Source organism: Camelus bactrianus, chromosome 15 (assembly GCF_048773025.1).
Source record: "Camelus bactrianus isolate YW-2024 breed Bactrian camel chromosome 15, ASM4877302v1, whole genome shotgun sequence".
Lineage (NCBI taxonomy): Eukaryota > Metazoa > Chordata > Mammalia > Artiodactyla > Camelidae > Camelus > Camelus bactrianus.
In genome coordinates, this window is record NC_133553.1 from 25,238,934 (window position 1) to 25,301,148 (window position 62,215).

General features: G+C 42.2%; 2 long non-coding RNA genes across 3 annotated transcripts; both read left to right on the forward strand.

Moving 5' to 3' along the window:
* Positions 1 to 15,665: 15,665 nt before the first annotated feature.
* On the forward strand, positions 15,666 to 28,456 carry LOC141573466 (uncharacterized). Of its 2 annotated transcripts, none has more exons than XR_012499230.1 (3): positions 15,666 to 16,192; positions 16,664 to 16,769; positions 24,573 to 28,456. It is a non-coding gene; the product is annotated as an uncharacterized LOC141573466 (long non-coding RNA). The 2 variants fall into 2 exon arrangements; XR_012499231.1 differs by having other exon boundaries at positions 15,694 to 16,114.
* Positions 28,457 to 34,247: 5,791 nt separating this feature from the next.
* Positions 34,248 to 60,675, forward strand: LOC141573467 (uncharacterized). The gene is made up of 2 exons (XR_012499232.1): positions 34,248 to 42,219; positions 60,408 to 60,675. It is a non-coding gene; the product is annotated as an uncharacterized LOC141573467 (long non-coding RNA).
* The last annotated feature ends 1,540 nt before the right edge of the window (positions 60,676 to 62,215 follow it).

Consider the following 62,215-nt stretch of genomic DNA (forward strand, 5'->3'; position numbering starts at 1 on the left):
CTCATACCTTTCATACTTCCTTTCATTCTATTGAATTTCTACAATGACATTTTGGTAGTGTTTGGCACAGGAAAGACGGTGCTTTACCGAAGTGCTTCTAAGACTGTTATGTGCACACAGATCACCTGGGGATCTCCTTAAAATGCAAACTGTGATTTCTAAGATTCTGTATGTCTAAGAAGATCTCAGATGACACTGATGCTACTGGTCTATAGATCGCTCTTTGAACAGCAAATTTTTAGAGTATTTTTTGTAATAATCAAGGACAATCTTGTAGGAGACCTTTGCAGACATGAACAATCATCTAAAGCAATGTCTTTTATAGTCATCTAGAAAGACACTGTTTTAGATCACACATTAAACAAGTGTTAATTTAATAATATGTGTGTTTCATTTTCTGGGCCTCCTTGTAAGGGATTATCTGTAAGAATGTCATCTCTGGAGTTGTCCATTGCAAAATGTGCACGGACCCTTTGTCTAAAGGGCAAACTAGAGTTACACTCTGCATAATATTTGACCAATATTTTCCAGGTTCATGTGTTTTCTAGTGTCATAGCTGGTAAAAAAAAAAAAAAGTCTCATCTTTCTTTGACTATTGATAAGTTCTTGGAAAGAGTGTCTGGATAGTTCCAGAAAATATAACAACCTGTCTCTGACCTTCCTTTATTAACTTCCCCTTGCTAACTTCCACTGTCATGATGCCATGATCATTCTGGTCTCTGTGGTATGGAATTTCCTCCTGATGCTCTGGTCCAGATATTGACACAAGAAAAAATACTTTGGAATCGACATGTCTTATTTTATTTATATGATCCAGAATTTGCTCCTCCTTTGTCTGAAACATCCCTCTGCTTTTCCTATGGGAAACTATCCCTGCCCCACTCCGTGTGGACTGGTGGGACGTTTACAGTCCCCCATCCCACTCCTCACCCGTGTGAGTGACCCAAGTTGGCCAATTAGAGTATACTTCCCCTTGGCAATGATGATTGGTTCAAGGATAAACACATTTTTCAACTATAATAAACCAAGGTCAGCCTTGAGAGTTGACTTATTTTCCGTGGGATGGAAATTCACTCTTTTATTCAGAAATCACAAGCAAAAACCAAAATTATGAAAGCCTGGAGCTTCCCGGAAACATCGTCCTCAATCACATGAAGAAACACATTTCTGTATAAACTTTAAAAGAATTAAATAAACAAATGTATAAATATAAAATAAGAAAGAAGTCAAAGCCCACGTTATGCAAATGGAAATGACTTTGCTAAAGACTCTGGATCCAGCCTGGCCTTCAGCCCAATCCCTGGATCTCCCAACGTGGAGAGTTTGGATTTCTGTCACATTTCCAGAAAAGTTATGACTAAGATCCTCCAGTGCTTCCCACAACACAGCTGATATTCAACTGGAAGATTTAAACAAGCCTTTGCTGAAGGCTCAAGGACAACAGCAGGGAAATAAACAAAGAGCAATAGCCAATTCGACAGTCTGGCTTATCTATCATAGCCCCTCATGTTTATCCGACAGTCAACTGCAGCTCCTCGACCAGGATCCGCCTGCCAGAGGACGGCAACCCCTCCACCAGAAAACCCCAAAGACCCTTCCAGAAGCTGAATCTCAACTACCTCTCCAGCCTCATATCCTGCCCCTACCTACCTCCCCTCCATGCTCCTAACTGTCCTGGGTCACCTGGAAATTCTCCATGTTCACTGAGACCTTCCAGGCTTCTGTATCTCAGCTCATGTTGTTTGTTGGCGAAGATTCTCCTTGACCACTCACCAGGCTTCTCTGAGACTGTTCTTGACTCGGCTTCAACCTTGGCCCCTAACAACTGGAACAAAACATGAACATAGTTTCTTAGCACTCAAGGTCACATCTCTAAGATGATCCTAGCCCCCGTTAACGTGCCTGCCTGAGAAAACTCAAGACTGTCCAAAGAATTTACAGTTTGTTCAAGCCGATACCTGGAGACAGGGCCCCTGTGTCCCAGTCCCTGTGGGACCGTAGGAGCCTAACTTTGATAAGCCGATAAGAGTCAGTTGACAAACCTGGATGGGTTTCACGTGGACCAACCCCTCCTCCCAGCGTTTTGTGATTTCCACTTCCCTGGCCCTGCTGAGGCTCTGTTCACTCCCCTCTCTTTTCTCCCATCCTCCCTCTAAAATGCCCCATCTCCTCCGTGCAAACAGAAGTTGAGTTCACGTCACACTGGACTCTTATCTCTTGCAATAGTCTAATCACTGATTAAAATCTGTCCTTAGCCTGTTAACTAATGTCAGGTTTTGTTTATTTTTGACACCCTCATCCTGGAAATCTCTTCCTTCACCCACCCCTTCCCTAGCTTGAAAATCCTACTCAACTTAACAGACAGCTTAAAAATTTCACATCTCACTTGCTAAGTCTACAACCTGTGTCTTTCTCTGTATCCTACAAGATCCCTTGTATCTCATCTCAGCCCTTACTTACCTTCTGTGTTTCACTAGGGTTTTGTTTGTTGCTTTGTTGTTTGTCTCCTTCACTGTAAGGAAGCTCTTTGGGAACAGGAGCTATGTATAATTATCTGTGGGTCCAAAAGCAAAGCTTAGATATGTCTTTATGTCATTGGTGCCTGAATTGCTGCCTTAGAACCATTTTCCACAGATTTAAATCCAAATAATTTAGCCAGATCTCTAGATTCCTGCCTCTGGGCCTCTGATTTTAGTAGAAATATAAAATAATTTATACCTTAGTGTGGCAAGAAGCTATGGTATCTCCCCTTCCAAAGCTGATTGTTTCCCCAAAGATCTGTCTTTTCTTTTTCTTTCTCTCTGTTTTTTTTTTTTAACATTCTCTCCCATCTTTATTATTCTATGAATCTATTTTAGAAAAAAATAGTCACTCATAAATATATATGAATGCATTTTTTTAAAGTCTTTTTAAAACTTATTTTTACTGAGGAAGCATTGGTTTATAGCATGTAAGTTCCACGTGTACGTTAACATTACTACTTCTGTACACACTTCTGCGTTCTTACCCCCTAAAATTTAATTTCCATCCATCACCATACAGTTGATTCCCTTAACCCATTTTGCCCTCTCCCCACCTGCCCCTTCCCCTCTGGTCACAGCTACTCTGTTTTCTGTATCTGCGTGTGTTTGTTTTTGTTTGTTTTAGTTTGTTCATTTATTTTGCTTGTTATAGTCCAAATATGAGTGAAATCATATAGTATTTGCCCTCCTTCATCTGACTTATTTCACTTAGCATAATGTCCTCACGATCCAGCCGTGAAAGAAGATGAAATCTTGCCATTTTCAATAACATAGGTGGACCAATGGTCTTTCTATAAAGATAGATGTCTGGGAAGACATACGTGCTAGTTGGGGTCTCTCCTCATATGGTGTGCTGCCTGAGAAGGGCCACTGGGTGGGGCTCAGTGGCATGGAAAATTCTGCCATATTTCTGCCCAGCTCAGCTAAGGCCCTTCTATATATATATATATATATATTATATATATATATATATATATATTTACACACACACACACACACACACACACACACACACGACAAACACAAGACACACGGCACATGTTACAACATCATATCCCTCCATGTCCTCACACACATCACACACCAAACACTTGCCATCCACAGATACTCACACACAATGTATATTGTACGTGCACACACACTGGGAGTGGAATAAATGGAGATATTTTTGAGACATATTCTTGAGAATGTTGGGCTACTCTAGTCAATGAGTTGTTTAAATAGAAATAGTGAAGTAGAGTGCAATCAGCAAATCTGCTCTTCCAGCCTTAATTCCTTCTGACCCACTCGAAATCCTCACCCTCCAGCCCCATCTTGTCTCCTTATTGTGCCTGAAAGGGGTTTGGATTCTCCCACCTCTAGGCTTTTATTCACATTGTTTACTCAAGTGCCTTCCTCAATTCTAAACTCCTAATAAACATATCCAGTATTCAAGGCCCTGCTCAAAATACCCTAATTTGAGAAATTTCTGAGCATCTCAGTCTACTAGGAACCGAATTCTTATGGTGTAAATTAAATATCCATTGAAATGATTCATGATGTTTTCATGTTACAACAATTTGATTATAAGTCCTTGAGGTTGGGACCCTGTCTTGTATGTCCATACTTAGCGCTTAATGCAGTACTGCACACATCCTAGCTGCTCAGGACATCTGTAAGGACTAGTCGTCTGTGGGAGAAGACTGTGTGGCCTCCCCCTCCATCATGGTCTGTGATTCTCTGGCCCTTAGCCAGAGGCCTTCTTCCTTCAGACACCCTCTTGGATAATGGGTTATTAAAGGCATAAACCCAAGGTCATAAATAACTTATCTGAGTCCCAATAAATCTGTACTTCATATGAAGCATGTTATTTTTGACAACAGGCCCAATTCCTTTGGAAATCACGTAGTAAGACATAAGGGAGGCATCTTCCACAGAATCGCATGATGATTTCACATCAGACTCTTGTCAGTCCTCACTCAAAATATAACACATTAGCCAATCAGATACCACAACCTTGGTGGCTTCAGCCCTCACAACAGAAAGCTGCTTTATTCCTCTCTCTTGGGGCTGGAATTTCCACTGCCCAGAAGCCATTTGTCTTGAAGATTTCATTTTCAACATCAGTGTAGGAATTTAAAAAAAATGTCATTTTAGCTCTGCACAAGATTGAGATAAATCAGGCTTTTTTTTCCTTCTTCTTTTTCTTCTTCTTCTTCTTCTTCTTTGGGACTTCCTGGCCCTGGTGACCCTATAATGTGAGTGTTGGGGGAGGGAAGCTGCTAAAAGATCCTGGGTTTCCCATGACTGAGGAATATAGGCACAGTTAATGTGTCTAGGATACAAGCACATTGATGTAAAAAAGCCCAGTGAATTGAGTAAGTCTAGGCGAGTGCATGGGTTTTCTGAACAGACCAATTGGTACCAATGTTTTCATTAGTCAACTTAAGTCTGGGAGCAATTCACTGCACTCTGACAGTGAGTTTTATACAGTTTTGTCTATGGAGAATGACTGCTCATTAATGCCGGCTCCGTAATCAGGAAAAAAATCTAAATGTTCTTAATTTATTTTTAAGTATCACAGAGCATTTATCCATTCATTCATTGATTTCACCAGTATTTGCTAAGATGATGCATTGTGCCTGGGAGCTGCAGATACAGTAATCAGGGATGCTTTTCCAGTATGCATAGTTCTGGGTAAATAACTTTCTGTATAAACTATATAAGTCACCAATATCAGAATGTCAGCAGCATTGGGAACACAATCTCATGTCATTCCATGAAAGACATACTATGCTGGCCAATGGGAGCTATTTCTTCCCAGGCTCCCTCTCAGAAATCTACAACAGAGCCAGACCACGTGGCCCCAGGACATCTCCAACTGCCCCCATGGATCTGTTGGCCCAACCTGAACTGGTCTTTGACACTGGAGGGGGACTAAGAAAATTTCCAGGAAGCCACTCCAAAGTATGAGGCTGCTTGATGTGCAGGCTGGGGCAGCACCCTCCTGCTTGGGTCCAAGAGTGGTGTTGACACTGATGGCGTAAGTCGTGTTTCCACTCTCAAGGAGTCTCCCTTTGTGTGCAATGTTCTTCTAACTCCACATGTCATGTAATAAAATAAGTGGACTCAAGTGTTATGGATGCCATGAATACAGCACATGTATGGTGCAGTGGAAAGTCAAAAGAAAAATTGGTTACAATTTGATCAATCTAAAGAGAACTAAGTAGAAATATATTTACGAGATTGTAGAGTTGGGCATTTGTGCCCCTGGGATGTCACTGAAAGATGATTGGGAAAATTATTTTGTTTGATTTGTCATGCTTTTTGGGAGTCTACAGAAACTTCACCATTCAGAATTGACAATCTAAAATGAACCACACTGGTAATAAGATATTGGGATGTAGAGAAAATTGCATTTGTGTTCCACTTATGTCCACCACTTGATAGCCGTATGATGCTGGTGGAATTAACTCCTCTCAGCCTCTTCATCTATAAAATGGGAGTCACAATATTTATTTCACTTATTATTTTGAGGCTTAAATTACAGATTTATCTGTAAAATCATGTTCATGGTATATATAAAAGTTCTTTTTGTTTGAAGTAAGAGCAATTATAGAAAATATATAGAAAGTATGTTTTGAAAGAGAACGATCATCTCAGTCTAAAATAGGAGCCTTTCCTATGAGCTTATGACTTCTAGGTACAGCCCCCAAAATGTTCGTTTCTAGATCCTGCAGTAAATTTCAGGCTATACCAACCAGGATGGGTGGGTTTCCAGGCTGAGATGTACACTCCCTAAAATTACGTTGGAATATAAATGTCTATCCTGAGCGTCCAGACTTCCTCATTGTCTTGGTTCAGACTGTGTTAAAGACTGAGTATTTGCTTCCTACTCCCAAAATTTATGTATGAAGATCCTAGCCCCCAACGTGATGGCATTAGGAGGTGGAGCCTTCGGGAGGTAATTGGGTTGTGAGGGTGGCACCCTCATGAATGCGTTAGTGCCCTTATACAAATTACTTGCTCTTTATCTTTGCTCTCCACCATGTGAGAGTACAGTGAAAGATGGACATCTACATACCAGGACGTTGGTTCTCTCCAGACACCAAATGTGTTGGTACCCTGACCTTGAACTTTCCAGCCTCCAGAAATGTGAGAAGTTAGTGTTCATTATTTAAGCCACCCAGCCTGTGGTCATTTGTTATAGCAATCTGAACTAAGATCTCACCATCTCATCTAAACCTAACTAGTTCTCAGATGCTCCACCTTGTAATACCATTCAACATATGGATTTGGGGGAAGAGAAACATTCAGTCTACAGCATTCAGTTTCTAAATGTAGACTCAGACCCCCAGGAATGAAGGCTGCTGGGAAGCAGAGGTGTGGAAGGAAGGCTGGGCCCATTACATTTTTTCAGTATCTGCAAAGCTTCCTCAGCACCTGCCTCCACCCGTGGAAAAGGCTCTGCTTCCCCACTCAAAGCCTCAGTCCATCCAGACCAGCCTAATCACCTAACCTGCCGCCATCCCCTAGTCTTGGAGCACAGCACAGCCTATGCCTGACGATAGGTGGGGGTGAGACTGGGGGCTACAGATGTTAAAGCTGGGAATCAGGGCTCTGGGTGGAAGTTGAAGTCGGGGGCAGGAGCAGACGGGATAGACGAAGACCATTAAGCTGGGAAAAGAGACCATTTGGGGAACAGGGAAGATGCTGATCTGGCTCAAACAAAGGGTGTGATCAGGGAGGGTCGAGGGGATGCTGTGGGACTTGGGAGATAACATCCCCACCCTAGACCTTGCCTCAAGGCCCTGCCCTCCCCAGAGGCTGCCTCACAGCAGAGAAGTCGGGAAGGCGCCATCTTTTTAGCACCTCTGGATTTTACGCCTGGGAGCAAAGCACTAGGAAATTAAGAGAAATGTTTTGTGCACTTGCATAGAAGGGGCCACTGTTTTGGAATCGACACATCCCCTTATAATAAGCCTGCACAGAGAAACAGATGGGAGGAGATAAGTATCAGACTCCTGCCTCCAACTCTGTCAGCCAAAAGAGAAGGAAATTTGAGCTGTTCGCTATGGGGGCTTCCTCCAGCCCAGGCCGGCACCAAGATTTTGTGGTTGAGTTACTTCCCTTTTTATCAGAGTCCTTCCATTTCCTAAGATGCAGATATTCTGGAAGAGAAAACCCCTTTAAAGGAAAAGAAAGAAAACTCTCATTTTTATTGACAGGTTCTGCCAGACTTATTTGCATTTAATGTTCATAAAAACCTTGAGGCAGGGATTGTTACCATCTCTGTTTCTTACAAGAAGCAGGCTGAAGACATAAGGGGTTTATATCGTACAACTTTCTAAGGGCCTGGCTCAGAGTCGCTGAATGCCTGGATTCGCATTCAGCACTTGTATAATATAACCTATCGGGCTGGAGGCTCACTCTCTCCAAGTAGAAAGATGCAGTAGCAAGAAATGGAGAAAGGACATAAATCCATAGGTAAAGCCTCAAGTTGGATTAGATCATCAAAGCCCAGGACCATTATCAAGTCTGGTATCAAATCATCAGATGTGGAAGAGCCAGGGCCCAGGTAGGGGGTCTGGGGCTCTACCCGGCCACTCAGCCTCCTTGGCAGTAACTTAATGTCCTAGTAGACAACTCTTTGGGAAAGCTGGATCTTCAGCAAACTAAAAACTCCGAGGAATGGCTGGGCTCAGAACCCTTTATGGTGTCTCTGAGCATCAAGTCTCTGTGGTCTCTATGTATAATTCAACACGTGTCTGTGTGCATTGAGAGGTGGTAACGAGAAGGGTCCATATACAGTGAAATTTGTTTTATACCATGATGATGGACAACAAGATTTGATGGGTCCAACTACATTCTCCAGCTCAATGCAAAGCTCCACATTCAGAATACACAGAATAGGACACTGAAGGGACACTGCATTTGGGGGGATGAATGAATGAGTGATGATGAAGACAAGCATGAAAGAAAACACCTAAGAATTTCTAGGACGATCGAGTAGGATGAGTCCCCCTGAGTTGGTTGCTTCTGCTGACATTATATCATGAAGAGGTGATGACTGGAACTCAATTAGCCATCTTGGGTTGTGAGGATAAAGGCCACACCTGTGTACTGCAGAGTGATCTTTGGGATGAAGTCTGGTTCCTACAGGATAGTGGTACTATCAGGCCAGCTTTGGGCTGCCAGGGACTCTCCTCCCACCCACCACCCACCCTCCAACTAGGTTCAGTGCTGTCCCATCCAGTGCTTGCCTCCCATCTTACCTGGCACACTAAATCGAAATTGTTCCCTGACTTGCCTTGTTAACCCACCAGGCTGTGCTCTTCCAGAAGACCGGGACCTTCAAGGCTACACCTCTCATGTCTAGCAAGGTACCTGCTACCCCATAACGTCTGCTGAACAAGTGAGTGAGTGAGTAAGTAACTCATGGAGTTGATGAAAGTTTTTTATGAGAACAGTAGGGGTGTTCCAGCTATTAGGATCCTGTGGATGCGGACAGCTGCAAAGGACAGAACATTTTGGGTGCATCTCGGGCCAAATGCATGTGTGAAGGGGCCTTCTGTGTTCCAGACAGACCCCTCCCCTCCAGCCCTGTAAATACACAGCAGAGATCGATGGTGACACTGACTCACTTGGAATGTGAGGCGTAGGGGGGCCCGTCAGGGGCTGAGGGCTAGCGACTGACAAGGAGACACCTGCCCCAGCTGTTATTCGTTCCCTCTGCTCGCCACCACTTCTGCCCAGGGCTGGTCCATCCCAACCTGCTTCTTGCCCTCTCTGGCCAAGACTGATGGTCCACTAGGCACCGCCCTTCCTTCTCACATCTGCAAGACCTGGGTGAGAATCAGTTTGTGCCTCCTTTCCATGCAGCCAAGTCCCCGGGGCCTTAGTCAGCCTGCGTGGGTGTTGTTTATCCTATCATCCATCTCCTAATTCAGGACACAGTGTGTTAAGTAAAACACGATGGTGTAGAGGCTGCCGCAGCTGACGGCGTGTTTTCTTTCCTTCACACCTCTTTCCCCTTAACCTCTGGTCTCTTTGGCCTTTTCCTCCAAATTTCTTGCCATAGACCTCTCACTGCGTGTCTTTCCTTCCCTGGCCACTCCCTGAGCTGTGAATACATCTCTGGAGGAATGACCGTGTCTCCCTTCCTTTTGTTATGACAACTGAGGTGCAAGACCCTTCTTCCTCCTTCTGAGCTATGTGACTCCAGGGACCCCTAAACATTTCTGAGCCTCAATGTACTAATTTATAAAATGGGATGGCGAAGGCTGCCTTTAGAGCAGGCTGACCGTGAGCGATGTAGTACGGAGAAAGCGGCTGAAATGTCTTGGTGACTACATCAGGATAAGAAGGCAATGAAGGTATTTTTATATTTGCAGGTACAGGAGCGAAGGGGCAGAGAGGGCCAAGGCACATAGAAGTCTGATCTCTGCCACTCACCACTGTAGAGTCTTTCCCTCTTTCCTCCTCCCCTTCCGTTTCCTGTTTGTCTGTTTCTTTCCGTCTCCAGCCATCCTCCAGGTGTTTGAGGTTGACCACCACATCATCTGCACTCTCCTCCTTTCTTCCCCAAGCTGGGCTGCCTGCAGCAACAGGTGAGATCCAGAGATGAGGGGCCGCTTCCACCCCCACCCCCACCCCCACCCCACTCCCACACACACCGTGATGACCCTGAGGACTAACATCCCTCCATGGGTGGAAGCCAATCAGAGGCAATGGGATGAACTGCTTGACCTCACAATTCTTCAAGCTGCAATGATTTTTTTAGGTCTATGTTTTTTCCTGAACAATTTTCCAATCCTCGTTTTTCTCCCTTCCTTGGGTGGTTCACAGAGGAGTCTCCTGACCTGCACACAGCAAGAACTAAGGAATCGACCATATGCTCCATCTAGCGGTGCCCCAGGGCCCCTCTGCTTGTCCAGTCACAGTTCTCAGACAGAGTGAACTTCGAAAACTTCTCTGAATGATAGACTCTGACCCATGGACCATCAGAGGGAACTGATATCAACAGATGACTGAGTTGGGGAGAGGTACAAGGGGGACAAATCTCTACTATGAGCCAAGTTTGTGCTCAATCACGCTATTTCTCTTTCCTAGTCTGGATCTAGCTTTCCAGAATACCCAAGTGCTCCCAGTTACCCAGATAGGGCACCCACTTGGGAACATCATCAAGCATTGCACTTCAAGGACACTCAAATTAGGACAAAACTTTGTCTACAGCATCCCGGTCCCCACTTTTTCACTGATAAAATGGTAACCTACGATTGAAAATACATCCTAGATTTTCTGAAGTCAAGCATCAGGGCATCTGTCTTCTGATGTCCCTGGAATCTAAGTCCCCTGCCATCCATCTCAGACTGAAGAGGGTGGAGGTGGGGAAGATGAACTCTTGGGTAGGGAAGTCCCTGCTTCCAGCCCCCAAAATTCCAACAGAATGCCTTTTATGCTGAACATCTTTTTTTTTTTCCTGTATGGCTTGTTTCCAATTCCTAAAGGTATTTTCTTTAAACAAATTATGAAAAAAAAATCACTTTTCAAATTTTACCAACTAGATAGTGAATCCTCAGTGTGTCTGAAAGCAAATGTTTTAAATCAAGGCTTTGAGTGGATAATGGTTTATAGACTCACCTTTTCCCCACTTGCCTTTCACAAAACCATCTTCAATTTCCTATGAAAACCTGGGAAAGTAAACATCAGCATATTCATTCAATTTCCCTTTGGCTCACCAGGACTTGTTTCCAGAAATATCTTTGATTTCCTCTGACAACTCTACTATCTTTCTATTTCCCTAATCTGACATCATCCCTGAGTGTTCCCCCTTAGCCATCTCAGTTTACATAATTACATTTTCAATTTGTCTCCTCCAGTATCTCAACTCCTCTTCTTATACTTTTACTGATAGTTTGTCTAAAATGATGATGGTGGTGGGGGTGTGAGAGGGTAGAGGAGACACAGAGGGGTGGGTAGAGGAGAAATTTTGAATTTTGTCCTTTTTCAACCCTGCGTTCACCCTGAGAGTACATGTGGACCTGTTCATTCACTTGGCATACCCACTCACATGAATTTACTTGACTTGTAAGTCAATCTGTGAGTTACTATATGTTGGCCATGTATGCAGCCTCCAGATTCTTCCTCAAGATCCTCTTTCTCCTCCTCCATTTATCTTTTCAGGAAGTAGAGGCTTCTCCCACTGCTGGTAGGAGCAAATTTGTCTTCTAGAAGACTGTGCCACTTCTGGGAGCAAACTCTTTTCTAAGATCCTCATCTGTAAGTTGAAGTGTTGGATATGATGATTTCTGAGGTCCCTCGTATAAACTGGTGAAAGTTTAATTGAGATTGTAACATGTTAACTGAGCTGATGCCAGGGAGGACCAAGGAGGAACCAAGATCTAACTGATACACCCTTTAGAGTCATAGATGGTTTGGGAGAAGAAACATTAGAGAACAGAGAAAGAGGGTTAGAAGTTTAAGCAAAGCATTAAAATTCTTTTGAAGACATTGTTGTCCCCCCACTTCTCAATGCTCCTGAATGTGTCCTCAGAACCTAAGGTGGTGTGGCCTGTGTTCTTTGACGTAAACTGTACACTGTGAGCAACTACAGCACCACTACTGGTGGTTATCACTTATCTCGACAGTAGCCCTTGTTGCTGGTCACAGCAATAATTCTATTGGAATTTAACATCCATGGCCTTTGAGGATCTGGCCTCTCTGAGGAGGATAAAGAATTAATCAATAAATAGCAGGGCACCAGTTTTGCGCAGTGGGCAAATGTCCACCTGGATGTAGGGAAAATTACAGTGCCCTCTGCTAATAACAGCCTGCCCTCCTTAAAGCAAGGTTTCTATTAAAGAACTCCCAAGTGAGTCTCTAGGTACCCTTCGTCTTCCTTCTGCCTTACCCATTGGCATGGAATCCTCCCATGTTCCTGTTGGATCTCCTATAGACTTGTGATGAGAGGTAAACATTGACCTTCCTATACTAGGTCGTTAGCTAAGGGTGGCCTGTGGACAGAACAGGTTCTGCCGCCTGTGTTATCTGGCACATTTAGATCAAGCTAACATCTCCACACTATCCTGTGGCTTTCAGCTGGCACAGAGTTACACATTTACCATCTTTCTGAAAATTGAAAATATTTACATGTAGAGTATGGTAAATATAGGACCATATTTTAGTCATTTCTGTACCCTCACAGTGATCAGCACAGAACTTTGCAAAAGTAGGAGCTTTGCAGGAAATCATATTTTCTTTTTTTTTTTATTTTGTTTTGCTTTTTTAAATTGACGTATAGTTGATTTACAATGTCATGTTAGTTTCTGGTGTATATCATAGTGATTCAGATATATATATATATATATTCCTTTTCATGTTCTTTTTCATTATGGGTTATTACAAGCTATTGAATACAGCTCCCTGTGCTACACAGTAGGACCTTGTTGTTTATCTATTCTGTATATAACAATTAGTATCTGCCAGTTCAAAACTCCCAATTTATCCCTCCCCCCACTCCTTTCCCCTTTGGTAACCATGAGTTTGTTTTCTATGTCTGTGAGTCTGTTTCTGTTTTGTAGAGTTTATTTGTGCCCGTTCTTCAGATTCCACATATAAATGATATTATGCGATATTTATGTGTTAGTTTTGATGATGATGATCATGATGAAGAGAAATGATAAAAAACAGTCAAATATTTTTCAAATGGATTTTATAGATAGAAAGTTATATGACACTATCTTGTTGTATTTGAATCTTAGAACCAGGGTAGAACAATAAACCATTTCAGTGACAGAATATGAGCCTGTGGGGAGTGGAGACTGCCTTTTAGGCATCTCTACATTCCTAGGCCTTATCATAGGCCCCGGCAAAAAATCTATGCCTAATCTTATTGGTATATACTTACTTTGTGCATAAAAAGACTTATTAAGTGTTCACTGCAAAGCACTATAACCAAAAAGATCATGCATTGCATAGGATAAGAGGGTGCTATTAACACATGAAACAATTCGAACAGTGTTCCCCAAATGAGTGTTTAACTATATCATGGTGTCCTTGAGAAGCAGTAGAGAGTCAAGCTTCTACTTTCTTGTCACCTGCAGCTTTAGAAAGAAAGACAAACAATAAACCCGTGATCAGATCAATAAATTAGATAAATTCAAATAATGAAAAGTGCTCCAAGAAAAGAAGATAGGACGATGGCATTAGCAGCAATGGATGCCTAGGGAAGAGCTATTTAGCAACTGGAGTCTGGAAAGACCTCTCTTGAGGAGGGAAACTTAGAGTGGAGACCCAAATGATTAGACAGAGGCAAGCGTGCATTAGCTTGTTTCGTCCTTACAGCAACCTTATTTGGTGGCTATTAGCCCCATTTTGTATGGGAAGAAATCACGACCCAGAGAGAAGACTGTCTAAGGCCACACAGCTAGTAAGTGACCCGACAAGAATTTGTTCCAGAGCTATTCAACCCCGAAATCTTTGTGTGTTCGCATTTCTATTACCTTGTCTCTTGAGATAAGAAAGTGAATGGAGCAAGAATCTTATGCAAACAGCCAGTTTTATAAACATATTTCTAGATGTAGGTACCGGTCTACATCCTGGGTACTTAGATACCGTTTTGTGAGATACGTACGGTGAAATTCTTAGCAGTCTTGATGCATGTCATGAAATTGTCTCAGCAATTTAGATTTCCTTCTTTTTAAGTGCACATAGTGTGACCATTTTAAACATAACGCACAGATATATTTGAGGAGGAGCCAGGAAAGCCAGGCCCAGTGTGGACTCTACCACCAAGTGTCTCTAGGATCTCAGGCAAATCACTGTTCCTAGCTGAACTTCAGTTTCTGTATCTGAAGATAAATATGATAATGTCCAGCTTATTTCTGGACAATTATTAAGACTCTAAAGTGAGAAAAATGTGATAATGTTCTGAGAAATAGAAATATAAGTAATTTTGACTGTATTAATTATTTTGGCAATCATTAAGGAAATACAGAAAATCAGATTTCATGTTCCTTTTTCTTACCAATGCCTAGACATTAATGGGTTAGAAGTTAAAGAACGTCAGAAACATATTAACATAGCTTCTACCTGCCAAAACTATGCAGTCATAGTAACTTTTCAATTTAATTATCATTCATGCCTAAGAAACACTTGCCTTAATTATCTAAATTGTTGGTTGGGTGTAAGCAACCGAGTTCTTTCCATAAACCTCCCATTTATTGGCCAAGTATAGACTTGCCATGAGCCTCGACTTGGAGATAAGTATCTTATCCCATCAAGATATCTGTCCTAGAAGAGAGTTGTGTATTGGAACTATTACTAAGACCTTGGCGTTTCCTTTTCCCATGCGCTTCTTCCAGAACCTCCTGCTGTAAGAGCCATTCCATTTTTTTTCCATGTTCCTTAGTAAATATTATTAATGATCCAAATCACAATAATCCTATTTTTTCATGTTCATAGCGCTTTTGTAGCATAAGAACTGCCTTCACACATATTTTTATCATTAATCTTTAATCACACATATTTTTTTCATTACTGAGAATCAATGATGTTGGATTTAATCCTCATTTTAAAGATAGCAAAAAGCAGCTCAGAGAGGTTAAGATGTAGTTAAGGTGGAACAGCTAGGGTGGGTGGCGCGTGGCCTCAGACTGAAGGCTCTCCTGTTCTCTATTCCCTGCATCCCACCCCCGCACACAGTGATGTTGAAAGAGTTTGGTCCTCGCTGGATTTTAAACAGACATTATTACATTAATATCTTTAAGTATCTTAATTAGGTCTTACAGGAAGGAAAAGAAGTATTTGGTCACCAAAACAGCCTGAGGATTCCAACTTGAAAGACTGAGTCTGTTTCAGATCACTAGATAGGGTGGTGGCTCCATTTGGCCAGGAAACTTCAACATAAACGATGAACCATGTGGAGTGGGGGATGCTTGCCTAAAGCCTCCGGCCCGTGAGGAAATGTGACTGTATGTGGTAAGTGCACCCAACACCTACAGCAAACACTCCCACGGCCACCAGTGTTGGATTCAATTAAACATTAAATTCATCATTTTTAGCAAGGAAAGAGAACAGCAAACAGTTGCTCTCTCATGGCTAAACACCCCTTGGATTTGCTGGCCTTTGATTTATTGGAAGAAACCTGCTGGGAAGAACATACTGTGTAGCTGATTAATGTCAGCTTCTGTCATCAGTTTCCACTTAGATTCTTGGCCAGCCCTGACATCTCCTCCCTTAAGGATCCAGAAGAATTTGAGGGCTGATCCAAGAGCTTTACTGGCATGGGATTTGCAGAATGTGGTGTTTGCAAAATAAGGAAGATGAATGGAAGTGGAATCCCATGTTCTCCACTGGACTTGTTTCTTTAATTCATTTCTCCAGAGGCCCCGCTCCATGCCAGGACCACACCAGCAAGGGGACTGGGGAAAGTGTGTTCCCAGGCTCCGGTACAGATGTCTTGCATTTCCTGTGCTGCTTTATGTGCTGCCTCCTCAGAGCTCGTCAAACTGGGAAGGGGTCCGAGGAGGAATGCAGTGCACACACACCATCAGAACCTCGCTGGGACCCTGGGACAAAGCCTGTGGAAGAGCCCCGCCCTCTGCTCCCAGGTCAGGCACACGTGACTTCGGTTTCACAGGGTCCTGCAGCACTACGATAAACCATAATTCAGTGACATTATATTTAAAGTAAGCAGACTTTTCTGTATGTTTTTTTTCTCTTGTTGGAGGAAAAGCCCACTATTTGAATTCTTTTAAACAAGGCTACCTTACCCCTTCCCTTTAGTGGGCAAGGGATCTAGAAAGAGATGGAAATTTTAATAAGACCCTAAACCCTCTCCTTTCTGAATTCATTCCCCTGGGCAGAGAGAAAAAGAGAGAGAGAGAGAAAAGAAAGATATCGATTGAGAAGTAAAAATCTGTTCTGGTTATCTATTCGTGTTTAACAAATCATCACAAAACCTAGCGGCATGAAATAGCAGCAATTATATCTCACAGTTTTCAAGGGTCAGGAATTTGGGGGGAGATGGGTTAGACGGTTTAGGGGAAGTTGCAGGCAGAAGCTAGGAAAACAGGGCCTCAACCACAGCCAATGGGGTTTTGCTGGGGCTCCTCTCTGTCTCTCTTTGTTCCTCACTCCCTCCTTATTCCCTGGAACAGAGAATAGGGATTTTAAAAATGGAGAGAGGATGCAAAAGGATCCCTATTGCCCTGAGATCCACGGCGTCATCCAGCTGCCACTAGGTGCATCTCAAGTTGTTCGAAGGTGAGTTCCTTATTCACTAATGTGTCCCCAGCAAGTGACTTGTTATCCATGTCCAGTAAATATTTGTTAAATAAGCGAATGAATGAATGAATTGATGAACAGATAAATAAATGAATTTGCACTGGTGCTTTTGGAAACCAACAACAGGATTCCAGAGCCTTTAGAATGGAATAAGGTGGTCCTTCCCACCTACCTAAAAGGCAGTTAGCCTGAGGTGTGACAGAGTCCTGTGTCCAGGGAGCTGGCTTTTCTCTGGGTGGTAAAATCCACCCTTCCTTCTAGAGGCATTGAATAAATTGTTTTGGTACATTTAAAAGGCCAACCAATGTAAAATTTAATACACTTAAATCTTTTAAACTTTTTTTTTCCCCCAGCTACTCAGAACTCAAGTGCCGATCTTTTTTGTGGCAAACTGAACTCCAGAAGTACCACAAGCACATAGCTATAGATGCCAAGGTTTGAAGCATCCTTACATGTTACCAGGATCAATGTGATGCTATCTTGGCCAGTAGGTGGCTTAATCAGAATGACCCAATAAACGAATAGCTCATTTTCCTTATGATAAACTGCTTCCTTGTTGTATCATAGTATTTATTGGGCAAAATGATTTTCCCAAAAGAAGATAAGCTGTGATCTCTTGCTGAGAAAGTTAAAGCAAGCATTAGCCACCTTGAAATAACTGTGCGTTTAAGATTCTGGATAAGAAACTAGTTTACCCCAACCATCTTTAAATGACACATTTTGGGAAATTAGAAAATTTGAATATGGTCTGGATGTTAGATTTACTGAAAGTTTATTGACCTGAAAAAAGGGAAATAATTACCAGGACGAACAAAACATTTCCGAAACAGAATATACAGTGTATATAGCAAGATCTTGTTTCTATAAATGTAATATTGTTACTATAATATTAAAAGTCATAATAATAAATAAATACACTTAATAAATATGCCATTTGTATATAACATAAAAACATAAGGGTATTTCTGTATACAACTTATTATATATTATGTTACATACAAATTACAGATTTGTTATTGTTGACAGTAGAGATCTTTAGGGTAATAGAAATATAATGATTCTGTTTGTTTATTTCACCTGCCTCCCTGACTGGGGAGGTCGCCCGCCCGTACACACCCCATGATGCAGCTGTGTCTCCCTGTTCTTTTATTATATCAGCAATAATATTATGCTGAGGTCCACACTATCCCCTCAGGCAGAAAACCCCTTCCTTGTCTTCTCTACCCCCCTATTCAAGGCCCATGAAGACTTCTTAGATCCTCCCTGTTAGCCAACCACATGGTTCCTGCGGTTCTTTGTCAAGCTTCTTCCGCACACATTTCATTCTGCCCACCGGTATCCTACATTGCTTCCAGAACTGTGGTGAGGCCAGAGAAAGGGGTGTGACTCAGGATGGCCAGGTTGAAAGTCCAAACGGTGCTTCTGCTTAACTGTTGGATTTTAGGGAAGTTGTACCGTCTCTACCATCTCCACATGTTCCAGATAATGATGATAATATCAATCTGACCCAATTTGTGAAGCTGTTGCAAGAAAATGGATGCACAAACTGTTTTGACTTGGTAACTTAGCATGTGTGCCTGTGTAAGTGGTGATCACTGCAAAATGTTGAATGACAGCTGAAATTGTCTTCACAGGCTTAACTGGGTGACCTTGAGAAGTCACCCTCTGTCTGCATCTCAATTTCTGACCTAGAACCCAGGTTCTAAGCCTAGAATCCTCAGAGGAGCTTCAGAAGACATGGTATGTGGAATTGTGCCTGTTGGTGCATTTTTCTGGGTTCAGCATCCAGTTTTCATCAGATCCTCAAACAAATCTGAGCCCCAGAGGACAGTCGAGAAATCCAAGCCAAATGCTAATGAAGATTCTTTTTCTGGGCCTGACAGTTTGTGTCTCTAAGAACTTTAGACCAACATGTTCTTGTAAAAGGTACAGAAGTACATTTTGCAAGACCAGAAAGGGATTATCGCAGATGAGGAAACTGCATCCTGGAAGGGTGAGGTCAGGTGCCAGATGTTAGCAGCTGGCAGGTGACTGACACTGGAGTCCTACCAGGGACCCAGTGAGATGGGTAAATCACAGAGTCACAGATCATTTAAAACCTCCTTAGGTTTTAAAATCAGGGTGGAGTGGCCAATAGCAAACCCTGAGAAACATCCCGCCTTTTAAAATAGAAGGCATTTTGGTTAAAAAAAAAAAAAAAGCCCTTGATTTGAATTGTAATTTTGTAATTTTCTGCCTACGTGTGCTGTGCTGGCAGCCAAGGACTAAGAGACACTAAGTCTTGGAATAGTCTCCCCACTAATGGAGAGACAACCTTGCTGTCAAATGACTACAAAATCAGTGAGAATTTAGAGGACCCGGAGTCAGATTTGGCTGGATATCCTATTTGGTTATTAAGTACTGAACTGAATGGGTTGAACGAAGGCCCACGATGCCTTTGGAATATCATCACAGCACTTATTGTCCATGAGAGCAGGCTCCCTGCTGAGTATTTTGCATACACAATCTTATTTAATTCTTTCAACATTCTTGTTGGGCAACAGGGGGAAAGCTGGAGTGGACAAGAATAGAGGACACGGAGGTATCAGACCTCTGAGAAGTGAAGCCACTCAGAAGTATTTCTGGAAAATCAAAAGCAGGTTACTCAACTTCTCTGAGCCACGGTTCCTCAGCTTTAAGTAGGGGTTATAAACCTCCTTTGCAAGAACTGTTTCCCCGCGGCTTCACTTCTCACAGATCTGGTACCTCCATGTCCTCTCTTTTCTAGTTCATCCCAGTTCTCACCCTGTTATCCAACAAGACTGCCCAGTCATTGTTTCCGGGGTGGTCAGTGCTTTCTACTATCTGACTTTAATCTCCATTTGCAGCCCCCTCACTGATCCCTCCCCACAGCATGCCTAGGGCTACACCTGCCTGAACCGCTTGCCATTTTCTCCCAGCACAGCTCCATCCCCACTGTCCACCACCTCTGATTTGTCCCGTGCTACTTATCCTCCAGGATCAGCTGAAAGCATGCCTTTTACAAAGGGAGCCAGAGCCCCACAAAGAGCCTCAGCAGGCAGCCCTCCCTCCCCAGGGCCCCTGAGAAAGAAGGGAAGGACAGGCCAGGTTGCAGACCTGTGTGCCCCTGCTGCTTCATGGATTCACCGGGCGTGCAGGCTGGGGCCGCTCAGGGGCCTCAGACAGAGGCTCGTTGAACCACAAGGGAACTGTGAGCAGCAGCAAAGGAATCCAAGTCCGTGGCAGAGATAGGAAGGGAACCAAGAGGTGCTGCCTCCCAGTGCAGGGCTCTGTCCACTTTGCCCGAAACCTCTGACCACCCCAGGGGAGGTGAGAACAAAGGGTGGAAGCAGGTGCCCTTACCTGGGGCAGAATCTGGGGACAAGATCAGTTTCCGTTGTTAATCAATGGTCTTGCTTACTGGCAGTGGGGGCACATTTTGTCCAGCTTTACTCAAATTGCCGTTAAAAACATGTGGAATGCCTTAAATTTTCTTTAAGCCTCTGGGTAGAAGCGATGCTACACACAGCCCGCTGCCCGAACCGGGGCGGAGCCTGGCAGCTCTCCCCTCCCCTGAGGCTGTCTTGAAGCAGCCAACCAGGCAACAGGGAAGCTCTGAGGGGTGGGCGTGACTGGGAATGGTTTCCAGGGCCCCTCGAGCAACCCCACATGTGAACCCTGTGTTCTGCTGCTTGTAAGTGTGCCTCAGTTTCCCTAAATCTCCGAATTGGGATAAGGAATTGAGTTCAACATACCATAAATCCTGCAAACATCGTAACCCGGAATGGAGACTCATAGAAATAATGAGTTAGTTCTTTTGGCATCAACTCCCAAATTGCCAATTTTCTCATTAAAACCAGAGAATGGACAATTTTAAAGAGATGATTTCCCTTAAAGATAGTAATCTGCAGTTTGATATTACAATATCGTTTCTTGAAGTCAGTGGTTAGTTAAAATGGCTGCTCAAAGAAGGTACTCCTTTCCTTCAGTAGGTTGTGATCAGGATGTGGCCAGAATGTCATTATTTTAAGATGTATATTCTGTGTACAAGTATCACCTAGAAGTGCATTGTAAGTGGTAGTGCTTAACTGCTTCACTGTGACCATGTTGAAGAGGGGTGATTTAGTGGAGTTAGAATTTATTGTGTTACAGAAACACATGGAAATTGATCAGAAGTCAGGCTGAGACACACATAGCAAAATGCATATTGCATTTTAGGTCAAGTATTGATGTGGTCACTCTGCTGTATGAAATCTGGAAAGAAATGAATATGAGCATTAGGTTCACATTGAGTGTCTGCTTCCTGCTACTCTACTCCAAGGGAAACTTCCTGCTTTTTCTTTCGATGAAGTAAGGTATCTCAGCCTTGGCACTGCTTTTTTTTTTTTTTTTTCATTAATTAAAGTTTTAATTCATCTTCCTGATGGACATCAAAGGACATAAAGTGCTGCATTAGAATTAAAATTATATAATACAGCTAATATGAAGTTGGTGGCTTTATTTTAAACATGTAATAGCATTTAATATATTTATTTTTTTAATTGCAGTATAGTTGATTTACAGTGCTGTGTTAGTTTCAGATATACAGCAAAGTGATTCAGTTATATATTTATATTTTTTCAGCTTCTTTTCCATCGTAGGTTATTACAAGATATTGAATATCATTCCCTGTGCTATATAGTAGGTCTTTGTTGTTTATTTTGTATATAGTAGTATGTGTCTTTTAATCCCAAACTCCTAATTTATTGCTTTCCACCTTTTCCCTTTTGACAACCACAGTTTGTTTTCTATGTCTGTGAGTCTATTTCTGGTTTGTAAATAAGTTCATTTGTTTTGTTTTAGATTCCACATATAAGTGATATCATATAATATTTCTCTATTTCTGTCTTACTTCACTTAGTATGATGATCTCCAGGTCCATCCATGCTACTGCAAATAGCATTATTTAACTCCTTTTTATGGCTAAGTAATATTCCCTTGCATATATATATATATATATATATATATATATATATATATATATATATATATATATTTCACATCTTCTTTATCCAGTCATCTGTTAATGGATGTTTAGGTTGCCTCCATGGCTTGGTTATTGTAAACAGTGTTGCTGTGAACATCAGGATCTGTGTATCCTTGGCACTCTTGATATTTGGAGCTGGATAATTCTTTGCTCTGGAGACTGTCCATTGTCAGATGTATGGCAGTATCCTGACCCCTACCCACTAGATGACAGTAGCACACGTCAGTTGTGCCAACTAAAAATGTCTTCAGAACTTTCTTGCCAAATATCCCCTGGGGGTTAAGGGGTAGAAAAAGTTCACCCCTGGTTGAGAAATGTTGCGGGAAGAGACCAGAATATGTTTCACTGGAGGTCCCTCTGGAGGCAGTAGATGAACCCAGTGACCTCCTCCCACCTGTGTTCCAGCTCTAACATCTCAAAGTTAATCTAAAGTAAATGCATTTCATTGTTCATTCATTTTAGTTCCAAGCTGATTTCCAAATGAAAAATGTTTGCAATTTACGGTGAGTAACAAACAATTTTTAAACTTTCTCATAACTTATGAGAACAAGAAAATGTCCTAAATTTCATTCCTACAAGATGACTATTTGGCTTTAATAAGATAATGTTTAACAATCTGCCTAAAAGTGTGTTGTTAAGCAATAGATACCAGTACCCGATTACCTTTGATGTGACTATAATATAACTGTTTTACCCATTTTCCCTGGATATATTCACCCTGATACTCAACTTTTCCATCTCTTCCAGCTCTATCTGGGTCCCACTAAACCTAAAAAGTTATGTTCAGATAAAAACCATTCTCTCAACAGAGATGCTAGGTCTTTGCTGACCAGGGCCTTAGTCATGATTCTTCCCAGTCAGCTCCCAAAGAGGAGGCTGATAATCAACTTCAGATTTAGACAGACCTGGTTTCTAATGACGCCTCTGTCATTCTTAAGTCGTGTGCCCCTCAGCAAGACACTGAGCCTCCCAGCGTCTGGTCTGTGCGAGGGGTGGTGCTTAGCAGGCTAAGGCCGAGGCCTTCCCTGTGTGAGAATGTTCACAAGGTTATTCAGTTTTAGTGTCCCTGACCGCCTGGCTTGGCGTCTGTCTAGATTCTAAAGGAGCACCTGGAGAGGCTTCTAAATGTGGGACGTTATGAAGATAACACAGCATTGAGAAGAACTGAGCCCTCACAGTAAGTGAGGCTGGATGTTAACTCATAAACTTGAACTTAGGTACTAACATACATCACACTCAGACTAAACTCCAGGAATTCTGATGGGAGCTTTGCGATTCTGCTTCGTGTAACTCTTCTGGAAACCCCTAGCCAGAGGGCTGGAAGAACGAGAACTTACCTGTTTTGGATCCTCCTAACCTCCTAGGTTCTGCTCTCTGTCTTTGATGTGACTTTATTCTTTCCTTTTTACTGCTTGAAAAAAATCTTAAAATTTTACTCATGGCGTGAAACCCATTTTTTTCCCCTAAGAACTGTCTTTATTGATTGATAGCCATAGAGATTTGCTTCCTTCAAACAGCTGTACACAAGACCACTGTTCCCTTTTCTGTATTAACCTCAGAATGGCCTCTTTTGATTTACTAGTTCTCCAATTTTCTCTCAAATCTGACAACTTTGCTCTACAACTGGGTTTTTCTCTCTCTCTCTTTCCCTCCCTTTTTATCCCCTTTTTCTGTCTCTTTTTAATTTGGTAAACAATTTTAAGATACAGAAAACATATGAAAATCATCCATGAACTCAGGACTCTAAATCAATCTCTGTAAATCTTATATCGTATTTGCTTTTTTAAACAAAAGAAAAAATATCACTGAGTAACATGCAAACTTAAATATATATCTTTCTAACAAACTGGAAAATTAATATCTTATAGTAGAGAAAGGAAAATAATTTCCCTCTCAAATTCCTTCTCTTGCCCTCTCTTTTGATTGTCTTGTAATTACATCATACTCTGACGTTAACTGCCCAAATACTACTGATATTTGTGGTTGATGAGATTTCGACATGTTGCCATATTTTTATGATCATCTTGTCATCTTTTCTTGTATTACTTCTTGTTCGATCCCAATCTTGCCTTCTGAGTTTATTTTCCTTCTTGCTTTAAGTTCGTGGTTTAGTATTTCTTTCAGAGACAATCTGTGAGTAGTGAACTTGGTCTTCATTTCAGCAGTTCCTCTTTAAGCATCTAATTCCTTCATGTGGGTGAGGTCAGCTCACACACTTGACCCACAGCAGGGTCTGGGCACATTTTCCGTAGAATTCTTTTGTGAGCCCCAAATTTAAAAGAGTGCTCTCTGAAGACCAGTGACAACCAACCATCCCTGTGCCTGTTTCCCTCAGTATCACCTTAAGGATTTACAGCCTGGTTGGAATCAGATCCCCTTTGATTCCAGTAACGTTTTACGCAACATGCTTAAAATGGAATAAAGTCATATTACATGACAGAAAGAGTCCTACTAAGTGGAGACATAGCTCGACAAGATCCCCAGACCTCTCTGGTGTCCCTGCCCCCGAAGGGCTGGAACAGAACATTCTGCCTCCCAGGGAGTCTCGGCCGCCCTCCTCACTCTCTCCTGTTATTGCTTTGTTTCTAGACTACTCCCTGTCCCAGGGGAGGCTGATCATTTGGGTTAGTTTGACTGTTTCTTCTGCTGTCCTTGGAAAGCCTCTTCCCTCTGCTAACGGTTTCAGGGATCAATTGTTCTTTGGCAGAGAAAGAGACTCGATGACAATGAAGAGTTTCCATTTCATCTCCCTGCAGCTGCTGACCCGAGAGAGCAAGCCAGACCTAGTACCTCCTCACAGGAGAGGAAGCAGCCTGAGCCCTGGGGGTTAAGTGGATTAACTCCCTCCATCACCTGAGCAAAAGAAGACAGAGACCAGGGTGCCCTCTTCCGAGCAGACCTACCTGATGGAAGCAGGCAAACTCTTCCCTCTCACGTACAGATATTATGCAGCTCCATTCTCTGTCCGGATTCAAGTCTGGAGAAGTTAACCCATTTCCTGGTGGATCAGTCTGTACACTTCCGGGGAAGAGCTGATGACGTACAGAAGAAAATATACCTTTGGGTTAAAAAGACAGTAAAGTTAAAAGAAAGAGAATACAAGCTCTTTATTGATTTTCTTGCCAGTATGTTTCTCCTGTTTAAGCAGAAATCGAAGAGTTTTGCCACATCTCTTCTTTTCTAGGTATTTTGTTGATTGTTCTTTCCTTCAAATAGTAACTTCAACACCAGCTGAATTAAAACCAAATCTGTTTTCATAGGAACACGAATATATGTATGTATATGCATGACTGGGACATTATGCTGTATGCCAGAAACTGACACAGTGTAACTGACTATACTTCAATTAAGAAAAAAAAAATCTGATTTACATACAAGGTGACCAAAAAGAGTTAAATTTGAATGTCTCCCATGTGAAGGGAGAGTCACCTCCCTTCTTGCCTGGGTCCTAAGTCCTTCATCTGCCCGTCTTCCTCATCTCACTGTGTCTTTCCCAGAATGTTCTGGATGAAGGGAATAGGAGAGTATGCAACTCAGTGTACTTCCAACCAAGTGCTGAGATGCCTTCTTCCCCTGAGGCAAAGGTGCTTAAGACTAAACCTGAAACTGTAAAGAAAAGGAAATCCTAACATAAATATCACTTCTCAGCTATGATTCATTCTCCTTTCTTTCCTTCTTTCTCATAAACACATGCATATTCACTTAAAGCAGCCTTAGGTTCCAGAAGTGAAGACATTCTTAAGAAAGGAAAGTTTGCAAACTGAACATCCCATGACCTCTGCCCTGATTACTGTGTAACTGCTGGCAGGTCATTGTCTTTAAACAAGAGAATGAGCATCTCAGTGATTAATGAAGGTTTTCTTGACTGGCAGGGGGCCTTACCCAGATGGTAATAGAATTTTCCACCAACGTCTTAGTTTTAGAGTGAAAATAGTAGAGGAAGGAAAAAAATATGCCAGTGCTTGCAGATTTGTTTCAAGCTCATTGCTTTTGGACACGCTAAGGGTTTGTGTAATTTTGGTGATTACCATTATTCTCTTGATTGTTTCTCAATTACTAAATCAAACTTTTCCTTTTGAGCTTGAATTTGACCTCTCTGATATTCACAAATGGGTCACCCAATCGAAATCATATTTTTCAAAGTGCCATAAGTAAGATTTTCAGAGACCGCTTTGTTGAGTACCAGTCTCTCTCTGCTAAATTACAAACTACCCCCACCCCTGGAAATACCTTCCATCTGCAATCTGTTCTCTTTTATGGCCCCCAGCATGGCAAAGTTCGCCAAAATGGCCATTACAACTTTGATTTCTCATCTTACTGCAAAGAAGACACCAAATTACATGGCCCGCTAAGAGGAAGAAGTGAGTTGCCTTCACAGCTTTGTGGCAATAATGAGCCCTCCTGAGAATGTGCTTACCTCCCAGCTGATGATCAGAGGTGGCAAAGCTGGTCTTTCCCACCATCTCTCTTTCTCTTTCAGTCACTCAACGCCAATCTACCACACCCACCCTAACCCCTAGACACATTTTCCCACTTTTCATTTTCCCCGGAGAAAACACGGCTTCTTCGGAAATCAACCAGTCCTCTTTCACCTTTAAGAGAAATTTGCTTATCGTGATGGATGCCACTAGCTGTACACCCATATCTCTTTTCCCATTTTTCCCGAGCGCAGACCCTGACTGCATCTCCCAGATTCCCTTGTGTTCCCTGTGAGCATGTGACTGAGCTCTAGCCAATGAAATCACGAGGGCTCCTTCCTCTCAGTTTTGCTCCTCCATGTCTACTTGTCTTTAAGGCTGACTGGGGTTGGGATCTCCTCAGAGTAACTTTGCAAGCACCAACTTGACAGCTGCAGACCTGCTCTCAGCCTGGAGTCCTCAAATGACCTCATGGAGCAGAGACCCCCTTCCCTCACTATTCACAGACTTGAAACCATCCCGGGACATTAAGTGATTGAGAAATAAACTGCTACTGTGTTGAGTGCTTCGTATGTGGGCTTTGTTGTTATCTTAGCCTCGTCTACACACACAAAAATGATACTTTAGTGCTCCCTTCAGATGGATTTGCATTTTATAATTGGGTCATCTGATAGCTTTCAAGATACAACAGAACAGGGTGTCCAAGGAGGCACTCTGATGATTGGTGAAATGGAGGTTCTGGGCTTGCGTGTTTGTGCCCACAAAGAACAGCCACAGATAAAATACCAGCCATATAGAGATAGCACATCTATTAACCAGTTTATAGCAACCTTTAACCTCCCTTCAACTGAAAACTAGGGGAGCTGGATAATTTTCTGTCTGTGCTGGCTTCAGATGTGGCTTGATGTAGAAATAAACTTCCAGCATTTCATAGGTCTTGCCTGGTGAGGGACCTGGTTTGAGATATTACTGTCTGATTCCCTTTCCAAGGGGATGATGTCTGGGAACCTGGGCTCCCAGGCAGGACTGTGTACCCCGGAAGCCCGGGGAGAGGAGTGAACACCTGCGCTGTGATCAGGAGCAGTGTCCTTCAGGGTTTCTTGTCAGATTGCAGCTACAGTGTCCAGGACTGAATTATTATATTCAAATTGGGACAGGGAAATGGGACACCCACACACATAAGCAAATGAGCAAGGATGTGAGAGGTGCTGATGTGTGAGGAAGACTGGAGAGCCCGGTGATCCAGGCAGAGCCAGTGGGGAGGTGACCCAGGGCAGGTGAGGCTCCTGATGATGCTGAACCAGGTCCTGGGCAACTTCTGCAGAAGTCGAGTCTGGTTTATGCTTCATCATGAACAGACAATTATTTAAAGTGATAAATTTACCTGAGGAACTTCATTGAACTAAAAGATTGTATTTTGTTATTGCTAGATCAAACTCGGGCAAATGACCTCTATGCTTCCTTCTTCCTTCCTTCCTTCTTTTCTTTATTCCTTCTTCCTTTCTTCTTCGTTAGGCACAATCTGTATAATAGACATGACATGCAAAGCACTGTCATTAAATGAATAAATAAGATTCACTCACTGTCCCCAGGAGGTTCACAGTCTCATGGGGAAGAGTGACATGAAAATAGACAATAACACAGATGGTCAGTTGTAAGGCACAAGTGACAGGAAGCAAAGAGGAAAGACACATAAATCTGCCCTCAGGCTGCTCTTTCTGGATCCTTGACACATGTCTCTGCACTTCAGACAGCAGCCTCCTTCTTGCTTTGGGTGATCTGTAACTCTGACATGGACCAGAAACTGTAGAATCTTGAAATGAATCAGACCTTTATGGAAACCTCAACTTTCAGAAATCTTTAAAGAATCCAGTGTCTGAAGTGTTTTCCCCTGGAAACCCTCCTTAGCACCCCCTCCCCTTGGAAGAGGACTGCCCTCCCACTCAGAGTGGTGTCCTATTTGAGTTTGGTAACATGGAGCCAAGGTCAGTCTGGTGTTTCTCAATTGACAAATTCTCATCTGTCAAGAGATGCTAAAGGCACCATTCACGATCAGATGTACCCCAAGGCCATCAACTTTTAAAAACCGGCCGTTGTTTATCAAGTTCTGTCAACCAGAATTGGGTATTTCTTGCATTTGTTTGTTTGAGGAAAAAGTTATTGTGCTCTCTCTAACCACCCGCCCTACAAACAAAAAAAAAAAAAAAAAAAAAGAAGAAAGCGTTTAAATAAATAAATTTCACAAAATAGTCCTCTTCCTTCAGTTGAGGGAGGGCAGGCCCTCCACATTATGGTACATAAAGTTGACTTGGTCAAAAGAACTAATAAACCAGAAACACAGCTAGCTGCTTTGACCTCACACATCCCTTCAAACCTTCTTTGCAAATGGTCTGTGAGGGTCTTAATCTATTTTAATAGTTCTTTGTAAATTATAAAACAATTTTTAAGATATATTATCATATTTAATTCTCCTCACAACTCGTGAGGAGGGTAAAATTATTTGCATTTTATGGATGATAACTGTGGGGTTCAGAGGAGGTTAAAAACTGCCCAAGGTTACATAGCCAGAAGATAGATAAGACTGGATTTGGGTTAGTATGAATCCAAGTTCCATAGATTTTCTACAAATGCAGTGTTGTATAGCTATACCCCTTTTTCTCCCAGATTAAGACAGCCAGGGCCATCTAGAGAAGCCGTGAGGGGCAGGGGAGGGGACAAATGCATTTGGGGGAGACCTGACAACTCGGCCTAACTCTATGTTCTGTCACATGTAGACTTTGGGACTGAATTATCCAAAACAGACTCAGTGAGATTAGAATCACAATGCACAGAAAAGTGCATACATACAACCAGTCCAAGTGCCACCACAAAGAAGGAAACTCAACCATTAGCCATCAGGAAGCACAGAAAGGCCAGCTCTGAAAAGACCAGCCTTGACTGCTAAAAATGTGGTGGGGCCCTTAGGAGGGACCGGTCTCCCAAAGATCCTAGCACACCCCTCCTGCATGCGCTAGTGAACCCTATACAAGAATCCTGGTTTTGTGACTACTTAGAATATAGAATTCATTGTTCATGGAAGCCCTCACACCTCCACCCTTCAGGTCTCTGTGCAGTATAGCAACTTAAAATTAAAAGAAAAAGCATTAAAATCCCGGCAGATTATTTTAATTTGGGGTTTCTCAACCTCAGGCCTACTGGCATTTGGGGAGTAGATAATTCTTTGCTGTGGAGGCTGTCCTGTGTGGTGTAGGATGATTAACATCCTTGGCTTCTACCCACCAGATTCCAGTAGCACCCCCAGTTGTGACAACCAAAAATGTCTCCAGACATTACCAAATGTCCCCTTGGGTACAAAATCACCCCTTGTTGAGAACCATTGTTTTAATGATTCTCAAGAAAGGACTCTTCTTTGTTTGTTTTTTTAATGGTCTGGAAGACATTAAGAATATCACATGCTTTAGCCGTTGTTCAGGACACAGATTTGGGTTTCTCTGTAGGTTTCATGCAATCCCACTCCTCTGTTATGATAATAAATCAATAGTCAAATTCTTTCATTGTTAGAGGATGTCAAGATTGTTTTGATTTGCAGATCTTGAGAAAATATGCTATGGCCATAGACTATGGAGATACATGAGTGTGAATCCCAAGATTATCATTTTTTTAAATCATATGATCTTGAAGTTCATCCCATGGAATATGCATCACCTTATCTGACCCTTTGAAGAGTAGCTGTAAGATGGGAAGTCAGGAAGAGCTGCATTCAAACCCCATCTGTCACCGACCAACAGGGTGAGTTTACAGGAATTTCATAACCCCTCAGTTCTCGGTTTCCTCACCTGCAGAATAGTGCTACCTACTCATCAGGGCTGATGTCAGGGTAAAACGAGGGTGTGCATCTGGAAAGAACTTTGTAAATAATGCTTGCAAGAGTTAGTTTCCTTTCCTGTTTGAATTTCCACTCCCTCCTCTCTCTACCCTAAATTAAATAATTTTGATCTTTAGACCCCTCTAAAAAGAAATCGTTGACTACAACTAAAGGATGGAATAAATGGAAAATCATAACTCACTAGTTAAAAAATAATTAGGGAGAACTGACAGCCTGTTAATCAATTTCCAGACAAAGGACATGGGCTGTGGAGTCAGCTAGATCTGGTTTAAATCTTGTTGCATCATTTTACGAACTGGTTAGCCTTGCGCAAGGGGCTAAGCTTTTCCGAGCTCATTTCATTCTTTGATAACGTCCACAGACTATTTACTTCCCTTCATTGCTGTGAGAAGCAAATGATGATATATATGATGATTCTTTGTAAACTGTAAATCAGTGTACAAATGTTGGCCAGAAATACTACTTTTTGTGAAAATGAAATAAATTGCATCTCTGGCCCCAGAGAATCACATCAACCAGTTCAGTTGAACGTGAGCTGGGAAGCACAATTGTAGATGCTGTGTAATATTCATTCTCTCCCTCTGCTTTGCAAACAAATGCCTGGCTTTATTTAGCGTAGCAGTGGACACAGCTGAAGGGTGAGGCTTCTCAGTCTACTCTGGAACTGTAAGTGGCCAATGAGATACACAAGGAAAGTCAAGCCATTGGTAGTGGGGCCGGGGGAGATCGTCCAAGAAGGCTCTGGGGCCTGCTCAGCTGAGAGATGCAACGATCTGGGCTATTGCTTCTTCTTCTTGCTGTCCGGCATGTGGATGGGATGGTGAGAACCGCAGCTCACATCTTCTGACCATGAGGTACACTTGAGGCTAAAGGCTATATGCTAATGAAAGTGGAAAATAGGAAGAATTAGACTAAGCTTCTGATGACCTCAGAGCTATTATACTGATCCCAGACTACTTACTTTTTCTATGCAATAGATAAACACACGAATAAAATTACACCTTGCTAAAACTTACGGAATTTTGTTATTTTTGTTATATGTACACAAACTGTTCCTAAGACAACGCACTAAGAAAAGTAAAGTACTATTGTATGCATTCTCTTAATTTCAAGCAAGGTTTGCTCAAAGGAGTCGAAAACTTATGCCCACACAAAAACCTGCACATAGATGTCTACACAAGCTTTATTCATAATTCCCTAAACCTGGAGGCAAGCAAGATGTCCTCTAGTAGGTGAACAGCTAAAGAGTGGTACCTCCAGACAATGGCATTATTATTCAGCTCACTATCAAGACCTGAAAAGACAGGGAGGGATCTGAAATGCATATTGCTAGGGGAAAGAAGCCAATTTGAAAAGGCTACACACGGTATGGTTACAACTATATGACATTCTGGAAAAGTCAAAACTATGGAGACAGTAAGAAGATCAATGGTTGTCCAGGGGTTGGGGTGAGGGAGGTTTGAATATGCAGAGCACAGAGGCTTTTGAGGGTAAAGAGATTACCCTGTATGATACAATAGTAGATACGTGTCATTATACATAAGTCCAAACCATACGTAGGTCAAACCCATAGAATGAACAACACCAAGAGTGAACTCCCTAACTGAACTTTGGACTTCGTGTGACTATGATGTGTCAGCGTAGGTTCATCAGTTGTAACAAATGCACCCTCTGATGAGGGATGTTGACAACCCAGAAGGCTATGTATGTGTGGGGACAGGGGCCATATCTCTATACTTTTCCCTCAATTTTGCTGTGAACCTAAAACTGATCTTAAAAAGGTAAAATATTAATTAAAAAATATAGAAAGCAAAGTCCCTAGAAAGAAATACTTTATTCTTCAATGTAGATGCTATAAACCAAAGCATGTGTCTGACTCCACGGGGGTTATATGACAGCTGTTTTCCTTCCCTTCTTTCATATTCATTTCTCATCTCTGAGAAACACTGGTTCTTACATGTCAGTGCCAGGAACATAAGTGAATCTGTTCCTTGTAGTCTAACTAATGTTCTTCCTCCCAGGCCATGCGTGACATGCCCCTGGGGATACATAATTCAGGGTGTGTGACAATACTTCCCAGTGGTACTGGGAACTTTCCAGTAGACTGTGATTCCCTCTGCTTTCTGGGAACAGCCATGTAGGTGCTTAAAGAATCCTTCTTCATCTCTGGGTGGTTTATCCAAAGTTGACCATTGTGAATTTTTGTCTACTACGTTTCCTGTATTGTATGTGGGTAGAATATTATTTCATATATTCAGATTTTGAACTTTTCTCACAATTTTGTAGAAAATTACTACTATAGTTGTGTTTGTTGTCATAATATATCTTGTTTCCCACTTCTAGCTTATTTTCAAGCATTTACAAATCCAAAATGTGCTTTCTATGCTTTTGTATAATCATAGTGGCACTTAGAGGTCAGCCTTAAACAATTAAAAAAAAAAACTTTAGGAGTTGATCAAAATTAGACCAAATTACTCACAAGAAATTTGTCTTTTTTTTTTTTTGGTTGGGTTTTTCTGCCTATTTCAGGAATTTAATTAACTATCCCATCATTAGATAAAGCAGAGAACCGTGAATTAACTATGATGTGAAACGGCTTAATCACACTATTACGATAGAACAGCAACATTCATTGAATAGCTAACTACAGACCAAGTGATGTGCTAAGTGCTTTGCAAATATACGCTCAATTCACAGCCCTCAGCACAACTCTATTGATTAATATAAATTCCCTCCATTTTATAAAATAAACTAACTTAAAGATCTGAATGGCTTTTGATAATTACAAAGCAAGTAAGTTGAATGTGCTTGGGGAGATGGGCCTGGGACAAGGGTTAGATTCAGAAAGCGAAAGAGTATTTGTCTCAGCTTCCTCCCCACAAAACCCTAGGCATACGTCTGATTCATCCAGGAAGGTTCTTACCTGAAGCCATGAAGAAACAGCTTCAGATGCAGGAACATAACACTGATTTCTCCTGAGGACAGTGAGACCCAGGAGAAGGGTGTGTGAGGAGTCGGGGCACATTCAGATCCCCAGATGAGGGACCTCACCTTGTGAACTTGGACAAGCCACTTTTTTTTAATCAAGCCTTTGTTTCTTCCTCAGGAAACAGTCATGGGTTGGACTAGGTGATCTCTTTTATTTCTAAAAGCCACTGAGTTTACACCCAGGATGAAGGAAAGTTCGAGATGAAGCCATCCAAAGAGGAGAGGTAACCTCTGGGCGTGGAGTCCTTTGCATGGTTTTCGATCTGTAGAAAGTGTTCCTTCTTTGTCCATATAATGCTTTGGAGAGTGTTATGGGAGTAAAGAATTCTGAATCTGAGACAAAAATTGTATTTTCTTTTACATTTTTAAATAATGCTAATTGGCAGACGCCCTCACGTGCACTGTCCTTACCACAAGTGCTACCGTGAGAGGATTAGTGCTCTAAGTCTGCAGAGAAGTTCATCTTCCAGGGGAACGCGTGGCTTCTCAGAATTGCAGAGCCGTTTCCTGGAGGAGCTGGATTTAGACTTTGTATTCTTTGATCCAGTTTTTCTCCTTCCACACAACATTAACCTCCATCTCTGCGATTGGAGATCGGGGAATGAAAACTTACTCCTGCTATTTGAAATAGAGGTTCACTTATCGTGCTCAGGGTGAGTATTTGCAAACAGGGGTTCACGGCAACAATGTGTGCCCTGGAGAGATGCCGGAGTTATGCCTAGCTGTACAAATGAGAGAAATTGTATGTCTGACTTCTGGAAAGAGTCCTATCAACTTGAACTTCTCTCTTTCTACATATTTATATACGTACGTATGAAATAATTTAGAGAGATGTATATTTTTATTTATTCCATTTGTTCATATGATTTGTGTGTATTTGTGTGTGTGATTACTCCTCTCACAGAATAACTGCTAGTGGCTAGATAGTGTGTAAGGTGCTGGGGGACCCTCCGTCACCACCTGTTTGCTCACAGAACTCACAGTCCAGCCCGGGGATTCAAATGTGACCTGAAATAACCTGAACACAAGGAATGGGGTATCATTACATAAGAATATAGGCAAAATGTAGGCTTAGCTTAGAAGAGGAAATGATCTCTTTACTCTTCATTTTGAAGATAAAGGAATCACTGACAGAAAAAGAACAACAAGAGAAGTCTTACCAACAGAAGGTCCTTTTGAGAAGTCCTTCAAATGTCTCTTCCTGTTCTGACATCACGATGCCTGAACTGACCACTCTGTTGGAAATCGCTCACGGAAGGATTTCTGAGGACCTCCCGGGAGGGACAAAGAAGCAGCTTGTTTGGACCCTGAACACATTCTCATTTTAGTTGTGGGAAGGGAAACAAATCTCAGATCTTGGCAGCTTCTTTGTTGGAGGCCCATTACCGGCAGCTCATTCTGGAATCCACTGTTATCTTGACTATATAGGTGGGGAGAGAAAATAGTCACCGATGAAGTGTTAAATAACTAATAGTCACATAATTGAATACTGCAGCTCTCACCAGCATAAGCCTGTTTACAGCATCGTCTGTGAATCTGCACACTCAGTTACACTAAAGACACTTAGGCTGTGGCCCTTGCTCCCAAGACCCTTCCTCTTCCTTTCGTGTCCATCTCTACATTCTCCCACACACCCCCACCTCCTTTACCCACCTCTTCAGTCCTCCTGTGAGACCTAACCCAAGACCCAGCTGTTTTGGGGGGTTTTTTTGAGGCTTTTTTTATGGTAGTCCCAGAATCACCCTCATCTCTCTCTCTTTCCTGTTTATATCAGTTTCTGAGTATCTTTTAAAAATTATACCCTGATTTATCTTGCTCAGAAATGACTGGCTGCCTCAACCATATTTTTGAGTTCTTTGAAGGCAAGGGATGTAATTTCAAGAACTGTTCATAAAGGGAAGCCTGTTTTCCTTTCTTTAAGTGACACACACTTGGTACGTAGTTTATTCATCTGAATGAAAGAATAATGAATTGAAATGTTTGCATGATGGACAGGGCTGTTCTAAAATCACACTTTCAGAGGCCCAAGCCACGTTACAGTAAACGTATTAGAGGGTGCCTACATCTCAGCGGGCTCTTGTGTACACATGCACATGCATGTGTGCCCCTTCACAAATACGTGTGTGTGTGTATGTACATATGAACTGGGTTCTGTATCACTAGGTAACATAATGATCTGTCTTGTCGATATTTAATTGACCATATTGGCTTCAGTTTTCCAGTTGGCTTTTTTAATTTTAGAGCCAATACTTTCGGGGGACACTATTTTCATGGGATGTGGACCATGTTATACATATTACAGGTGTAGGCACTGGGCCTAGCATCCCAAAGGGACAAAGCAGACGTGTCAGGTGCTGGCTGGGCACAGGGGAGATTCATGACAGTCTCTGCTGACCGAGTTGAGTCCCCTGCTCTTGCCCCGGAAGCCCAGCCTCACTGAAGAGAGGACATCTTTTTGGGAAACGTCAGTTGTGTGGATACAGACATTTGGTTCCATCCCTCACTGCTGTTTCCACTTGTCCTGATTTCTCCCAGCGTCCTCTTTTGCTCTGAGATTTTCCAGGATTTTTCACACCACTTAGGAAACTTGGAGATGGAAATTTTGAGTAAAACGTGTTCACTCGTTTTCATGTTATGCAAGAGTGAAAACAAAAACGCCTCAAACTCAATTTAGGGTGAAGTGGGATGGCGTGGAGTGTCGCCCATGCACGGAAAAAAAAAAGACTCCAAAACTGCTAAATTGCAAAAAGCAAAACTTTGCTTGAGTTTAATTTTTGGTGTGGGAGATTCTCTGGAGGGATTTTGGAAAAAATGATGGAATTTTAAAGCAAATGAGAAACACCATTGACACGCATCTTTGCTGACATGGTTTTAAATAACATACCCATTTCCATGTTTAAGTTGACAAGTGAAGGAAGTAACAAGGCCTGGAAGTTACCGTGGGTGGTTTCCTAGGGAAACAGGTAGTGGTTTTAAGAACTTTATCTCCAAGCTTTCCACTCTCACGACCCCATCCTCTTCAGTACCCTGTAACTTATAAAACTCCATCTCTATTTTACATTTTGATTTTTGTTCAAAATAATATTTCAGACTTCGTTAAACCTCTAAGACACAATTATAAAAATTTCCTATTCGAGGGAAAAGCACCTTTTTTGGGGGGGGTTAACATTTTTTATTGATTTATCATCATTTTACAATGTTGTGTCAAATTGCAGTTTGGAGCACAATTTTTCAGTTATACATGAACATATGTATATTCATTGTCACATTTTTTTCTCTGTGAGCTACCACAAGATCTTGTGTATATTTCCCTGTGCTGTACAGTATAATCTTGTTTATCTATTCTACAGTTTTGAAATCCCGTCTGTCCCTTCCCACCCTCCGCCCCCTTGGCAACCAAAAGTTGAAAAGTACTTTTTAATGTTTACCCCACAGAGTTCAGTTCAGAATGGTTGTGTGACTATTGCTAAGTGTCCATGCATCACCTAGACACAGCTAAAGCTAGCTGCAAATGTGCCCCACACCACCCATCTTCCATCACATCTGCTGATGGAACCTTGGGAAGTCCTCCTGCACTTTCAGTCATTTCTATTTCATACTTGCTTTTGTTTATTCTCATGTACAGTCTCCTTTTCATCAAATGCCTGCTGCTTCTCCATCTTGTGGTCATTCCTCAGTTAAATGATGAGAGGAAACCACAGCTGGAAATAGGACTACGTGGTCCCTGATTCAATCAGGCTGGGGGATCCGGGTAAATATCCATGAAAACGTGAATGATAAGAAAGCAGTAAGAGATACTGTGAGACAAGGTTGATGAAGAGTCAGAGGAACCACTGGTGTGGACAGTGAGAACCTTCTTTTCAGAGAGCAGAGAGCCCTCTGGGCCAGCACGGCCAGAGAAGTCTCCTGGGGCTGAGAGAAGGGAGGAATCTGACCTAGCTCTTGAAGGAGTGGCAGCCTTTGTACCACAATCCCAGTTCACTCCAGTTCTTTGAGCCTCCGTTTCCTCATCTCCCAAGAGACAATACATCCATGTAGAATTACTGAACATTAAAGTGAACAGTGTATATCAAGCACCAGCACAATGCCTGATATATATAGCTCATAATTAGTGGGATTATTATCATTTTTCACTTTAGCTGGAGCAAATGCTAAGACTAAAATGCATCTGTGTATAAAGCAGGATGCTCTTCAATTGTTTGTATATTATCTATGTCCTATGTCTTAGGAACGTGGACACTTACCCACTCCATCCACTAATATGGTCAGCTGAGAACTGGCTGAAGTGGTTGGTCCACTCCTTGTCATCCCCCCAATGCTGGAAGCACTAGGAAAACAAAGAACTGTACTCAACATGCCTCACATTCATGTAACATCAGTTCACTTCCAAATTATGTTCGTGAGAAAGTGGGTGCTATTAAAGTTAGGTTAAAGTGCCTGTAAAATGATTCCAGTTCCCTGGGGGCCACTGAAAAAATAAATCCCCACACAAATTGAAATCCTGGAAGCGAATGGTGTTTCTCTCCTGACAGTGAAGAAGTAATTGAAGCAGCAAAAGGGCTGTGATTCTTCATGTCTGAAAAAAGCGTCACTCCTCACTGGATGGTGTCACAAAGGAGGACCTGCAAAAGGAAGGGACAGAGGGAGGGAGGAAGAAAGAGGAGGAGGAGAGAGAGAGATGTGACTCAATATGTTCTTAATTAGCAACTGCAGTAAGGGACAGATCTTAACCACTGGAACTGGACATTATGAGACTTGGTCGGGGGTGGGAAGGAAAGTGGGTTTCCTCTTTGCCTGAGGGCAAAACATTGGCAGGTTCCTCGCAGAAGCAGAGTGCAGGCTCGGGTTCTTGAAACCCAAGGCAACGCTGGCTTGGAGTTTATCTAGATGAATGTGGAATGTGGCATCTGAAATTCTCATCGCCTTGGCAATTTGGAGTGACGTTCCTCCGACGTTCCAGCGGAAGGTATCCAGAATAAGGTTGACATATTCAATCATCCAAAAAATAAGCAAATCCCAACAGCTTGGATGAAACTCTAAGGGAGGTTAGGCTCTGACATTTGCATCTGTTAAGTGTGTCCATCTCCCTCCCTCTCTCCTTCCTTCTCTCCCTCCCTTCCTTCCTTGTTCATAACATTTTCTACTACTGTAAGATATATATTTAATGTGCATAAAGTATATACGTGAAGTTTAATGAATGATTACAAAGGTAACATCTTGTGAAAAACAGCATCCAGGTCAAGAAATAAGGCATTTACAGACCCTCAGAAGCCTGCACAGGCCTCTACCCAATCTCAGCCTCCTTCTCCCTGACTCGGGGAGCGACTAGGTTAACTATAGTCATAATCATTTCTTTGTTTTCCTGAGAAGCCTTAATGACTTTAATGACCTCTTCATTTTTCATCGTATTTGGAGATCTAGCTATGCTATTGCATGTAGCTGATGTTCATTTATTTTATTTTCTGTATAGAATCCCCCGGTACGAGTATAGCACAATTAACCATTGTACTGTTGGTGGACAGTCGGGTGTTTTCAGTTTACATTACTGTGGATATGCTTATAAGCGTCCCATGGTGCACATGTCCAAGAGTTTCTCTCATTTATATAGCAAGGAGTAGAAAGATTGGATTATAGAGTCCATGAACCTTCAGCTTTAGGCGATAATGCCAAACCTTTTCCCCCCCAAGTGATTGCACCAGTTTACATTCCAAAAAACAGTGAAGGAGAGTTTGCATTATTTCATATCCTACCAGAGTTGATATTGTTGAACTTAAAAAAAACTGTTGACATTCGGATTCATATTGTGGTCTCACTGTTCATTTTTCTGATTACCTCTAAGGTTGAACACATTTTCATAAGCTTACTGCCAATTTGGAAGGGCCGGTTCATATCTTTTGACCATTTTCCGTATTAGGTTATTTGTCTTTTTTTTTTGAGCATTTATGTAATTCTTTACATATTCTGTTTGACAGTTGTATGTGCAGTGGACACTTTTTCTATTCTATGGCTTGAATTTTCACTCTTTTTATGCCATCTTTTTAACTATTGTATCTTTGCCACATAGAAGTTCTTATTTTTAACATAGTTCAATTACTTGCCTTTTCTTTCATTACTAAATCATTTTTTATTGTAAGACCCTGAAGACATTCTCTTATTTTTTAATCTCAAACATTTATATAGTTTTATGTCTCTTATGTTGGTCTTTAAACAATATGCACTATTTTTTATATGTAAAGTGAGGAAGAGGCATGATTTCATTTTTCTATATGGTTAGTCAATCATTCAAGCATACTTTTTTTGAAAAGACCATATTTACATAAATGAGATAAAATGATACTTCTATAATACTTCAAGAGTTTCTATGTACATGATTCTGTTTCTGAGTTGTATTGTTTGCTATTGGCTTGTGGTTCACCCTGCACCAATACTATATTGTCTTAATTACTATGGCTTCACAAAAAATATTGATTTCTTTTAAAGTAAATACTCCCAGTCTAGAATGTCTATATTACTGGTGTCCCTTTGCTTTTCCATGTACATTTTTTTAAAATATAGAAAAATATTTTAATTTTTTAATTTATTTAAATATTTATTTGTTATGAAAGTATAGTTGATTTACAGTGTACAGCAAATTGATTCAGTTATACATATATATAAATATGTATTCCTTTTCACATAGAAAACAAATCTATGGTTACCAAAGGGGAAATGGCCAGGGGAGAGATGAATTTGGAATTTGGGATTAGCAGGTGCGCACTACTATATATAAAATAAACAACAAGGACCTACGTATAGTACAGGGAACTTTATTCAATGTCTTGTAGTAACCTATAATGAAAAAGAATATGAAAATGAATATATGTATGTATATGTATGACTGAAACATTATGTGTACACCAGAAATTGACACAACACGTAAACTGATTATACTTCAATACAAAAGATGTAAATTAAAAAATAGTGCTGCTGTGAACATTGGGGTGCATTCTACATACATTTTTAAAACAGTTTGTCAATTTACACACACTAATGAACACTCACATACCCCTCTTTTAGGATTTTGTTCGACCTTGCATTGAATCTATAAATCAATTGGGAAAAACTGTTGGGAAAAATTGACATCTTTAAAATATTTAATCTTCCAAATATCATAAACAAAGCCTTATCTTTCAATTACTTAGGTCTTCTGCAATAACTTTTACCTAAGTTTAATAATTTTTTTCTGTTAAATCTTGCCCAAATTTTGCAAGTTTTATTTCTAGATATTCTATATTTTCTGATATTATAAATGATAGAATTTAAAACTTTTATTATCTATTGATTTATTATAGGTAAATTTATGTGTATTTATACATAGTATCTATAGGATAAAAACCATAGCAATGATTTACAGGTAAACATTTCTATTTGATTCCAGCAACTTTGATTTGTTATAATTTATCTGAATATTCTTTTGCATTTTCACATATATAATTATTTCATCAGCCAATAAAGAGATTTTTTCTTTCTTATCTAATATTTAATATTTGCACATCTTTCTATTGCTTTATCATACAGTTTATGACATTCAGTACAGTGCTGAACAATAGTGTTAATAGTAGCCATCCTCGTCTTGGTGAGAAACTCAGAGAAGATAATTAATGGTTAGAAACTCAACCATCAATGATAATATTTGTAACAAGGTTTTTGTTAATATAAATCCTTGTTAAAATTAATGATATCCTCTTTGACTTCTATTGCTAAGATTTTTTAACAATAAATTGTTCTTGTTAAGTAGTATCCAATGTTGCTTGCTTGTTTTGAGGGTTTTTTTTTAGGTGGCCTTGTGTTTACTGATTACTGAAGTTGATTAATAAAAGATGTGTTCAAATCTCCCTCTAGGATTATAAATTTACTTATTCCAGTAACTTTGTCAGTTTTAGCAAAATATATTTTGAAGTTATATTATTGAAAACTTACAAATTTGAAATTGTTATATTTTCTCAGTAAATAAAGAATTTTCTTGTTATGAAGGGACGCTATTTAAATTTTATATATATATTTCCCTATAGTTTACTTTGTCAACCACTATTAGAGCTGCACCAGCTTCTTTGGGCAGTATTTCTTTTCCATCTTTCTATTTTAAGTCATTTGTACTCTGTGGTTTAGATATATGTCTTGTATATAGCTTGCACCTGGATACTTTCATTCTGTCCAATAATCTTTATGTTTGACATTAGAAAGTTTATTTTATTTATATATCATATTACAAATTTCAATTTATATACTTTATCCACTTTGGGATTTTTTATTTGTTCTCCTATTTTAATTTTTATGGGAGAATTTGTGATTTTTTTAAAATAATTTTCCTTTTTTAACTTCTGTAAATATACAGTTTCTACAGTTTTAGTAATTACCACTGAAATTAATGCATAATTCTTAAACTTATAACAGTCTAAAATTAATCAGTATTTTTACCCTCCTGCACAATGCATGGACTTTAGATCACAATTTACTCCAGTCACCTGCTTCTTAATGTCTCTGTTTATTTTTGTCTTGTAAACTCCACAGGCATTACTGTAATTTTTGCCCAGGCAGTGTTTGTTTAAATATTATCACACATTTCCACTTTTTCTGTTTTCATTCCATGTTAAGTCTCAGACGTTCCACCTGGCATCAGTTTCTTTCTTCCTAAAATAACACATTTTTCAGAATTTCCTTTATTGAAATCTGATTTGAAATCTGTTTTAATTTGCTTGAAAATGTCTTCACTTTTCCCTCATTTCAGAGAGATGTGTTCTCCCCCACCCCAAAGCCCTGAACACACACAGAATGAAGATGCCGTTCTTCCGGTTTGCACTGTTTCTGCTCAAAGGTCAGGTAGTTTGCCGTTTGTTTAAACATACTGCCTCCCCTCCTCCCATTAGCTCTTTTATCTCCCGGTTTGTGGTATTTGGCGTTTTTCTCTATGGTTAGGTTGGATTTTCTTTCTCTTATTTTTGATTCATTGAATCTCTTGGCTCTAAAGATGGGTGTCTTTTGTCAGTTCTGGAAAGTTCTAAGCTGTTGTATCTCCAGATATTTCCTTTTATCGACTCTATACGTACACTCTGGAAGTCTGATTGGAAATAGGTAAGCCATTCACTTAATCTTCTATGTCTCCTGTCTTCTCTATCACATTTTATATCTCTTTGGCTATGTTATATCCGAATATGTTCTTCCTAGCCTGTCTTACAGTTTACTAGTTATCTTTTTCAGCAGTTTCAAATCCATTGTTAAATCTGATCATTGAGTTTTTCATTTCAAATCTTGCCTCTTTATCTCCTGCATTTTTATTTTTTATTTTTTGATAAATCTGCTGTGTCATATTTTGACTTCCTGTTCTATAGATGCTCTCAAGATTTTCTTTTAATGGATGTAAACAAATTAGGGATAATTTTTTAAGTATCTTAGGTCTTTGTGAAACTGTTTCTATTGCCCTTTTTTTTTTCTTCTTTTTTGCTGTTTGATTTTTACTGAGGGGTCTTCGTCTCCTTGGTATTTGGGAAATTACTTGAGGGCTTATTCAAGGCTAGGATGATGGTGCGTTCCTTCCTGAACTGTTGACGTTTGCTTCTGCTATGTGAACCTACATGATCTGAATATTTTTAATGGAGTAAATGTGAATTTGGATTGCCAGTATATGTTGGATATAATGTGTACTTACAATTTCTCAGAGACTTTCCTTTCTTGGTTCCCAGGCATCTTTCTCTATGGTCCCCTCAGGGAAGGAAAGACACAGGTTTATTTTGGGAGATTAGGCAAAGCAGTTTTATTCCTGGTTGGATCCCAGTTTTATGGGCATGTGTTGCCTATTAGACTCTCCTCTTGTAAAGCTTGCACTATCTCTTCTGTCCTCCACATACTATTTTTTAATGTGGTTTTCCCAATACCCTCAGAAAGAAAGCAGCTGTGGGGGTTCCCTCACCGCTCTGGGCTCCCACCTTTAGATTTTGGCCAGATAATGTATCACATATTATCAGTTCTTTGGTGTTTGTAATACAAATGTTTATTTTATATAGCATTTTAGATCTTTGCAGAAGAAGAATATATTCAAATAACCTACTTCTTAATCTGAAATTTACTTATTTCTTGACATCTTAGATGCGTTGGAGTAACCTCAGTGTTGTGGCTCTGGCTTTAATGATATATGAGGACTTGAGAGGAAAGGATGGCTGTTTTATATGAATTCCATAGTTTCTAACAATTATGACCAGAAAGTGATTCAGTCCCATGATTTGTAAGACGGTTCATCGTTTTGTTTTTTTTTTTTCTGATAATGAAAACAGTATGAATTTATTTTTGATAAAAATATAAAAAACAAAATAAAATAAATGAGAAAATTGTTCATCAGCCAGAGAGATAAATCACTGTCTCACTGTTATTATTTTGGTATTATATATACATACACATGTGAGAGTACATATATATATAAATTGTATACATATATGTATATAAATATGTGTGTGCATATATTTATATTTATAGTATTAGAAAATGTTAATCATGTCCTCACATCTATTTTCTAATTGAAGTATAGTCAATTACAATGTGTCGATTTCCTTACTGATTTAGATACAAATATTATGTATCATCAATCTACCATGCCTTAGTCACCCTTTCTTCTATTTCTTTTTTTTAATTTCTTGCTACAATAAATCAATATTTGGTACATAAATCTTGTCTCCCGTTTATCATTATTTTCTCCAGAAACTTTTTTAGAAGAGAAATTGTTGAGAAATTGTTTTTAGATGTCTTGGAAGCCCTCAATATATTCTGGCATATTAATATTTATTTCCACTATAAACGGTAATCTTTTGTAATATGTGAATAAGAATACCTCCATCACACTAATGTGAGGCTGTAAGAATTAAATTGACAACCTTGTAAAACCCAGACACGTCCTCAGTACCAAAAACTGTCCCCTTAGCATTGCTGTACTCCAGTTCCTGCTAACATAGTTGTACAGTTGTAACCAAATAGATCCAAAGTGATGAGATTGCCAAGAGTCTAAATGGCTCCTTTTCCTATCTCACCCTTTGCCTCCCCACTCTTCTCCACCAGTCACTCATTCCTCACCCTCATTAAACATTTACACCATTAGTACAATTTTTTTAATCATGAATTTGCAAATTGGTTTTCCTTCCTGCAGCTCAGAGCCCTATCTTTAGCTTGAAATTAAATAGTATTATTTGATTTGTTTACAATCGTCAGAGATGAAAACCCGCATTGCAGATTGCAAAGAATGAGGAAGAGGCCAGAGCACCTGGATTCCTAGTGACAGCCACACCGTAACCTGTGTGTGATCTTGGACAAGCCATTCCATTGTGTCCTCTGTATTGTGGGAGACAGTAACACTTGTCTCAATGGCTCCTTGGGGCTGTTATGAGAATCAGATTCAATCTGGCTGAGAAGGTGCTCTAAGTGTACACAGACAGGGTGTGCACATTCGAGATATCATCTGTGGGAGCCAGACCCTAACTTCTGAGAACACGTTTCTGGGCTCTGTTCCCAGCTGCACATTCCCTTGGGTTGGTGATTGTGAGCAGAGCCCTTGAGGTTTGAGAAGCTCTGTTAGCGCTGGAGTGCGAGGAGATGAGAGAGAAAAGATAATATTTCTTTCTCCATAGGGAACTTCCAGCATCTCTGAGGAAACAGAATGTCTTTTGATCAGAAAAGAGCAGAAAATATATTAACCATGGAATGTCCACCAGTGAGACAGTGTCCGTGTATCTGCCCTTACAGGGGACAAGGAACCTTGATCAGTGAGAGCAGGCTGAAAGTAATTTGGTGTGTTTCTGTGTGAGTCACTGGCTGCACCAATTGGGGGTCCAGCAGCAGATCTCCTCGGTGGGCTGCACCAGGACTCCCAGTGTCTTCCCAGAGGTAAACGGAGGACAGACAATTCTGGAAGCTATAAAACAAAGTAAATAATCAAATCTACTTACAAAATCCGGTGCCTACAGTACCAAGCAGGTAAACGTATTTGAGTCTGGGAGAGTATGTATTATTCAAAGGAAACTAGCCATTATTCAGATGCAGCCTCTTGCAACCATAGTGGATAGTGAGAAACTGTGTGTGTGTGGGGGGGGGGTGAGAGTCTGGCAGTGGGGAAGGGCTTGGATAATCAGTGCATCTATTGAAGCAGAGAAGCAGGAACAGAAGCAGCAGGGGTGAATAATCTATGCCCACATGACTCTCTGCACTGAATTCTTTCAGGAGCTGCCCCTAAGCAGTGCCACCAAGAGTTAATATTCTTCTGAGGCCTAAATGTATCTCCCTGTGGGTGTTGGAGGGCCATTTTGTAGAAATATGTTTTTCAGAGCTACATGTATGCCTCTGTTTCAAAGGGACTGCCCAGGCCAACCCTGGTGGGGCCAAACAAAATACTCCCAATAGCTGGATGTGATGTGTGTGTCCACCAGTTTGAGTCTTCTCTTCTTAAGGAAAGGAAATCTGTTCAAAATCAGCTTCTAAGGAGATGCTTCACCCTTATTTCAGTCATTTTTCTTCCTTCCTTTCCCTCTCTTCCTGGTCTTCTTGTCTTCCTCATCTTCCTCATCTCCTCTGTTTTCTTCTCCTTTTTTTTTTTTTCTGTTGAGAAAACCAGAGTTGTATTTTCTTTCTCACGTCTCCTAACCCTGAATTCATAGCCACAGACCCAGAGTGCGTACACTGAACTTAAAGGAAGAGCCAGAAGCTGCCCCTCTAGAGAGGCCGGGATAGGAAGGGAAGATGAAGCTGGAAGTGATTTGCTCTGCGTGAGTCTAAGTGTCAATGTCTCTCATGTACTTGGATACTTCAGAAACAATAACCAAACTCTTCAAAGTTCCCTTTGGACCTTCCTCTTTGAAGAGATAGCTCCTAAAAGCAGTGTTTGGAATCCTGGGATGGCAGAGGATGTCTCTGCCCCTGGACTTGTGTCATTTCCCAGAAGAAGGGGAGAGAAACATTCCCGTGACTCCCCCACCGAGATGGCCAAAGAGAAACACTAGCCGAACACGACTGCATGTGCATGGTTAGGTTGCAGGGCAAAAACGTCCTCTGAGATTTCCCCTCTGACTGTTGAGGAAACGTCCCTGGTTAGTGCCAAAGACAGACCCATCTTGCTTTGTGGAAGTAGCACGAGCGAAGCATAAACACACCTCCTTCTCCCAGATGCTCCGGGCTCTGTTTACAGATTAAATCTCAGGATGTATATATTTGATGTTCTTATTCCGGGATATTAATGGCAAAATGAACTTGTCTGGTGATGGCTCCGTCACATTAATGTCTGATGGACGGTTCAGATGTGAAAGGTGCACAGGACGTCTGAGGACTCCGCGTGTGCTCCTCGGAGGCTGCAAGGCTGGAATGTGAGCTTGTTTAGAGTGAACCCAAATGGAGTCGATCTAACCCTGCAGGATTGGAGTCATCTTAAATACCACAGCCCCAGAAGGCAGGGTCTTGGTAAATAGAATAAAATGTGCAAAATATTTACCTTGTGATTAGCAATCTGCCTAATGCAGTCGGGCAGCATTTTTAGGAAGCTTTGTGGGTTTTAACCATTAATTCAAAATTTATAGCCAGTTCAGAGTTCAACTAGTGACGGGGCTCTGCGGGTTTGCGCTAATAAGGACATGGGAAACCCTGTCTGTCTCACTGAGGAGACTCCAGAGCCCCAAAGGCAACCAACCAAACTTCTAAAACTGGTAGTAAAGAACAGTTCTGACAAAGAGGTTTAAGTTAAAAAATTGTTAGGAAAAGCAACTGTATTTTTTTCTGGATCTTGCTTTGTAATAACCAGTTGAAAGTAAACATCAGAGGCAGGTGAATATGGACACAATTTTCATCATTTCCGGAATATTTAACTAACTCTACAACTGCTTTAAAAAGATGAACTTCTTTTTTTCTTTTTTTTTTTTTCTCATGGTAAGTTTCTTTGTCTCGTGACCAGAAAAGAAAATAACAGAAATACTTCAACTTTTAAAAAAACCCATTCCAATGGACACAATGCCAAGAACAGCTGAGACTCTTGCTTCGTGCCCTTTTTAGTGGCCATTAAATCCAGAGTCCCTGTGTGCCCAATACCATGTCAGGTACAAAGGACAGAGAGGTGACTCAGACATGAATGCTGCCCTTTGAAACTACCTTGTTCTTCAAGAGGCGGTAGCTGAGGTGTGCTCTCTATGGGAATCTTTTTTTGTAAGACAAAAGTGTCCCCCCAAGAAATGCTACCAGCATCTTCCATCCCTGCTCATTCCTGACTCATACTAAAAAAAAGTCTTAGGCAGGAGTGAGCTTGGGAAAAAAAAGAAAGAAAGAAAGAAAGAAAAATGAGAAGTAAATACATTTGACAATAAATTTGAGATCATAAACCTTGGGATTCTTTTTATAATACCACGTACTTCAAAATCAGGCAGTTATTTTTCATTCGACATGGATTTAAAGGTAGCTCAAAAAAAACATAGGATTAACTGTAAGTAGTGGGAGAGCGAGTGGGAGCCAAACTTCCAAATAAACACATCAGAGGCTTGGTCTAAAAAAAGGCAGAACACAAATAACCTCCTCTTGATGCGCCTACAGTTTCGTTTAACTGTTCCCAGGTCGTGAACTAATTTGCCAAAAAAGAGGTTAACTCCAGTGCAGCAAGGCGACGTTTCAGGAAACAGGTTTGTGCATGTGGCCTTTGGAGGCTGGGCCACTCGAGGCCCTGCTGGAGAAATGGCTCTCAGAGGAGCACTTCTGCAAACTCTTTAGTGTAAGTTAGTGGCAGAACGGGCGATGCATTCGAAAGCTGGAGAATATGGGCCAAACACAGACTTGGCTGATACCCAAATGTTGAAGTCTCCAAATCAAAGAATTAGCCTTAACGAATCTGTTTTGAGAGGATGTGTCATCTCGGGCAGCCCGCTTCCCTTCCTTCCGTGGCAAGGTGTCCTCCCTGTAAAACAAGGAGCAAGGATGAGCTCCTCTTTCAAGCCCCTCCCAGCACGCAGAGGTCCTTCCCCAAGGACTCAACACAGGAAGGCTGGCCTCTGCCCCCAGAAGCTTCCAATTGAACGAAAACAGTCAAGTAGCCAAAGTCCTGGGAGCTCAGCTGCAGACCGATTTCCATTCACGCTCATCTTTCAGAACCCTGGGACTGGAGGATGAGCGAAGCATTATATCATTTCCAGGCACAGACCTAAGTTCTTTCTTCAAGTCTCATGATTTCTCCTCGAATTTTACACTTCATCATTTGCTGCCTCATCTGACCTAACTGAGTGAGTCTCCTGATTTTCATGTGTGTGGAAGCTCCCTGGGGATTGGGGTAAACATGCACATTCTTGGGCCTTCCTTGTTTCCAAGGACTCTCATTCTGCAGGTCTGGGCTGGGGCTGGGGCCAGGGAAAGGCATGCTAAACAAGCACCCCAAGGACTCCCACGGCCCGTGCTTTGAGGAATGCTGTTCTAACTGTTCTGAATTGGGGGTTCATCTCCTTCACGCACTCAGTCTCCCCGGGGGCCAAGGCCCCATCTGACTTTGCAACATAGCAGAGAGCAAGGCGAAAGAAAGGGGCATGCCAGGTGTTCAGTCAATCACAGGCCATGTGTTCAACACAGTTCAAGGCGGAAGTGAATCAATGAAAGAGTAGAACGCACATAATCAGGAAGGTCATTCTCACCATCAACTACCAAACACTGAAGTCTCGTACAACTCTTCAGGCGACGCTGGAGAAGCCCCAGTGAGTGGGAGAGGGGGCACAAGGCAGACTCTGAGGGTGGGGCTCCATCGGGCCACCAGAAAATGTAGGCTGCCAGCAAAGGGATACAGCTTCTCCAGCAAACACATTTGTCCAGAGGGAATCCCTAAGCAGCCACTATATTTTAAGCTGCATCCCTCAAAATGTCAAAAGTGGGATTAAGTGTAATGATCGTCAATTCACTCCTGTCCTCCTGGTACTGCGCTGAGCATCACAGCCCATTTGGGGTTGTAGGGCAACGGGGGAGGAGGGGGTTGGGGACGGTCTTTAAATGTAACCAAATAGAGTGAGCTCCACTCTGTCTTGGGGGGATAAAGCAGTTCACAGGCTGCTACTTTTTTGTGACATAGCTTTTATGGGGGGAGAGCCAGAATATTAAGCTCATTGCTTCCAGATGGGGAGGTTGGACAAGACAGAGAGGCCTTGGCTCTGAAAGCCTGGACGCCGTGGTGCGATAGGGATGTGACATATTGAAGTAATCGAGATAGAAGATCTGGCTTTAGCCAAGGCTGTCAGATAGATACTTTTTAAAACATTACATGGTTTGTAACAAGGTATTGTGTATCCTCCCAGAAACCCTGCCGCCTCAGTATCTGGGAAGGCGGTGGGGGGAAAAGTGTGCTTATTTTGCTTGAGTTACTAAAGCTCCTTTTATATATGAGGAATTTGGCATCTCTTGGCTGGGAGCGGCTGAGCCAACAGTCCGATGCACTTGTAATGTAGATCATGCTAGTGACTCGCTAAGTAAGTCCAGGTGCTTGCATAAGAGGCAGGGTCCTAAGCACTCCCTTATTTGAGCCCTGAAGCAATCATGGCCCGGTGCCTCAAATGAGCCTCAAATCTGTTTAATAAATCATCTGTCTATTTATAGAGTTAATCCCAAGGAGAAATCCTTCAGGTTGTCTGGTGGGACCTCCTCCACCAGAGGGCGCCCAACACCCACCTCATTCGTGCCGGGCTGCTCTTGTTTCACCAGGAGTTTCAGCCTGCCTGGAAGCCCTTTGTCCGGTCCTTTCCTTCTCCTGTCACTTTCAGGCCCTGGATGCATGCATATGGACTAAAGCAGGGTGGGGATGGGGAAGAAAACCCAGACTTCTCTGGCAGGTCTCCTCCTCCAGTGTCCACGGCAACAGTTTTGTTCTGGGATGGCTGGCATGGGCCCACAGTAGAAAGGGAGAGAAGGTCCAGCTGCGTTTGGAAATCCCTCATTTGCAACGTGCCGGTTTACTCGTAATTCTCTTAGTCAGGCGACAGCCCCTTCCTTGGTGAACTTCACACCTGAGAACAGGTTGGGGCATCTCCACGGGCCCAGGGTCTGCTTCGCATTTCAAGGGCTGGAAACTGTTAAGCTTGTATATCGATTAAAATTTTGTATTAGCTTTTCCTCCCTTTCAATGTAATTTCAGGATATTTAATTGCAACCAACCATCTGCGGGGAGCGGGGAGGAGGTACTTGATGTGAAACAGCACACAGGGAAAGCCGGCCAAGTACGAAAAGATTGCAGCTCGGGGCTGTGTGGTTGTGACAACCGAAATCTCTTTTGTTCTCCCGGGCAGGCTCTGAAACCAAAGCCACGGGAGATCTCGCTCTGAGCTTGGAGTCAAGGTGACCAGTTGTCCAGGCGGGCCTCCCGGCTGCCTCTGGGGACTTGGGCAAGTCCTTGAAAGTTTCCTGGCTTCAGTCACCTGGTTAGATGCTGGGGAGAGGAAACGCCTGCCGTTTGCCACTAGCCATGGGGATGTGGAGAGAAATGGAGTGAGTCTTCAGAAAGGCCAGTCTCTGCGGACTGTGGTGGATGTTAGTTATAATGACCTAGCTTCAAAGTGACTCAAACATCAGGGAATGATGGTTCTACTGAGATGAGTAAAGAAACATTAGTCAAACATGAGTCCCCTCGGTCTTGCTGAAGGGTGATGGTTACTTGTTCAGATGTCTGCAGGTCCAGGCAGGTAATGCAAACATAATTATGAAGGAATTCCTGCCACAGACAGAGCACATGCACAGTAAATATTTGTTGACCAAATGAGTGAATAAGAGTGAACAAGAAGGGACAAGGCCAAAAACAAAAAAAAGTGAGTCTGGGATAGGGCATTAGGGAATGGTGGGGACCATGTTAAACTGGAAGAGACATGCTCTGTCTTTGCTGTTCAAATTATAGTTCTTCAAAACACTACTTTAAATATCTTCTGACTTAATGGCCACTGATTTATATCTCTACATTCACTTTCATGTATACTTAGGGCTACTTAAAAGACCAAGAAAGGAGGAAAATTTAAAAATTTGGTAGTATAGGAAGTCCCCAATCTGCCTAGAAGAGCCTGATTTTGATATCCCATCTTTGCTCAGAAATGCAGGTATATTTTCCCTTCTACTTACCCACTTCAGATTAGGGTAACCCACTTTGGAAATAGTACAGACATATGGAGGGTACCATGTAGAATGAAGGGTCATAGCAGCCGTCTCTACTGCAGACCTCGATCTGGAGGGCAGATTGATACACGAATGATCAATCCCTGCTTGTGGTCCTCAGGAAAAGGCCTTGTCAACAGAACCACAAGGTTATGATGGAGCCAGAGGGAAAGCTGGCCTGAATTTAGACCCGGTCATGGAACGGGGCTCTCCTCGGTTCACAGGGCTCTTTGTGAGGACCCATGAGATAATGTCACGTGAAAGGGCTTTGTAAATTGCAATGTGCTCTATCAATATAAAGAGTTAACGCTATTGACTTGGGGGAGAAACTGGAGGAAACATTCTCATATGAGTTCATTACATCCCTTCCATTGGATCATTGGCTTGGCTTTTTCTATAACTGAATAACGTGCCTGTTTATGGGGTCAACTTTGTTTTTTGTTTTTTTTTCCTAAAGCTATTTCTGACTTGAATTAATGTGTCTTGATCAGGTTGGCCTGTTACCCCTGACCCTCACTCCTTGCTCACCTGCAGCTCGGCCCCATCCTTGGAGTGGATGTGGGGCAATGAGCCGTGGGACTAAACCCTCCACAGGCCTCTCTCTGTGCTCTGCCTCCTCCAAACCACAGCAGTGGGCCTCACTCTCACTCATTCATTGTTTGCATTTCTTCCATTTCTGTATCTCCCTTAATGATATTTAGTTGCAGATTTCCTACATTATATTTTAGGTGCCACATGGTTTCATCCTGGAGCCCAGAGAGAGGCAGCTAGCATCACTCAGAAGCAGGTAAGGTGGAGGGCGTGGCCAGGCCACCTCTTTCCGCCAGCACCCCGCACTACTCCCGGCCCCGGTGGAGGCAGATGCTTAAAGTTATGTTTCTAATAAGAGGCATGGATTTGCACTGCCTAATGATCAAAGTCAAACGCCTAAGCCTGGAATTCGAGGCTCTCCAAATCTGGCAAGATCCTTCTTGCCTTATCCTCCCCCACTTCCTTATAAGTACCCCGAGCTTCAGGCACCACAGAGCACCCCCCTTTCACGCACACGTCCCACATTTTCTCCCATCCAGCCTTGAGACAGACAATTCCTTCTGCTTGAAACATTTTTTTTTCCTTTGGAATGTCTGCCTGTTACAATCATGAACCTTTATAGAGAGAAATGCTTATACACCCCTCGGATTTCCATAATGGGGGAGAGGGAAGGTGAAGCGTCACTACCCTCTCTGGGAGAGGCAAGGACGGAGAAAGACTTCTTACTTATCTCCTTACATTTCACCAAGAAGAGGAGGGACCAGAACCAGGACCTAAGCAGGCTGGGCTCGGCCCCGCCCTCCCACCCCCTTTGTAGGGCTCCTGCTGGTTCCCTTGGGCCAGGGCTCAGCAGAGTCAGGAGACCCTGCTCTGTGCACCTGTCCCTCCGCTGCGGCAGGACCGGCCTGGAGCAGCGAGGCCCCTGTGGTTGGCAGGATAAGCCCGGCAGTCTGCAGACCCAGGCCTGCCCTCTCTGGGGTCCCCCAAACTTTCCGCTGCAAGAGGTGGGGGTGGGGGGCGGCTGTGTTCTCCTTCGTTCTGATTTGTCTCTCTTGCTTGAGTTGGTGCTGATGCCGAGGGGAAAAGAGCAGTTATGAGTCATAGCTTTCAAACCTCAACAACCAAATAGCACATCTTCACAGACGTCTCCTCTGACCCCTTGACCTGGTACCCTCCGGCTCTCCCTTTTTCCTCTCTGGGTGACTCCTGTGGAACTTCAGAATTGTGCTGTACGTGTTCACCCTTCTGTTCAACCCCTATTTGTAGGTGTTTGAAGAGCTGGGATTCTCCTGAATTTCAACGTCACGAGAAGTCACATGTCAAGTTGTGGTTTCCTCTGAAAATCCAATTCTCAGCATTCATGTGGTATCATGAGAACAAAACTAGACAGAAGGCCTGGATTTAAGCCTCAGATTGAGGCCTATAAAATATGGACAGGCTTTTAGGTGCCAGTAATGATGCTGGGTGCTTTTTGAGACATAATCTTGAGATAGTTGAGTAATGTTTCCTTTTTTATAATGATGATCGCTGATGCTCAAACACGAAACAAACCAAATGTACCTAAAACAACAGTAAGGAAACAGTGATCTGCTTAGGCCCCCGTAGCCAGTGGTTGGGAGACTCAGGGCTGAGCCTGCAGACTCTTGACATCAGATGTTCCGTCCCTTGCGTCTCATCACACACGTTTCCTCTGTGCCTCTTGCCGTCCCTCTGAGGCCACAAGAGTAGCCTATCAAACATGTCCAGAGCCACATACGGCAATAAGTGATAAACGTCAAAATAAATGCTCCAGGCTGCAAGTGTGCTCAAGATTCCACGCAGGGCTGATCTCCGCGGCCTTGTATGTTCCTCGCAGCCTTAACAGAAGGAGCAGGATTGATTGGAGCCCGGGAGGGAGATTCTTGAGTGGGCAGAGAGGGCTAGGAAGGGCCTTCTAGTAACAAAGGAGCAGAGGGGGCTAGATTGAGGGAAATTCAGGACACTGCGAACCAAGGTTGATGTTTGGATGAGATGGGAGGTAGAGCTAGAAAAGAGTTAGATCTTTACTTGATGGGATAGTGGTTTCTCATTTAGGATGAACCACAGTGTCACCATTTTGAAGACACACCCCCGGTCCCTAGACCTGCCAAGTCAGGATCTCCTGGGGTGGGTGGGGGCAATTGCGATCTTTTTTATCTTCCACATACGCCTCTGATGCTGTGTCAAGGATGAAAAACGTGAAGAAAGGGAGGCCGTTAAGCTGACACGGAGCCCTGGGTTCAGATTCACGAGTCCTGGATTGGAGTTCTGGTCTTGGCATTTATGGTGTTGAATTGGGGCAAATCACTGTCCGCATCTCGATTTTCTAATTTTTAAAACAGGAGCAATCACAGGTGAGTCAACCTCCCTCCGGACATTATGATGAAAAAGCAAACTGCTGGTCTGAAAGCCCAGCCCAGCACGTGCCCACAGGAGAACATAAGTACAGATGAGCTGAGTCTCTGAATTGGCAGGTGCTGCAGGTCGCTGGTGTCTGGGGCTAGCAGGGCGCGTGGTGGGATCGAGCACTGAGGATCGGTGGGCCCTGGCGAGTGGCTAAGGCAGGGTTTCAGGTGTGAGCTGATAAAGTACAGAGATGGTGAGGCCTTGAGGACATCTGTGTGGCCACAGTCCAAAGGGATTCCAGTTCTCTGTGGGTGAGAGACAAGGAGGTATCCACACTTGCAAATGAAACAAGCCTCTCCCAGTGCTGGACTGGGAGCCCTGGAAGGACTGGAGGGCAGAGAGATGCAGTTCTAGTTTAGGAAAGTTGGCTCTTTTAATACAAACTCACAAGCAGCCTTACTGGGGGAATGAATGCCCATGTATTCTGTCTTCCAGAATATGGTCAATGATCCCAAAGAGATGTCAAGGGCAGAAGCACTGGGAGGGGAACCTTCCAGGCAGGACAGGGGCCTGGGGTCTCTGATTCTGGCAGCAGGTGAGGGGGGAGGACAGGGAGGCAAAACTCTGAAGGCTGAGCAAAAGCCGAGCGGAGATCAACTCCACAGCCCCGATGCTCCCAACTTGTTCCCTGGAGCGACTCCCTCTGATCCTGAAAGAGTTACTACCCCTCAGGGTGGGGGTGGGGGCCCCTGCTCCCCTCCCTCCACTCCTGGCAGCCACAGGACCCATTATCTCATGAACTTTCCCCAGATCCCCGGGAGATAAGTATTTCCTTATGGTAATGATTGTTATGCTCATTTTACAGCTGAGCACGTGGAGACAGAGAGATGGTCCTGAAAAGAGGGAAACATTTTCTTCCTTTTCTCTGGACTCCGTCAAGTTCAAATCATAAAACTGAAAGCACAGGGAAGATCTCTGAGTATTTCCAAGCCCGAGGTAGCAGGGAGCAGCCCTAGGAGAAGGAATGCTTATTGCGGGCTTGGTGTGCTGTAAAATTTATGTCCAATTTTTTTGAGGGGTGGGGGGTAGTTCCTTTTTATCTCCTTTTTATTTTCATATGCCCATAAAGAAAGTTGGAGTTTCAGAAATAATCTTGGGCAGCCTGCATTTTGCATAGGAGGAAATCAAGGCCAAAAGAAGGAAATTGTTAAACAGGCTCTGAGGGGAAACGCTGAGCCTCCAACTCCCAGCTGCATCGATGCCCCGCTGACTCCTCACCTAAACTGTTTCACATGCGCCGTGGGCCGATTCGCAGGGCAAAGGCATCTCCAAGGGGAACGCTGCCCTTCCTCAAGGTCATCGCGAGAGCCTGGTTAGGGGCTGGACTTATCTGCAAAGTTTAAGAAACATATTGAAATTATCAAGACTTGGAACACGGCCGTCCTTTGCGCTGAGCTTTCACCGCCTTATTGAGTTCCTAAACTTGAACTTCTCAAGGTTTAGCCAGTCAGTTTTATTTGCCTCATCAGAAGCCCTGCAATCTTAAGCTGGTCCCCCAGGCCCTGGGGTGAGGATTCGGGGAGGTATGGGAGCCACGCTCACTCCACAGCCCTCCAGGACTGACCAGGGAGAGGGGTTCCAGGGAACCTCCCCAGCCTGGGCACAGTCTGGGCCCTGGGACCCCCACGCAGGGAGGGGCACAGACGGGGCAGCCTGGGTGGCTGCCCTCCGGATGACTTCCCAGGTAGGAAGACAGGCCACCAACATAGAGCTGTGGGCCTGAGTTACAAGAACCAACATGGAGGTCACTACAGAACAGCTCCTTTCTAAGCAAGTGATCTGTTACTGGAGGCTTCCACAATTACAAATTTGAATAACCCAAGTTGATTTTATTATAAGCATAAAGAGGAAAAGAAGAAAAGATGCATTTTTGAGACTTATAAAATCTATCAATGCCATAAAAAAACTAATTTTTTTTTTGCCTTTGAATTTACTTTTAAGACAACAAAATGGATTTTATTTTCAGGAAACTTAGAGAAGTTTGTTAATTTTTTTTTCTTGAGGTTAATTCTGATGTTTTCCTAAATCTACTCTAAATCAACTGCTTGAGTTATCTTGGCAGATATTTGATCATCTTAGTATTTTATCACATCTAAATCTATTTCATAATGTTTTTATTCTCAAGAATGTTTCTAAGCAAAAGCACTGTCCTTGCTATTCAAAGCACCCTTGGATAGCATGGATATAAGATAGAGGGAAAGTGTTTAAATTATAAGAACACCAAGTAATGAAAGAAAGAACAGGAAGGGTGCCCCTCCTCACCTTTTTGGGTAAACAACAGACTGGACAGAGCTGGCAAATACAGCACTGCCATGGAGCAGTAGTGAAAACAGCGTTTACAAGAAATTTAGCACTATTGATCACTAAGCAACTCTCAATTTTTGTAAATTTTGAAGATTTGTGATATTTTGAATTTTGATCAGTTTGTGGACTATGTTTGAATTCATCCAACTTTCTAACTATACTGTACAATATAAAAAATAACGTGGAAGTTCAGAGAAGGGAGTAGGGGGAAAAGACTAGAATCAGAATTAAACCCCACAACTTTTGCTTCCGGGCAATTTTATACATGATTTACTCAGCAACGTTATCTACCAAAGATGCACCATCCTTATGTTCTTAGCACGTTTGACACAACCCATTGTCTCTTTCAGGGAAAATCACTGCCGAGAAGGCATCATATTAGACATGTTCATTTCATTCGGTTCCGAGGACGGTGCTGTAGTCAGTTTCTTCATGGCCCAGTGCCCGTAGAGTGCTGTGCTGTTTCCCCGTGTCCCTAGTCTTTCTACAATTGTGGCCCCTTGAGTCCTGGCAGTTCTGAACTCCAATGTTCATCTCTCTGGCCCCTAAATATGGCATCTTAGCAACTACCCTCTGCTAGGCTTTGTAGCCTCTCTCCCTGCACCAAGAATTGACAAATACACCAGGTCCAAGCAGCACCAAAATTGTGCGTGCAAATTAGCCCCGTAAATCTTGGCTGCTACGGTAGCTCTCTGCTGCCTTTGTTTTAGTCTACTTGTCTTGCTGTCTCAGCTAGAATAGTGGTTTGCTACAGCTACTGCATCATAACCAGAAGTGAAAGATAACATGTGTTCCTGAGATTTGTGTATGTAGATCTGGGTCATTCTTTTTAGCAGATGAATAGAATTTACATATATAGGACATTGTATTTATTTATAGTTGGATATTTGAGTGTTTCCCAATTTTTTCACTGTTTGAAACAAGGCTGCTGAATTTTCCTGGACGTGTTTTCTTGTGCATCTTTGAGACTTCCTCTAGAATATACATCTGGAAGTGGGATTGCAGAGCCAGAGAGGACGCTTATTTGTAATTTCATTACTTATTGCCAATTTTCCTTCCAAAGAAGACGATGCTTCTTTATGTTTTCCCCAGCAGGGTGAAAGTGTTTCTGTTTACCGCTGTCTTCCATAACATTTGATTGTGAGATCATTTAATATTTGATCATCAAATGGAAATGGATTTGTATCTTATTTTATTAATGGGGCTCTCAAGTTCATTCCATTCCAGGGTTCTACTTTTGGAAAAGCTTGTTCACATCCCTGGTCTATTTTTCAAGTGGGTTTTTGTCTCTTCGTTATGAATCTATTTTTTCTTCTAGTTTTATTGATATATAATTGACATGTAGCATTGTGTAAGTTTAAGGTGTACAGCATAATGATTTCGCTTACAAACATCATGAAATGATTACCATGATAAATGTAGTGAACATCCATTATCTCATATAGATATTTAATTAAAGAAATAGAAAAAAAAATTTCCTTGTGATGGGAGCTCTTAGGACTTGCTCTCTTAACAACTTTCATATATAACATACAGCAGTGTTAATTATATTTGTCATGCTGGACATCACATCCCTACTACTTACTTATCCTTTAACTGGAACTTTGTACCTTCTGAATACCTTCATCCAATTCCCCTTACTCCCACCCTCTGCCTCTGGTAACCACAAATCTGATTTCTTTTTCTATGAATTTGTTTGTCTGTTCATTTGCTTTGAAGTATAATTAACCTACAACACTATGTTAAAGATATCACCTCACAGCTGTCAGAATGGCTATTATCGAAAGGACAACAAATAACAAGTGTTGGCGAGGCTGTGGAGGAAGGGAACCCTTGTGCGCTGTTGGTGGGAATGTAAACTGGTGTAGCCACTGTGGAGAAGAGTATGAAGGGTCTTCAAAAAGTTAAAAATAGAAATACTATACAATCTAACAATCTCACTGCTGGGTATTTATCCAGAGAAAATGAAAACACTAATTAGAAAAGATATGTGCATTCCTGTATTCATTGCAGCATTATTTATAATAGTCAAGATATGGAAGAAATCTAAGTGCCCATCAATGGATGAATGGATAAAGAAGATGTGGTATATATACACAATGGAATATTACTTAGCCATAAAAATAATGAAATCTTGTCATTTACAACATCATGGATGGACCTAGAGGGTATTATGCTAAGTGAAATAAATCAGACAGAGAAAGACAAACACTGTTGTGAGTTTACTTACATGTGGAATCTAAAAAACAAATTAAAATGGTCTTAAGAACCGTCCAAGACAGCCTATAGCTTTCCTTTACAGTCACTCCTGGCTTTTGCACACAATAAGGCGCCTTGTATTTTGTATGTTGACTGTGGTGATGGAAGCACAGATCTATGCATGTAAAAAACAAATCAAATGAACAAACATGACAAAACAGAAATGGAGTCATAGATACAGAGAACAAACAGGTGTTGCCAGAGGGGAGGGGTGTGGAGGGAGGAAAGAAATAAGTGAGGGAGAAAGAGATACAAACTTCCAGTTGCAAAATAAATGAGTCATGGGTATGAAATGTACAGTGTGAGATTACAGTCATTAATTATGTAATATATTTGGTGACAGATCGTAACTAGACTTGTGGTGATCATTTTGAAATGTACAGAAATATTGAATCACTGTGCTGTGTAGCACGGATCTGTTCTTTATACAACCAGGATCCCAATTAATCCTTAGTCTGTTGTATATGTGGGAAATCAATCTGAAAGTATTTACTGAACACCTTCTACATGTAGTGCTAGGGACACGGGGGTGAATAAAACAAACTGGGTTTCCATTTTCATGGATTGTATATTGTAGTTGGGGAGGGCATGTTATCAACAAAATTCATCAAATAATTAATTAATTAATTAATTAATTAATTAATTTTAGATTAGAAGAAATATTCTAAAAATGAAACAGGAAAATGAGATAGAGAGTGATGGATATGCAAAGTGCTAATTAGAGCAGAGAGGTCCCAGAAAGCCTCCAGCTAAGGCTGGATGAGAAGAAAAAGTTCCATGATGCGATTTTAAAAGAGATAGGTTTTATACTTTCCTTCTCTGATATTTCATTGTCAGTGCAAAGAAACGCAATAGATTTCTGTATATTAATCTTGTATCCTGCTACCTTGCTGAGTTCGTTTATCAGCTCTGTAGCGGAATCTAAAAAAAGGAGACAAATGAACTTCCTTACAAAACAGAAACAGACTCACGGACGTAGAAAACAAACTTGTGGTTACCAGAGGGGGAAGGAAAAGGGGTGGAGAGATAAATTGGGAGTTCGGGATTAGCAGATACAAACGACTGTATATAAAATAGATAAACAGTGAGGCCCTACTGTATGGCACAGGGGACTATATTCAGTTCCTTGTAATAGCCTATAATGAAAAAGAGTATGAAAAGGAATATATGTGTATGTGTATAACTGAATCCCTATGCTGCACATGAGAAATGAACACAACATTGTAAACCGACTATATTTAAAGAAATAATTAAAAAGACGAAGTTCCATGAAGCTGACTGACCAGATGTGCACCCTGGATTCAGATGGCCCAGGGTCACATCCTCCATCCATCAGCTGTGACTCTAGAGCAAGTTCTCTAAACTCTCTGTGCTTCAGTTTCCTCTTGTGTGATGTGAGGATCATATTTCCAGTAGGCAGGCCTCTCAGATGCCCCCTGGTGACCTTTGTCTCCAGGTACCCATGTCCTTGTGTAATTCTGTGGAACCTAGGCTGGACCTAGTGACTCACTCCTAATGACTAGAATACAGCCAAGTGCTAGGCTGCCACTCTGAGAAGAGGGTTTAAAGGGCAGTGGCTTGCATCCTGCTGACTCTCTCTCTCACTCTCTCTTGCTTGCTCTCTTTAGGAAGCCAGATGCCATATCAAGGGGTCCAAAGGACGAGGATCTAAGGATGCCCTCCAGCCAGTAGCCATCACGGAATTCAGTCCTGCTAACAACCACAGAGGGAGCTTGAAGTGGATACTACTCCAGATGGATGAGGTGACTGTGACCCTGGCTGAGAAACTGACGGCAGCCTTGTGAGGGACCCTGAGCTGGAGGACCCCGCGGAGCTGTGCCTTGACTCATAACCCACAGAAACTGTCAGATAATAAACACATGTTATTTTAAGACATGAGGATTTGGGGTACTTTGTTGTAGAACAACAGATAACAAATATAATGAACGACCTATCAGGCAGTGCCGGTGCGGGTGACATTATTTAACACAAGTGAAGTGCTGTGAACTTTCGTAGCACTTGATAAGGGATCCATAAATGGGGGTGTTATACTACTTATTGCCAAGATTAGGCAACTTGCACATTACCTAATATAGAGACTGACGGCGAGTCTTCTCTCCCACGAATTCCCCTCACGCCCCCTGGACCACAGAGCAGCCACTGTGGTTACAGATCTCAAGGGTAACTTCTTCAAACGGGTGAACGCTCCAGCCCACCAACATCCTGACTTCTTCCAGGCTTTACACACAAACCCCATCCACAGAGCAGCCTCCTGACTTTAGAAACCTCCCCCCACTATTTTCTGGGTCTGATGCACCCAATCTAGAACTGTATTCTGTCTTCTCAAGTGCCCCCCCCCCCCCGAGGTCAACTTGAAGCCCGCTGAGGTTGAGCAGAGCTCGGAAGGAGACAGATCAGGTGTGTGTGACCTTGGGCAAGCCACACGACCTCTCCGCACCCATTTCCTTACCCGTCAAGTGAAGGCAGCAACGCCGACCTCCAAGAAATACCGCGAAGATGAGTATCTTCACACAATTAGCAGAATGCCTGACCTAACACTCACTGAGCAAAACTTAGCCATTTCCAGTATTATCATGACCTTGTATCTCCCCCCGCCCCTTGTGTGACACTAGGAACCTGAAGGGGATCCCACATGTGCTAGGTGGGCCTTGACACCCGAGGAGGCTCTCAGGTACCAACGTTCACTTTCTCTCCATCACCTCCTGCATGTGTACTATTTGGTTCCTCGCACCCTTGTCCCTGAGTCACATGGCAGTGAGTGTGTCCTAAACTTCGGGCAGTGCAGTAGCAGCAGAGAGGGGGTGTGCACGAGGGTGGTGCTTACAGGCCTCAGGTAACACGCAGGACCCGTTTAATTGTAGAACTAAGATGACGGGACCTTCTGCATTCTTCCCCCCCACCTTGAAATCCTTTCCAGCTTGAGGGCCCCAAGCTCTGAGCAGCCCAAGCCTCGGCTGCTGCTCTGACTGTATCAAGTCCATGCAGTGTATTTTTCTTTCATCAGTTTACCCAGATGAGAAGCTTCTGGAAATCTGAAGCCTCCATGAGATTATTTGCTGTGTAACAACACGAACCCCGTCTATTCATATCGCACTTTACTGTGCGGGGAACTTGTGTGTCTGTGATGCCACACAGTCTCCAAAATAAGGCTGGAAGGTGGTCAGCGATCGTTAACCCCTTTCCACAGACGCTCAGAGAGGGAAAAATTTGCCCAGTTTCCTAAAGCCGAGAAGGACGGGGCTGGACTTGAATTCAGGTCTTTTGAATCGAAGTGATCACTGATGTAGTTAATGCCGTATATTGAGCATTTTTACTCATGTTATCCCACTTACACGCATTTTGGAGGACGATGATGAGATAGGTTTAGAGAGATGACGTGACTTGGGGATGGGCACACGGCTGGTGACAGCAGAGC